The sequence below is a fragment of the Zonotrichia leucophrys genome, chromosome 4 (genome assembly GCF_028769735.1).
Source record: "Zonotrichia leucophrys gambelii isolate GWCS_2022_RI chromosome 4, RI_Zleu_2.0, whole genome shotgun sequence".
NCBI classification, from domain to species: Eukaryota; Metazoa; Chordata; class Aves; order Passeriformes; family Passerellidae; genus Zonotrichia; species Zonotrichia leucophrys.
In genome coordinates this window covers 67,929,975-68,002,063 of record NC_088173.1, presented here as the reverse complement: position 1 = coordinate 68,002,063, position 72,089 = coordinate 67,929,975, and the positions used below count along the sequence as shown (strand labels likewise).

Below are 72,089 nucleotides of genomic sequence, written 5' to 3'. Positions count from 1 at the left end.
GGGCTGAACAGGACAGCTCACAAATAATGGAGGTAACAGCTCTGCTAATGGCATTTTGTCAAACAGAACATGACACAGCCTGAAAAACCTTTGTCACATCCTGACCTAACAGGATCTGGCAGGATTTGCTCCAGCACTTTTCAATCTGGTGTCAAACCACACCTGAGACTGTTGCTGCCCTGTGTAGGGATCTGGGCCGGCTGGGTGTGATCACAAGGCTGATTCCCTGCTACCACACTGATATTGAACACAAAAGTTTTAAGTTAAAATTAATATTGACTTAATATTAAGGAAATCTTATTGACTTAAAGTAGAGGGAAAACGTTTTACTGCTTAGGGTTTGGATTAGTGGGGCTTTTTTGCTGCCTGTTGCCTTCACAGTGACAGCTCTGAAACAAGAGTGTCAGCAGCAGCACAGCTTAGGTTTGTGAGCAGCAAGACTAAGTGTCAATCCTTCCAAACAGAGTACTGTTAACCTAAGACAAGAGCTTCAGAACATCAAACCTCCTGATCCAGGCCAGCATTAGTGTGAAGAGACCAGTTTCCCTCTCAATGTCATCCAGAGATTTTTTTCCTTCTTTGATCTTAATACATGACATTTATACACAGCCTGTCCTTTGGGTCTGAATCCTGCCAGAAAAGGATTCAGGATTCTACAGCTAAGGCAGGCAAACCCTGTAATCCCCCACTTAAAGGATTTTTCATAGCCTTTGCCAGGGAAGGATAACATTCATAGGAAAATGCTGAACTCCACAAGTACAGGGGAAGCTCAACCTATGTTCAGTTGTCTATCAAAAACAAAGGGAAGGGGGTAATTTTGGCCACTGATCCTGTGCAGAAGCTGTGCTGACAATGGGCCTGAGTGTTTCCATGTTGAGAGGCATCAGGAGCCTTGCCAGCAAAGCCCTGACAGCTCCTCTGCAGGGAGCAGGCCCTCGGTGAGGAAGGAGCAATTCCATCAGAAGGAATTTGTGTTCTCTGTTGCCAATGCTTGTGGCTCTCCTCCCACAGTGCATGGACTCGGTAATTTACAAACGCTTCCACAACAGAAAATTACAGACATATATATTAACATATGCACTTAACACTATTTTCTAATGAGGGTGAAAGCATTACAGATCAAACTCCAGAGATGAAAATGACAGGTCTACATCTACATTTCAGTTCCTAGCCCATTTATATTTGCATTTAGAGCAATAAAGAAGCATATAATAAACCACTCTGTGATGTACACTAGCTCCCATGCATTACTTCTGCTCTTATATTCAGAGTTAGTAGCAGAAAACATAAAATTTCTTACTTTTTGCTGCTGTGGGAAGAGCTCACTTTCTTAGAGCCAAAATTTAAACCTCCTTCTCCCAGGAAATAAATTGCTCATCTACCTGATTGTTTCACTAGGTTGGCTTTGTGCCTCACATTCCCTTGAATAATTAATTTCATGAAGTAACCTGCTGCATGTTCACTTCACTAATGTGCATTTTTCAGTTCCCATCGTAAAGGATCATTTCAGTGAATGATGGGTAAGAATTACAGGGAAAGAATGCCACATCACAAGAGAATAAAGATAAACAAAACTTTTATAAAGAACACCATCATTTATATTAATTAAATTCTGTCTCACTTCCCAAACCTTTAGTGTAATTTCTCTAAATTTTGCACTGGAGCTTGCCCCTAGGACTTAAATTTTTGGACAAGATGAAGGAAAAAGCCACGGGGGTACTGGATAATTTTAACCTTTTAAAGTGTTTTGTTTAGTCACTTTGCCACATGGTATTTCAGCCTGGCTCCCCCCTTTGGCATGGGTATTCCCCTTAACTCCTCTCCCTTTCCCTTCTGCCAAAACTGAAGAAAAAAAGGTGACATAAGTGGAGGCACCAGTGTTGAAGATTGCAATGCAAGATGTTTTCCATTACCATCTGTATGGCAGATTATCTTTGTCAAGTGGGCAGTTTGCTTTATTTCCTTGAGTGACCACATTCACACCTCCCTGGGAGGGGACATTGCTGATAACAGCTATTGAATGTCACTGCATGGCTGATAAGAACTACAGCATCCCATTGGGAGATGTGAGCCCAGAGGGAGGAGCCCAGCATTCCTACCCAGATATAATCCAGAGGTTTTGAGACACCAGCACGGCTTTCTGCACTGGATTCCCCAGAGGAACAGCAGCTGCCTCTTCTTCCACTGGATATTCAGAGGAAGAATCCATCCTTCTCTACAGGATCCTGTTCCAACAGACCCACCCCTGACACTGCAGGAGGGCTGAGCCACAATTCCAATGGCACTGCCACCAACAGCCTGACCCACAGGGTGTCAGGTTGGGTTCTGACTCTGTCAGTGTTGTTCTAGTGTACTGCATTGTTTATTTTATCCTTTTGTTTTTCTTTCACCTATTAAAGAACTTTTATTTCCTGTTCCCATATTTTTGCCTGAGAGCCCCTTAATTTAAAATTTATAGCAATTTGGATGGGTGGGGAGGGTTTAGATTCTCTATTTCAGGGGAGGCTCCTGCCTTCCTTAACAGACTCCTGTCTTTGCAAACCAAGACAACCAGCTCTCAGGTGGATGCAGAGCAAGACCTTACTCCCCTTGTTATAGACCATGGAAAAAATTCCCTGAAATTCAGTAAAATACACTGCAGTGCCAAAGCTGCCATTATCATCAGAGCTTGGGAGCAGCAGGGCTGCCACAGTGGGAGCTCAATCAGCTGGGAGCTGATTTATCACCAGGGTTTGTCCTCTCTGAACTGTATTTATTGGCATCATTGACTGGGGTTCTGCTGGCTATAATGCCAATCTGCACAGGGAATTCTGATCCCTGTCTCAGTTCCCATTCACGTGTATCAGCATCACCCAGTGCCTTTACCTTGTTGTAATGCATTGAACAGCACCAACACCAGTTGTGATTGTGGTCATTGTGTTTGCTTCTGAAAGTGTACTAGAAACCAGAAATCTGTGCACTTTCAGGGTTTTATTTTCCTTTATGCAACAGTAAAGATTTTGCAAAAAGATGCTTCTGAAATAGAAGGTTAATAAAAGGACAGAAAAAAAATTAAAACTGCAATAAATACATCTCATGCCTCTTTCATTGCCGAAAGATAATAAATTTTAAAAAACAATGTGGCCAAAACACCTATCAGTGTGGTCACTTCCTGGGATACTACTGGTGCCTACAGGGGGACACTGCAAATGCTGAGCCTGATGCTGGAAATAGCAAAACACCCACCTGAAAAATAACATACAAAAGGAGCTCAGTTCTCAGCTGTCATGGGCACAGCCAGCATCCAAACCAAAATGGGAATCAACAAAGGAGCGACAAAAATCCTCATGAGCCAACATGAAATTCATGATTATCCATTCCCCACATTGGAGTTTAACGATATCCAAATAGTGGAAATCATTTTGCTTGCCACAGGATTCCAGATGGAATAAGGATTCCAGGCAGAAATTGGCCTTGTGTTCATGAATAAGTCATTCTGACAGAAGTTATTGATTTATGGGTTCAAGCGCACCGTGCCAGCCCATCACAATGCACACACAGCCCTCCTTTTATAATTTACAACACTGATGTTTGGAGTCTGGGTTCCCCAGCTGCTAATGCCTTTCTCACAGTGGGGTAGAATGGATGCTCTCAGTTTGCTGAACTGTAAACTTGAACAGATTATGATGTGTCCATGTGAAAAATTAGAGATATCAAAATTTGGATTTTTATGTGCACACTGCAGCACCTTAAGAGGTTTTAGTAGACAATATATTGTGCCATTATACCTAAAAATGTTGTTAAAGAATTCTCCTATTGCTGTAGAATTTTGAAATCTTTAACACAACACTTTTCTTGAAACTCTTCTCCCAAAAAAACCCACGAAAACACAAACCTAAAAATCCTGCCAAAAAAACCACCACCAAAAAAATTCCTCTGAAAGCAAACAAAAAAAGTCAGGAAAAACCCAACCTCACACATATTCATTTTAAAGTACTGGTTTTGGAAAAGACAATTCATAGCAGTTGGGGATATATTTAATTGAAAGAATTATGATAGGAGAAAAGGGGCAGGAGAGATCCCTTAATGCCTGTCTCTTTCTGTCTCCCAGTGAAAATCTCAGTTCCTTTAAAATCTTTCAAGAGCATATATACCCTCCATAATTCTACTTCCAGAGGTAACCTTTATGTTTAAGAGTTGAAAAAATTGCTATTTCTGTAAGATTTCATCATCTAAGCAGAACTATAATTTTATTGTCAAAGTAGCTGTAGAGTACATGGAGCATCAGGAATAAAACAGAAGGTTAAAAACTCTATTTCCTCAGGCTGTTAAAATACAGAAAATGAATTAGGTGCCCAGTTATTCATGAGGTAAGGGGGGATACATGAACCATTTGTCTAATCTTACTCTTATTTTATGCTTTTAAGCAGATCAACATCTTCCTCAAATATTTTTTTGGTTGTAGTCAGGATTTCCTCAATGCAACAAATCAGTTTATCCAAACCATTATCAGAAAGCTCAGTGTCCCCATAAAAGTGGTGTTGGGCTGCAGCACTAATAGAAACCTGTCTGTTACTTATGGTACTGAATAATCACAGAGCTCCCCTCACTGCTTTCTCTTCCTCTGTGCTTTACAATGCATTTTTGTGTGATTTTGAACAGTTCTATCATGGTCATTTAATGCATTAAAGAAGATATTGCCATTTAAATATAAATCTATAGGCATTACTTTGCTAAAGTTCATTTAGTAATAACAAAATGTCTTTTCCTGACTTATTTGGCTGCCAGAGTTTATTTTATTCCTATAAGCAAACAGCCCAGACAGTAAAAGATCTATGAAATCATTTTTTACCATGTAATAATACTGGACACTTGGAAGCACTAGATAATCTTTATATATCTCTTGACTCAGTTCTAGCTTAAAATGGGGAAATGACTTTTGTGCTTTTATATTTTAATCAAAGCATAAAAGATAAAAGCTACTCAGTTTGACATAAGAAATTGGCACCAACTCATGTCTGACTCTTCGTAGAATGACATACCCTGCTGACAAAAACAATTAAAATAATATCACTGTTAGCTCAGTGCAAAAGCCTTCATCCTGTGAGAAACAAATGGAGACAAATCAAAGATTAAAGTAGCCCACAGGTGACTTTAATTCACAGTCACAGCTGATATTGGTGAGTTTTTGGTACTTTCATGGAGTGTGCTCCCACTCCTCCACTCTATTAAACAGCTGGGAAAGAGTTATTTGGGAATGCCAAGCAACAGGCAGAGTTTGAAAAACAAGAATAAGTAAAGAAACTCAGGGAGAGATACATCAGCAGGAGACCCAGGTCTCTGCAAGGAGGTCAGCACATGATCCACACTGATGCTGTGCAGGAATGTGCCAGTGTCCTGGGGTGACGTTATGATGCTTGTATATCCCCATTCATCTGTTCTGTGCCTTTAAGACCGGCACTGAAGAGTGGAAGTTTTGTTTGGGTTTCTCTTATCAGGACACAGAGACAAGCAGTAGACAGAGCTGTTTTTTTTTTTTACTTCCAGCTTGGGCTTGCTGCTTTTGCTTGCTCTCTTTTTCTGCTCTTGCTTCTGCTCTGCTTTCTGCCTCTGCTTATTAGCTAGTTCTAGCTAAACAGTCCACATTGCTTCCTGGACTGTTTCTCCTCTCCTGTTCCTGTGACCATCTCGAACCTGCTCCGGACTGGGACCCGGGAACACCGAAGGTTCGGCTGCAGCGGCTGCCCCAGCGCCGGAGGGACTGAGAACAGAGCAACCACCCCCGACAGAGACTTTCTGATTTTGCCATCTTTCTCAGAGCGGTGTCACCGGGTATTGTTCATTCTCTGTGCTGGGGGGAGTGCTGGGCCAGTCAAACAAACAGGTTCTTTCCACCTCTCTCCGAGGAATGTTTTCCCGAACCGGTTGTGGGGAGGGGCCGTGTGGGTTTTGCTTTCTGGAGGGGCCCTCCTTTGCAGATTCTTTAACAAATTTGCCCTAAACCAGTACAGCCAGCCTATGGTTTTCCTTGTATGCAGCTCACCTGAACAAACACACAAGATACTCTTTTTATTTTCCACTGCTGATGCATTCGATCTGTGCTAGGAATGCCTGTATAACCTTGAGGTCTGATATCAATTATTCCTCAGGCAGAGGAATATTTATGATATTTTTTTGCTGATGTCCAGGAGAAATGACCAATTAATTACTTTATTATACTATATTATTCTATACTATATTACATTATGTTACATTGCATCTAAACTAAATATGCCAAGCACTCAAACTGCACAGCATCTCGTGACTGTCAGCCCACAGTCCCGACACACACCTGGATTCAATTGGTCAGTGAACCAAAACACACCAGAATCCAATCATCCATTCCCTTCAGGTGAACACTGTTCCATGATGCATTCCACTTGTGAACAACACAGGAGCAGTAAATGAGATAAGAATTGTTTTTTCCTTCTCTGAGGTTCAGAGAATGTGAATCCCAGAAATATTCTTGGGAAGTTGTGCCTTGCTTTTCTCTGTGAAGAGAAATGTGGATACAGAGGAATAATCCAAGAAGCAAGGAATTTTCTCTCCCCATAGTTTAACTTCCCTCAAGAAGTGATGGGAGGAAACAGTAACAGAAGTTTCTTCTGAATAGCACTAGAAGTGAGTGGCTTTTTCTACTTTCAGGTGTACCAGCCTGAGTGCTTTTTGGTGATCCTGTTGCTTTCTGGTCTCTCCAGGCTCTTCTCTTGATAGTCAACATCTCTTGATAAGCAACACAATTCCTTCTGCCTTGTTGCCTGACCAATATGCAAATAAAGATTTACAAAAATCATCCAACTTTTGATAAAAGTTTGCACAGTTTAAAAAGATGCTGTGCTTAAGGATGGAGCAGCAGCTGAGGGGCACTCTGTGCAAGGAGCTGAGTGAACCTCAGCTTAGATAAAAACTCCAGTCTGCCAACTTTACTGCCTTTAAAACACACTTTCTAAGAATAATTTGAGAAGGTCCCCCAGAGCAGCCTGTAGGTTTATACAGATTATGAAATTATAAACTTGTGCCATTTTTTGATGTGAAAAATAAATTATTGATTAATTTTGTTTAGTAAAATTGTGTAGAGTTATGTAAGATAATGAGAGTTGCAGGAACGCCACTGTGGCACATAGAGTAACCCAGGAGCTACTGAGTGCTGAGATTACAGAGCATGCACTTATGAAATGCTGACTCCTGTCACTTTTCTTTGAGAAACCTCAACCCCCAGTGTGTTTAATGTTGATAATCACATCTGAAAGGCCACAGTGTGGGCAACTGCCCTGCAATACATCACTTTTCTGTTTAGTCAGAATGTGATAAAAAAGAGCGAAGAAAAATAATAGATGATACATTTCATCTTTAGCTCTTTTTTATAGAGGGGAGAAGAACCTGTGAGGGCTCCCGAGCCATCTGTTGTCTGAGCATGTCAGGTTGTTACAGGTGAGAGACAGTTTACTTTTTAATACCAGAAGAAATTTATAGGAATTCTGATGAAAATGCTGTTCAAAACATATGGGAGTATTCATAATACACCTGTTTTAGCTCTCAGCACTCATTACATTGTGGGTTGAATAATTTGTTCATTATTAGTCTTTTTAGCTGCAAGACAATCATCAGATGTGTTTCAGTGAAAGATGGGCAAGTCAAAATGATCCAACCTTGAATAAATTCTTGAATAATCCAAGAAGCAAGGAATTTCCTCTCCCCATAGTTTAACTTCTGTCAAGAAGTGATGGGAGGTAACAGAAACAGAAGTTTCTTCTGAATAGCACTAAAAGTGAGTGGCTTTTTCTACTTTCAGGTGTACCAGCCTGAGTGCTTTTTGGTGATCCTATTGCTTTCTGGTCTCTCCAGGCTCTTCTCTTGATAGTCAACATCTCTTGATAATCAACATAATTCCTTTTGCTTTGTTGCCACACCAATATGGAAATAAAGATTTACAAAAGTAATCCAGCTTTTGATAAAAGTTTGCACAGTTTAAAGACGATGGGCTTAAGGATGAGAGCACAAATTACACATTTTACATAACCAATAAATAAAATCTGAAAACATTATCTAAAATACCAAAATATCACTGTACTACCATTTTCTTCAACACATTCATCAGCAGGTTGAGGGACTTCATCCCTCTCCTTCTTCTCAACTCTGGTGAGGCCATGACCAAAGGACTCTGTCCAGTTCTGGGCTCCCCAGTAGAACACAGACATGGACACACTGCAGAGAGCCCAGTGAGGAGCAACAAAGAGGATGAAGGTGTCACATTCACATTTTCTGAAAAATCCCTTTTCCCAGGGTTTTTCTCCTGGGAAGCTGAGAAGCCTCAGAGAAAAGGAAAACAATTCTTATCTCATTTGCTTCTCCTGTGCTGTGCTCATGTGGAATGTGTTTGGAGATTGTTCACCCACAGGTGATTGTTCCATTGGATTCTGCTGGGAGTTGTTTTCACTCTTTGGCCAATCAGGGCCAAGCTGTGTCAGAACTCTGGAAAGAGTCAGGAGTTTTCATTATTATCTTTTTAGCATTGTGTAAGTATCCTGCCTGTATTCTTTAGTATAGTTTAGTATTCTTTAACATAATGTAGTATCAAAAAATAATAAATTAGCCTTCTGAGAACATGGACTCAGATTCATCATTCCTTATTTCATCGAGGCACCCCACAAATACAATATGAAGGCACTGGAGCCTCTGTGCACTCAGGCTCAGGGTGATTTATCCCTGTCTCTAAACAGCTGAGGGGAGGCTAAAAAGGAGTAATATACTACTAGAAATGAATTTATCTTCTCTTCCCAATACTACCTGAGCACATAAAAAGAAATGTGAGATTTGTTTATCAAGTAAAATTCTTCCAATGATTTCCAACTTCAAATCTGTCATTGAGTAATTTGTTTCTACAACTTAGATTAGCAGGATATTTAAATGCAATTAAATTGAAATCAGGTTAATTTTATAAAATATTTTAAGTTAAATGTAACACTTGACATGGGTATCACCATTAAGAAAAAAAAAAATTGAAAATATTACTGTGATGCTAAAAGATCTTATTATGACCAACAATCCCTACTTACTCCTGTTTTAACGCAGGACAAGGTGTAGTCTATTATTATCTATTGATTAAAGAGGGAGTCTAGAAAACTATCTTAAGTCATTTCACCTTTAGATGGCTACTGTAACATATGGTGAGATTTCTTCTGTCCTTAGAATAGAAAGTTGCCTTGTGCATTGTCAAGTCATATCCTGTCACTGTCATATTATCTGAAAAATCCTCTTTGCCCAGGATTCTTCTCCTGGGAAGCTGAGAAGCCTCAGAAAAGAATGAAAACAATAATTATCTGATTGCTGCTCCTGTGTTTGCTGCTTTGGAATGTGGTCTGGAGATTGTTTATCAACAGGTGCATGTTTGGTTGGTTTCATGTGAATTGTTTTCACTTAATGACCAATCACAGCCAGCTGTGTCAGACTGAGGAGTCAGTCACGAGTTTTTCATTAGCATTCTTGTTTTGCCTTCTGTCTGTATCATTTCTCTTTCTTTACTATAGTTTTAGTATAACATTCTTTAATATAAATACATAAAATAAATAAATCAGCCTTCTGAGAACATGGAGTCAGATTCTCAATCTCTCACCTTGTCCTGGGGGCCCCTGCAAACACCACAATATCCTCCTCTCCTTCAAGCATTTTTCCTGCTCCTCTCCCATAATTATCTTCTCAAGTGCCTTTCTGACAGAAACCACTGCTGAACTTGTTCCTCGCCAGTAAACCCCCTCTGCATCACCTCAGATAAGATACTGGAGGCGTCATTTCCTCCTGTAAACTCACTCAGCCCAGAAATCCATTTACACTTGTAAAGCCTCCAAGTACTTTAAGCATAGACACGCACTTAGAAATCATAAAAGCTTAAAGAAGTGTGGGCTGGAAGAGATCTCTGGAGGGCATCTGGTCCAACTCTTCATTCAAATGAGGCAGTGAGGAGTTGGAGAGGGTTTAGGAGGTGATCATTCACTAGAAACAGCTCCCACAGAACTGTTTTAGAACAGAACCCCTTTATAACACCATGAATTTAGGGTTCCCAGCCTCTCCAGCCAGCAGTAATTCTGGCAAAGTGGTGTTTTAACCTCTAGAGTAATTACTGCCAGTGGGTGCAAACCACTGATTTAGCAGTTGCACAGATTAATCTTTTCCAGATTCTGTGGTATTGTAGAAAATGTTCCTTTTAACTGCCCTAGACAATGATCAATTCTCTGACCTTTCATTCCCACATATGGGAGGAAGGCCTGAAAACAGGCAAGCAGGTACCTATTTTCATGAATATTTAAGGTTAAAATTCCAACATTACCAGGCAAACTTTCTGTCCTTAATTTGTATTGTGGAAGGAAATCCTATATCCAATTTCCTTTTGATTTAGATGGAAACTTAAAAATATGAAAATTTTGTATACTACTAGGGAAGAATTTGTTAAAGCATGAAACAGGCAGACAGACACACAGTTACATACCACAATAATGTCTCTAAACCATTATGTTCCTACATAAGAATGTTCACTAGCTATGATTATGGAAAAAAAAATAAATAAAATAATTTTGTCCTTCTGTTAGCAAGCAAAAAGGCATCCACCACCCCGAGCAATTTGGAAGGAGCATTAAGGAATAGTTAGCAGTCCATTTTCAGCATCATACCTGGAGGTTTCCATTAGTTATACTGCTATTGTTCTCAAGAGATGCATAACTGATTGTCTAATTGCTTAGGCAATGTCTTGAAAAATTACTTATTAAGCAGAAAATATGCCAATAGTAATTCCATGCTCACAAAAAAAAACCAATGTGAAAAATATTTCAAAAAAAGCAATTACATAACTGTCTTCAAATTGCCATCATTAGTCATTCCCATCAGAAAGCTCGTTCTTTCACAGAAATCCTCAGAAAAGAAAAAGTGTTTGCACCTCAAATTACTGGTTATTAATGTCTGGTGAAAAAATGTGGGCTGGAGAGACCTGCATTTGAATTTCTCCTGTACTAAAGGTTCTGGAAAGTCACATGGTGAATGCCAACATGACCCTCTGCAGCAGTTTGCAAAACTGAACTGGCTCAAATATGCGAATATTGCTCTACATGGGTGGTTCAAACCCTGTGTCACATCTGAGAATGACAGATTGGAGCTCCTTGTTAATGAATTTTTCTCTTGTAACACCTCAACAGGCTCAGGTGTATCCCACTCATGTGGACATGCTCTGTGCCTGACATGCTAGTTTGTAAAAGGTGAATTTTATTTTCCTTAGGTGAAGGATATTGCAGGGACAAACAAAAAGTGAACTCCAAGGTGTTCAGCAAACAATAGTGGGAACATAAGCAAACATAGACTAAAAAACTTTTATTCTTATGAGAACCTATTCACAAAGACCATTGGTGACTGATTTTTAATAGAGTATCCTTTTTTACTTGGTCTATAAACCTGAACTCCACAATACAAATGCATGGTCAGATGCAGAGAGCTACATGAACATTAGGTAAAAATACACTGCTAATTTGTCATTAGTTTTGTTTAAATGTAAAACTACCTGGCCTCTCTCCTCAGCTGATTAAAAGCTGACTTTTTCAAGGGTCAGGTAAAGGACCAGAGCACCTGTGTGCATTCACTGTATTATTCCAGGTTAAATTTACTAGAGAAAAACAACAAACACCTTCAAATGCAGTGTAGCTCCCATTACTGACCCAAATATATTTGTCCCTCTCAGATGAGACAAAGGCTTACAAAAATTTGCAGCCCTGAAGAATTCATATCTTTGAGGAAATGTAAGAACTGCCGGTGTTTTTTTAAAGCCAGTCTCTGCTTTTGCAAAACTTTTCCCAAGTATTTTCAATACTGTACAGACAGCTCATTTTAGCAGAGGAATAGCTTAGCCTAGCTCTTTGAAGGCATGAGAAATTCAGGGACTTATGAAATATTCTACCCAGAGATAGGCCAGCCATTTGCTCTCTCAAGTGTTACAACATTTTTGTACTCCAATATTTTTCCTGTCATATAATTTTACAGATTACATCTGTATTTTAAATTCAGCATCAGGGTACCTTCTCCTGAGTTTGCTGTGCCCTGATGTACTTCCTTGGAGACATTCCTTTTTTTACAGTGTTCACACTGAAGTGGTCACTCCTAATTATTTTGGCCATCAATAAGAACTGTATCTGGTGATCATTCTGGTGCAGCTGAGATGGACTGACAGGCTGAATCCTAAATAAAACAGGCTGTGAAGCACAGTCTGATGGAACATAAAGCTGATCACACAGTGACCATGTGGGCAATTATTACCTGAGCTGTGACTATGAGCTGCTGTCGAGCAACCTGTGTGATAAATATGTATAAATAATAAATAAATATGTATTTCTGGTAATACATTATAGTAATGAATTAACCACAGCCTTCAAATATCAAACTAATTATCTAGCACATACAGAATTGGTCCTATTGCAAAGTTTTCCTCAAAAATTTTTTTTTTTTACTGAAGACTCCCCTGGCATGTAGTGGTAGAAAGACAGGATGTGCTGGATTTGTTGCAAAATTTATATATATAGATGGATTGAGCATGAGAAATCTAAATATTTGCAAATACTACAGAATGATGCACACAACAATGGGATTTTACTCTTTTGTGTGTGTAGAGGTGTTTGGTTTTGTGGAGTTTTGGGGTTTGCTTGTTTAGGGGGTTCTTTGGTTGGTTCTAGGTAATTTAGGTAAATTTGTTAGATTTTTTTCAGGTTTTTTTTTTTTTTTGGGGGGGGTGTGTTGTTTTTTTTTTTAAGATCACAGATCCAGCTGTAGACATCTTGCAATACTGAGCAACCCTGACACCCTTCCAGTCTGTGCTGGTGCTACCAACAGTGAACAAGATTCACATTCACAAAAATTGAAATAAACTCAAACAAATGATAAAAAAGGATTTAGGGAAGATGTAAAACCTGACATGAAGCTACATCAGTAGTTGTTCCACTCAGCCAGACTCAGCAGAGCAAGTGGAAATTCAAGAGCAAGACATTCTCCTAAACTGCATCTTTATGCCAAGCCCCCCAAAGGATCACAGTAGTTACTCAGAAAATGACTAAACTGTATACAATGAGCCAACTTCTAGCAGAGACAACAAAAGGTTTTCTCTCAGCTTTCATGTGAATTAAAGCACATTAAAGGTGAGTATTTGTATGTTCATTTCTTCTGCAGGTTTTATAATAAAATCTCTGCCTTCCAAAAGGAAGAAATATTATTTAATCTTTTGAGGGCATTAAAATTCAAAGCAAAAAGCAAATTCACATTTGCACAGTTAAGAACCTACAAAACTAATGTGAAGTATTCTCCTGCTGACACTCCTATGCCATGAGATTCCATAATGAACTAAAGTGTGTATTTTTTGTACTCTAATTGTTAACATAGGTGTGAGCCATGACATCCATCTTCAACCTTAGTTATTGTTTGCCTTTGACTCCCATGAAAAGCAAGCATAAGAAGACATGAAATCCTCAGAAATAGGGAAGGAAATGTAATTGGAGTCCTTTTTACATATTTAATCTATATGTGATGCACGTTTTGGGGAAAAAATGGGAATTTATGAGCAGTCTTGTGACAGTGTTGACAGGGGTTCTTGGATGAGGGAAGAGATGAGGATCTGACTCCATGTTTCAGAAGGCTTGATTTATTATTTTATTATATATATTACATTAAAACTATACTAAAAGAATAGAAGGAAAGGTTTCATCAGAAGGCTGGCTAAGAATAGAAAGGAATGATAACAAAGGCTTGTGGCTTGGGCCCTGTGTCCGAGCCAGCTGGGATATGATTGGCCATTAATTAGAAACAACCACATGAGACCAATCCCAGATGCACCTGTTGCATTCCACAGCAGCAGATAATCATTGTTTACATTTTGTTCCTGAGGTCTCTCAGCTTCTCAGGAGGAAAAAATCTTAAAGAATGGATTTTCCATAAAAGTTGTCTGCAACAGAGTCTTACTACCTGTATCACTTCATTATATGGATAATGCAGAACTGATTCTTTTTGCAGTTCAAGGAGAATATGAAGATGCTGTACATCAGCTTTACCTCTTAATGTAGAACTGCTCAGCCCCAAACACTTGTCAACATCAGACTAAGATCATTGAACACAGCTTGGTCTCAAACAACTCCACACTTTGCAATAATGCAGATATCCACTCTGGTGTTAAGGGGGGACTGAGATCTTTGACAGCACTGCTGCCAACTGAGACTGGTCAGAGACAGGTTTGACAAGTCATCACTCAGCTACCAGCTCACTGAAAATCCCCAGAATGTTGAGGTTTTGATTACAGTGTCTGTGAGCTACTCTCACTGAGACTGAGGGAGAAATTCATCACACACTGAGAGGATTGAAGCCACTCAAGATCTTGCTGTTTATCCTCCCCCAAAGCAGCACCAGCTTTACTTGCAATTCTTCATGACAACTATTTTACTAACCTCTTCTCAAAAGCCTTCCAAGTTGGCACCAAGGGTGCATATTTTCTAGCAGGTCATTAGACAAACATTTCAATTTGTGGTTCTTCCCCCTGCAATTGCCTAATGTGAGTTTTTCTGGCCACCAGCTGGAGTCACTGCTTTGCAAACACCTGATGAGTATGGAAAATATTCTTCTTTTATATGTCCACATGCAAAAGGTTCTGTACTTACTGCAGTCCACCCCACTAACTCTGTTTTTAGAGCAGAGAAACACCTAGAAGACCACACTGTCACACCAACACACAGCTACCATAATATTTTTCTTTCCAATAGCAGTCAGTGACAAATGGGTTAGAAAAAATGTAAAAACTGGTATGGGTAGAGAGACCTTCCTTGTAGAATTCTCCAAAATTTCAGCAACTGCAGCCCAGACATTCCTGACATTAATTTCAAGATTTTTACATTTTTCCAACCTGATAAAGGTTTTGGTTTACAAAACATCCTTTGGAAGGTCTGCAGCTTAGTTACTCATTGCACAAAAAAGCAAAGTGGAATAATCATCCCATAATCACTTTTTCTGTACTGCTGAAGATTTCATATTCTCTATCACATTTTAATTACAACAGCCTCAGGTCATTCTGTCACTCCTCATAATTAGTGGTTTCCAGACCATTCTTCTTCTCCAGACTCAAGTGTTCTCTGTCCATATTGAAATGCCACATCCCAAACCATAATGCTGGCACACAGGATGAAGTGGTGCTGGGCTGCTGGCTCATTTTTGACACATTATTTGTGTTTCAGAGTAAAACCTTGCATTTTTCTGTAATCATTAACATCCTTTAAATGTTTTCAGACTTTATTTTAAAATAGCAAAATTAACTTGAACTTTTGCTTGCTCTCCCAGTGTACCTGCAGTCCTGAAAATGAAATGACCACAAGCTATGATCTATCAGCTAAAAACTGACTACACTATTGATTGTTCTGAAACCATGAACTCCAAGAAACTTCTCTTAATACATTCTTCTGTTTTGATAATAAATCTCCAGGAACTATTCTCCATATGTTTTTCAAGACAGCTTTGTATCCACCTTGGCATATTTCAAATTATATTTAGACTATGGATCCCTGGGTGCTTTATGAGAATGTCAGGTGAGAAGATTTACTAAAATTGTTATCATTACTTACTAAAGGGTAAAAATTCCTGCAAACAGAACTGCAGTTTTGACACTCTCCTTTGTCTACAGCACTTGTTAATGTGTTGTAGAGGGAAACTGGATCAATTGACCTAAATCCATAACAATTATTCACCTCCTTGTTTTCTGGTAATGATAACTTATTTTTCAACCTTTTTAATTTTTTTTTTTAGAAACAACCTGAAGCTAATCAACCCATAACTCCCAATATTTGCCCCCCTCTCCAGCTCTTTTCAAAGATCAAAAGCAAATTCTCCCTTTGCCAATCCTCTGGTTACTCATTTATTCTCCAAACTGCTTTTAGAGATCATTGGCACCTCTTAAGTACCCAGAATGAAGTTTACTGGGTGCAGATGTTTAAAAGCCTCTAAATTATAATTAGAAAATGTTAATGGATTCTGTGCTGAGGGCTTGTGTGTTTTTCAGTGGCTGCCTGTGTATAACAGCCTAATTATGGCTTGTGGGTTTTTGTCCCTAAACTTAGGAAAAATGGTGAAAATGCTTTAGCCACACCAGCACATGGATTTGCTGTTTCTGCCCCTCTTCTGAATACATTCTGGATACTTTACCAACCTTTTTCTTAGTACTAACCTACTTGTAATTCTCAGTGACCGTGTCTCCTTCTGTGCTTTGCCTTTTCTCACTGGTTATTTTATGCTTTCTCCTGTCACTTCTCAAAGTGACTGTGCATGCACACATGCAATACACTGGTGTATTTGTTAGATTTCCTAATGCCCACTCCCAGAGTAAAATCTTTTAGTTGGACAGAAGCTGCTTTGCCCATTTAAAAACCAAATCCCCTAAACAACACAATAAACCCAAGTTTTGGCTCTTTCAGATTCAAAATAGAAGTTAATTTTATCTTTCCTTTGATACCTCAGGCAGGAAGGACTAATTTTCAGATTTTACTGTTTAAATCCATTTGGATTCTATTCCCAGCTTTCTGCTAAAGAATGAGATACAACTTGGACACTTAATATAATATTAGATGCTTAAGCAAAATATTTTGACAACATCAAACCAACTGGGATTTTTTTTAAGGTCTTTTTTAAGCCATAATTACTACATTGGTAGTAAATGTACCCTTGGAGGACAAAAATAACTTTTTTCCTTACCTGCCCCAGAGAGTTTCAAAATAAGGACAAAGAATCACAGTGAGGATGTGTCAGAGGTGTGTTGGCATTATTGCACCATCTCACACTGGAACAGATAACTGAGGCAGGAAATGATAAAAAGGCGTAAAAACATGAGTGCCAAGGAGAAGGTGAGTAGGGAAAAACTGATCTTGGCTCCTTTCACAAAAGAGCTACTGACCATGGACAGACCCATCCAGGTTAATGGCAAAGCAGGGAAAACAAGAGAAAAAGCTGCTTTTTGTGCATTCACCTGAGCTGGGGAATCCCTTCCAAGGAAGGGATGGAAGCTTCCAGAGGATGCTGGAAGCTTACAAAGACTCCAGCAGGGATTGTGCAAAGTTTTGAACAAAAATTTGGTGAGAATTGCAACAAACAGAGAAACCACTGTGTTCTCTGGAAGAATTTGCTTAAAATCAGCTGCAAGCAGGGAGCAATAAATATGAGTGCTTCATTCCTCAGCTTCACCTAAATAATTAATTTTTGGCTGAAACATGATGCTGAGGTAGGTATCCAAATATCACACAAATTTCAACATTTTTTCCCCTAAACACACATTTTTCTTCAGCACCTACTTTATAACATTTAATCTCCTGCATATCAGTTCTTGGCTGCATGTGACCTCCTTTTGAAGCCACCAAAATTTGTGCTATTTTTCCCATTCTTTCCCATTCTTCCAAACACATTCCTATCAGGTGTATTTGTGAAGCTTGTTTTCCTGATTTTGTATTCCAGCAATAGATTTTTATATGATTAATAGTCTGTAAACTCTGATTTAAACTTTTCTCATTATTAGGACAGTGATTTCTTTCTCACTACTACATTTCCTAATTTCTGAGAAAGCTTTTAGGTAATTTTATGACAGTTCTTGAAGTGAAGGCCATGAATATGGTTTGAGATCTACGCTACATGGTTGCCTAGTTACTTAAAGCCCATTAGGAACAATTTATCTTGAACTCCTTTATTAAAATTGGTTGAAATAGGTAGAATTTAGAAGTGATTACAGCAAAGGAAGTACATGGGTATGTCTTGTTCCTTCAGAAAAGCAACCCCACGTTGCACATTAATTAGCTGCAGTACAAAGCAAGTTTTATCTTCAATGCTGGGTAATTGGCCAGTAAAAGTAAAACAGAAAGAGTTTATGCTTCTTTCATAAAAATAACCAGTACTACATTCATTGTGCTAGAGTGAATATTTTGCTAGGGAATTGGGGTTTTTTATTTATTATTTAATAGCTTTTTTCATTATTGAAGTGTATAGATGTTTGTGTCAATGGGCAAACAGTTTCTGCATAACTTCATCTTTCTACAAATTCCCTGTTCTTGTCCCAAATAAAAATGGAACACCAGAACTAATAAATACTGTTTTATTTTCATGCCTCCAGCATTTTAAGAAGCTTTACATCTCAAGCTGGACCAACACAACAAGAAAATTCCCTGCACTGCTAAAATCCATAGCAAAGACAAATTTTCTATCCAACAGCCTCTTACTTTTACAGGAAGATGTTTATGAGGAGAATAATTAAAACATTCCATTTGTTTTTTGTGTCTCCTTATACCAAATAAAAGAACCCCTGCTCTTTTAATCACTTCTCCACCAAAATCTACATGGCAAACTCTTCCATTAATTTGCTCCAGTGCAAAGCAATAGATATAGAGCATTTACTTTGATTTTTTGTGGGATTGGGGACATTTTTTTGGCCTTTTTTTTTTATAAATGTAGTGGAACAGATTATTAGAGATAGGACTTCAAAATATACATCAGATAGCACCAACTTTGCATGCACAAGCTGACCTATAACAGCAGAGTTGTCTTGTATTATTTATCACAACCTCAAATTCTTGATTTTCCAATCTTAATAGACATTTCCTATTTACATAAGCAGGAATTGAAATAGTAAGGATAAACTGAACATTTTCTCTAAAAAGAGAAAATCCTTCTCTTCTTCCCTTTCTAGGTCATCTCCCCATTATTGCTCCTTAAGAATTAGAATTAAGGCCATATGTACAACTATGCTGCAATGCCACACGTGAAAATCACTGTGAAAATACACGATTAATCACTGCATGATTCAAGGTGGAAAGTGAGTCTCAAATGAACAACAGGAAAATATTTTAAGATGTGTATTGTAGCACCGCCTTGAACTGAGCCCCATGTGCTGAGCACTTCCACCTCGTGTCACCACAGAAGAAAGTTTCACAGGCTGTGGCCATGGTAAAGCTTTTCTTCATTTGTTTGTGAATTATCCTTGTGCAAAAGCTGACAGAAATTCTGTTTGCTGTTGATAATCACCACATTTCTACCCAAATCTTCCTCCCTTGCCTTCCCTCCCCAGTGCAGGTTCTGTACTAAAACACAGGGAAAAGGCTCAGTCTTAATAGACTACACTGTATTTCATACTACATTATTTATTATTACTATATTACATTTAATATTATTATTATTTACTATTTTTATTATATATTATGAATTTATTATTACATTACTATATACTAATACTGTAGTAGAGCTCTTGAGTGATCCCCATTATTTACTCACATTATTATTACATTACTATATACTAATTATTACATTACTATATACTAATACTGTAGTAGAGCTCTTGAGTGATCCCCATTATTTACTCACATAGGAAAAAAATTGAAATTCCAAGCATACAATTTTTCTTACTTTAAAAAAAAAAAAAATTATTTTATTTATTCCCACTCTCCCACCACAGGCAGAAATAATCCAATCAATTCAGGAATGATGTTCAAGGAGAAGGAACCTGGGCACACACTCAGCACATCCACACACACAGCTGACAAAACCACTATTAACAATTCTCTCTAATGGAGAATGCAAACCAACAGCTCTGGAACACACAAGAACATGAAGTGATTATCTGAAAAAAACCCTCAAGGATTTAAAAACACTGCACTAGAAAGTGCCATATTTGCATTTTCTTAGCAGCACATTAATAGGGATTTCTTTTTCCTTCCCTTTTCCCCAACTAATCCAGGCAAACTTAATTGGGCTTAGATCGATTTAAAAAGCAGCTTTGACTTACTTGTCTACTGATCTTCTGCTTTAAAATGTTTTGATCTGGAAAACATACAATAATATTTATTTCTTATCCTATCTTTAAGAGCCTGATTTTGCTGGATTTCAACTGAATAACAGGACAAGTTGGAAAGCACTTTGAATTTAGGACCCTGTTGGCTTTAGGTTATATTTGTTCTATTGTATGAAGACTGGTACTTTCAGATTCTAATCCATCCCATCAATAAGGCAGTTTCTATTCTTTTTTTTTTCTCTCATTTTTTCCTCTTTTGTGAGTAAATAACTCACTCACTAAATTACTTTAACTGGAATATGTCTAACTCTTCCTTCCTTCCAAAAATTCCTGAAAACCATTTTGATGGAAATGTTTACAAAGCGCATTCATAAATGAACACTTTCAGCTCCTACTTTATATTTTACATAATAAATCCTGGCATCTTCAAGTAAAGTTCTGCAATCTAAATTAGTTTTTTTCATTCGGTTACCACCTGGAAGCCTCTCTAGAGAATTCCAGTAGCCCTGGAGAAAAAAAATAAGTATTTCAGATCTTCTTAAATATATATTTACTACACCATTGTTTCTGGTTTTTAAGATATTATTTTTAAGATATTAAAGATATTTAATATATAAAGATTTAAAGATAAAGATTTAAGATATATTCTTAAAAAGAATGTTTTTAAGATATTCTTGAATTTTGTATCTCAAGACCTATCAACAGATTAAAAGTATCATGATGAACATCTTTCATCCTTACTCCTGAAACAGAGGGTATTTAATTTTCCTCATTGTATATAAAACTGAGAAGACCACAACATGTTGGTTGACTATACATGATGAGCAAAATATTAAATTCTCTCAGATTAAAGTTTATTGTTCCAAATTGTTTGATTAGGACATCCATGCCAGCACCTTGATAAATTATACTTCTTTCCCTGGCCATTCACAAAAAAATCCTCAACAGAACTGAAATTATTGGGTGTCAGTGTTGTGTATTTCATTTAAAAACAGGCTGAGAAGCCTCAAACATTCAGAATATTTTCCATTTCAGTTACTTTCAAAGAGAGATGCAAAGAGAGTATCTTCAGCTTGTTCAAAGTTTTTGTTTTGAAATAAATGTAAGAAATTGAAATCAAAACTGAATGCTTTTCAATACTTTATAGGAAAGATTCATGTCAAATAATTATTTTCAATCTGCTGCCTTGCAAATGTGTGAAATGTGGATTTTTTCCTCTCTACAAAATACACAACACAGAATCATGGAATGGGAGCACTGTCTCTTAATTTAGAAAGATACTGAGCTAAGGATGATCCTCCTTCAGAGTTGGTGCTTTCACATTTCAGTTCAACAAACACCAATGCTATTCTTGCATAATTTTGGGATTTAATCTCTGACTCATTTCCCATGTGTAAAATGAAAAGAAATTTGTGAGCAAAACTTACTTTTTCAACTTAGTTACTATTAATTTTGGCACAAACTTTCATTATGCCTTTAATCTGACTTTGGCTATTACACAATACTTGAGTGCATGCTTGAAGAAACAAATGTCTTTAAATATTTATTTCAACACATATAATCTAATAGTCCAAAGATTTAACCAGGTTGTTAAAATATTCCTATACCTTAAAATGTTTTCATGTAGGGCTGTATTTACATAAATCTTGTGGGCTCCAAGTCCCTCTGATTCATTCATTCAGTTTGGAATTTATCTATCCCTGAACTTGAATCTTGACAAATTTGCAGCTGAATCTGTGAGAGGCACCTCCACAACTGCAAAATGGTTGTTCCAGTAAGGTCAGGTCATCTAGGGAGGCTTCCATCAGAAATGTCTCACCTCTTTGGAGAGTTCCAACTATCTGCTACCAACAACATGAGTCATGGGCAGAAAATGTTACACAGCTTTGGAAATTCCTTAAAAAAAACCAGCATTTTTTTCTTCCCCTAGTCTTTGCCTCTTTAATTAAAAGAGTGTCAGAATTCTATACAGAATTGAGATTCAATTATCCTCAAAAAAAAAACTGAGTTATCAACCTTTCGACATTTTACAATGAGAGTAAACTCAGCCACCCTACACAGAGATGGAGAAAGATTTGGTTACTGAAACAGAAATTGATTTAATAGAACAGTCAGGATCCTTCCTTCTGTCCTGGCTCACTTCTTTGCTCAGTAATTTGGGACACTATATATATTTTTCTCATCTGTAACCTGCTTTTACCTGGAGCTTTGAGCTAAGATAGCTTCCACTTGTGTTTTTTCCCCCTGACCTCCTCTTCAGCTAATAACACCATTTAAAACCAGCTAATGGAAGCTGGAGAAAGCCTGCCACTTGACATTTTCAGTGCTGCAGAAGAAAATTAAACTCTGCAGTGGTGACTAAAAGAATTGACTTGCTATTTCATTGTCTGCTCCTTGCCAACCTGACAATCTTCCTGTTTCAACCCCACTTCAGGAAAAACTTCTCTTATACAAGATATGAATTCAACAGTAAATTAATGGCCTTCAATCCTTGAATCCTTTGAATCTTTCTGTTCCAGGTTCATTTTGGGTGAACAACACAGCACCTGTGGCACTGACTGTGCACAGCTGAATTAATTCTATTAACACTGTAGATTCTAATGGGGCAGGGTTGGCTGGATTCCTGCCAGACAAAGAGCAGTAAATTCCTAAACTGGAAGGTGAAGGCATTTGGATTAGCCTTGCTCACTCTCCTTGGAAACTCCAACCCACAGCAACTCTTCAGATCAGGTTTTTCAGGTCAGAACGCAGAGGCAGATTGTTCAGCTGCCTAGTAGGGTGACAAATGATTTTCCTAGGCTGTGAACATTTTCATAGACTGCAGAGTGTCTGGTATCTCCTGTTTGAGGGCCTGAAAGCAGGTGCCTTGGCAGCCGCGTATCGAAGACAGAAGGCTCAGTTCTCTTTCGTTTAGTTTTAATTGTTTTCAAAGATGTTCTTTCAGCACAAAGATCTGCTCAGCATCACATGGGACACTGTGCGTCCCGGACGCCACATATCTTTATCCTATGGTTACGTGTACATATTATCATTTTCCCATACATTATTCTTATAATCGTGTACTCAGTAAACATCCAAGGTGCACATGCAAAGATGAGGAAAGAGGAAGAGAAGAGACGAACACCAATTCTCTTTACCTCAAACCCTGACAGATCCTAACTCTGTTCACTTAATAGCAATCTTTTCGCCATCACCCTGGGAAGCCCTATCCTTGTCGTTCCCGAGGTTAATGTCCAGCTACAGACATTCTGCAACATCCAGACTCCACCCCCAAGTGGTCTCGGAGGCTCAGCATCTCGGACTGAGATCTTGAGATCCGACAGAGAGAGAGAAATTTAAGGTCTTCCAAGGTTGAAATAAATGCCTAGTTCAGAGCAGGCACTTAAAGCATTTACCACGAAGTGGGGGACCAACTTTGGGCTGAGATTAATGCCCAGTTTCAGCCTCACAGAGCGCAGAGGCTTGAACCAGACAGCTGAATGCTGTAACCACTGGAACACCAGCAAATCTTCCATGGCATGCACAGAAAACCCTTAACAGCAGAGATGGGGAGTATTTGAGAGTGAGATTTCTTGTCCAAACAAGAAGAAAGGCATCCAATTCAGCTATTTATCTGAAGCTGTCTGGAGGAGCATTTACACTTGTTCTGTTTATGGCCCATATTTCAGAGCACTCAACAGCTTAGTGATAAGGATGCTCATTGAATTTCCAGAATTGAATATATAGGCTCAGGTCCAAATCAGCTACAGAAAACTCTTCAGTCTCAGTAAATATCTGCATTTCAAACCAACTCTTTATTCTAATAATTAATATCTCTCTTTTCCTTCATCTGCAGTTTATCCCAGCTCCCCAGCTCTTTAAAAAAATGCAATTCACTGGAAGATTTTCACCTTTAAACACCAACAGATCAGTGTCCATAGTCAACAACTACAGAATAGCTGATAAGTAGAGAACACTTCCTATCCACTTTGAAGAGACAGTACTGCTGATTTCCAAACTTCTTTGATTTCCAAAGATCTGATAAGTTTTTTTGTGCCTTGTTTGTGCAAACCAAATCAGCTGGACAGCATGTGTAAAAACACAGGTATAATACTTGAATCATGCAATTACTCCAAATTTTCTTGCTCAGAGTTGTGCTGACAACCAGAGCATACACCAGCTAATAGCATTTAAACTGGTGGGAACTATATAGTAATAAGAGAGCTAAGAATCTTTAGGCTGAGATTTAGAAAATCCCCATAAATTAACCTTAGGCAAGAGAGACTGAAGAGGCAGTGCCTAATCACTCACCCCTGGCAGTACTATGACAAAACAAACATTAAACTTTCTTTTAATTTACCAAGGGGAAAAAAAGGTAATGCCATTTTCTCATAATCACTTCAGAGAAAAGATTTACAGAGTATTGGGGGAAAAAAAGAAACAAACATAAAACTTGTGGGTTTTAGATTAACTAAGAACCCAATAGCGACAAAGCCAAGGTGGAACATCAAGTAGCTGCTGTAAGTCTTCAGAAATTAAAAAGTTCCACAGGAGAGTTTACTTTTATTCCATGGACATTTAAAAATTAAAACAAAGTTTTCTTTTCCTTAAGACCACCTATTCTTTAGTCCATCACTTTTCAAATAGCTTTGATTTATTTCTTCCTTACATTTTTCAGTCCCTTTTTGCTCATTCTCACAGGCAACCTCTTTCTGTTGTGCGCCATTATTCCATTTCCTTACAATTTTTCCCAGAGAAAAAATACTCTATACACAGAATTTATTTCAGAAACAGTAAACAGTGTAACATTCAACTTCTGTGTCACACAGGTAAGTGAACAGCGTGACTGGCAAAGGAAGAATAAAAATCAAGGCTGTATTTTAAAAAGTGTTCAGCCTGGAAGACAGTGGCTGTAACTGGACATATCTTGGAGTCAAGAGCCAAAAAACATTTCTTACAGCTGTTGATGACAGAAAGTGAACATATGGAGCAAGTGAGGAGAAAAACACTGGAGGAATGAAGAATACTCGGGAAGTTAAATCATGTTAGAAGAAGTAATTTATCAAATTCTTCATCAGTCTGCCCTTCCTGCAAGGACTCAGGATGGGGATCTTGATAACTTCTTGTAAAAGTTGAAGAAAAGCAAAAATAGGTTGAAGGCACTAGGGGCTGAGAAGTAAAAGAAAATAAAACCAGTGCTTGCTGTCCAGCCTAGGGGTGGAGTGGTTGTCATCCTGACCAAAAGTGAGTTTTAAGATTAAGAGGCAAAAGTCAGAAGCCACTAAACCCCTACAACTTCTGCAGACAGAGATTCTCTTTCCTGGACAAAACCACAATCCTTTATTGGTAGATCAATAACATGGATATTTAAACAACTCACAACACCATTCCAAGGGGAGAAATGGTATGCATTAAAAAAGAACAAGTTATTCTTCCAATTAGAACTTTACAGTGAAGTTAAATGAATGTTATGTCCTCATTTTCCACCAGACACAAAAAACCCATACCATCTTCAGGAACAAATACATAATAAGGACAAAACCCCTAATTAATCAAGACCAAATTAAGAGTGTCAAGTGGGAAACACATAGATCTGCAGGCAACAAAGAGTTCAATGCCTAATCACTTTTTCTAGTGTTCAGGTAGAATTTGTATCTGACACAGCAGCTCCCTAAGCTTCTTGTACCAATCAAATGCACACCAAGGTCAGTACCCAGCGTTGTAGCGCTCCAAGGAAGATTGAGTGGAAAGCCCTGAATTACAAACAGCAGGTGAGAATATGCAAACATCAGGAACCACCATCAGCTGAGGCAAGATAATTTGTTGAGGAAGACAGATGTTCCCAAGAGGAGCAAAGGACCTGAGCCTCATTTGGCTCACCTGGCTGCATTTGTTTGTAAGTCTGGGTGGCCCCAGACCATCCAGGACTTGGCTGCATAACTAAAAATAATTCTGAAATGAGCTAAACACTCACTGTTCACACACATCTCAGTAAGATTTACCAAGCACAGAGGGAAGCTAAATCACCAACAGGGAAACTGAAATATTATCAATTATCACCCCATGAGATGTGATCCCTCACTCAGGTTCTGATGACATTCTATAAAACCATTTAGATACAAAACTGGCATAAACCAAGAGGAGCCCACAGCTGAACCTTGGTAATAAGGTTTGATAATAACCTTTGAATAACCATCCTAAGAACCAGAAACCAAGAAGTCAAAATCAGTCTTGCTACTACACTGAGCATCTTCCTAATCAAAACCAAGTATTTAACATGAACAACAGAGGTTTTCCCAGCACCTTTTCTAGACAGAAATAAAAGTTCTAGATGTGTGTCTGCCAAAGGCAGTGATAAAGAACCTGTGACTTATCCCTTCTATCAGTCACTGCAGCTGATGAATCACTGTGACATGTAGCAAAACACTGACTGCAAAGAAAGAAACCTCTCAAGGCCCCAGCAGCATTTTTTTCTGAGCCAGATGAAGTTTGTTGTTGCTGAAGTATTTTAACTTGGAATTCCAGGTAAATAAAAAAACCCCAACAAATAAAAAGCAAACAGACAAAAATCCCCACCTGGAACAAACCAAAAATAAATGATTAATCATTTTAATAAGACTATAATTCCATTGCTATGTCAATGGAATAATTAATAAATTTAATAAAAATTAAAAGACATACTAATTCAAGTTAAATGGAAAGCAGAATTACACCATTCAAGCAGTGAGATACTTTGGAAGCCATTTTTAATGCTATGCAACTTAATATTGGACAGGAAATCTAAAACTTTCAGGGCAAATGATCCAAAGAAAAGAAGATGGTGGTATTTACATGGAAATTTTCATATTGAAGGGAATATATATCCATATGGCACATGAATGTCTGGAGTCCAATAACTCTTGGAAAGAAATGATAAATGCTCTAAAGGGCATAATTAAAAATTACATTGCTTTAACCCTAGAGCTATGTATTTCTGTTTGCAGAGCATATATAGACATTTACAGATCTATTGGGAAAATCCAGGATATACATTCAAAGGCAGTATCAGTGTCAGATGGATGGTCACTGGATTTGAATGCAACAAAGATTTGTTTTAAAGACCTTACTGATTCCATTCAGCTCTGCAGGTGGGGAATATGCATTAGAAGTTAGCAATTCACAGCCATGTTTTGATGCTTAGAAATTGATTATTAAATATTATCTCCCATCTCAACCAAAAAAAATTCACCCCAATATATTTATAAGCCAATAAAAGGAAAGAAGAGGACTGCAGGTATTCTTTGCAAATACAAGTACATTAAGCACAGCAAATTGCTAGCTACCAGCACAAAAGCCAATTTATGCTTGTTTCAAGATGAATATATAAAATTATAATGTAAAGGTTTCATGTAACTCTAAACCATTTGTTAAATAGGGCAACATCAAAACAAAAATGTATTTTTAGGGGGAAAATAGGACTCCATCACTTTGTTATACAGCACCACAATACAAATCTGCACAGTGAAGAGTGATCAGAGTTACCACTGTGATAACACAAGCATCAGAATTCCTTGACTCTCTCCTCTCAGTCCTGCTCCTTCACTGCATGAAGTTGAGTGATTTTACAGCCAAAGGAATTTAACAAAAAAAGGACATGCCAAAGGGGAACACGACTTGGGAATGCAGGCAAAGAAGGAAAGTACAAGTAGTTATCCTGGATTAATGGAAAGGAAAATCAGAGCCAGTATTAATGGCTGAATTAAAGCAAGAAGTGCCAAAATCCACATCTGAGAACTCAGTATCAACCAGGGAATTTACCTCTGTGAGTGAAATGAGAAATTTAAACATATAAATAGAGGATGGCCATCTTCTTAACACATTTACTGGCTAATGGTATTCAGAAAATTAAGTATACAAAGAGAAGTAAACAAAAGTCATTAATTGATGTTATATGTTATGTTCTGATTGCTTCAGTCCTGGGCAGTTCTGTTACACCTCTTGCATCTCTTTCATGAGTAAAGTGGAAAGCATTAGCTTTAAATCACTGCAAGACACACATAATTACTTAATTCTATGCTGAAGGATCATGTGTGACAGTGATACAGCAGTCCCTGTGAAATACTGGAGAATCTCCTTAGTGTTTCAAAGGAACAAAAAATAAAAAGCTGCCTCATAATCCACATTTGTAGAAGATTTATTAGAAATCTGAATTGAAGTCAAGCCTTTTAGTGGTCTCCATTTTCTGGTTGGTAAATCTAATGGCAGGATAGACTTTCCAAATGCAATAATATCGATCTGGGCAATGCAGCACCAGTAAATTAAAGTCAGCTTTTAAAAAAATCTCTCCATGCCAACTATATCAGAGGCATGTGCAATGAAAGGCTGCAGAGAAGATATCTGAAGTCACACAGAAGAAACAATAATGAGAATTGAAAGATTCAAAAACTTAGAAATGTTATTTGTTTCAATAAAAATTATTTCTCAAAATGCACACAGGGACATCCTCAGATAATTGCCAATTTCTGTGTAAATGGTAGTAGTTTGTATAGCTTTATCTCTCTTCTATTTTGCATAACTTGAGGGGAATCACAGTGTTTTAAACATTTTTATTGATAGATTTTTTTATTTGTTAGCTGCAATCCCTATTCCACCTATTCTGCAAGGCTAAAGCACCTAACAATTTTTTGCTGGTGCTCCCAGGTTGACTTAAATCAACCCAAACAACCCTTGTTATCCCAAAATGGCCTGTAGGAATCAGTAATCACTGAGTTCTCACCACCCTTTGCTCCAGGGAAAATCCAGGATATAAATTCATCAAACCTGTTCATTTAAACCTGTTTCATGACACTCCATTTCCAGCATGTTGTTCCACAAGGAAAGAGAAGACAACAGCTACACAAAGTCAATTATGTTGCTTGAACTGTAAGACACTTAGATAAAAGCAGTTATCAGCATAATATGCAAGCTTAGGCAAAAGAAAACCTAATCTTAAAAGTTATGATCTACACAATGATTTAAACATGATTTATGCAGCAAAAAGTTTCTATCCTCTCATATATGAAGAATTAGACTTTAGCAGCCATGCAGTAACTATGTAATGATTTTTCCAGTGTGGATGGCATTCTAGGATAGCTAAGGATTCACACTGTTCTTGCACACATATGAATATTTTATATATCTACCTATGCACACACACCCATCCCTCAGCGACAGCATTCCTACAAATTGGAACACCTTGGTCAGGAACTCAAGCAAGCTCAATTAATTCCCTATTTAGGGAACACAATCTATGGACAGGAAAAGTTATCTGAAAAGCAATCAAAATGTTGCCTCTGAGAAAGGTGGATACCACAAGCAGAGGCTTAGTTTTGCATTTAAAAATTAAATATATGCATTCAAACACAAGCATGCCACAATGCAGTACCAGCCAGAGAGGGGTTTCACATCCATGTATACCCTCAGGAATGTCCCCACTGAAATACTACCTGAAGGCAGAACTAATTTTCACAGCAATGCAGTCACTGCAGCTTCAAACTGTGTTCTTTATATTCTATAAAGCATACTTGGCCTTAATGTAAATCTAACCTTGAATAAGGTATAATGGTGGCCTAAGGAAAAGGACACCCAATGTCACTGCTGCCTTCGTTCCCACTGTTCTTCCTCTGCAGAATTATGTTTAACACTGCCACAATAAAAGGATGCTCTGCCTCTACTGCTCTCTCCCTTCTGCAGCCCTACACAAGACTTAATGAAATAAAGCAGTTTTTCTCCTAAAGTCTCTTGACACTATTGAAAATGCAGCTTTTTTCAAGCACTTTGGTTGGATTTAGCACATTAACTGCAGTTACCTATTCCTTCTGTAGCACAGAGGTGACAGCATTGCAAGGTAACAACACCCTGAGGAACAAGACAGGTATAAACAGATAAAATAAGATATATTCTTTTGTTTGACCTTTCCTCTTCATAGCAAGAAGTAGGTGGATAGCTTTTAACTCCTCTCCACCTTTGCCCATACATAAATTCCCTTCTATTATTTCCCCCACACCTATTTTTTTGGTTTTTTGCCCTTGAAAGATTTTTCTTGGTGATGAATGCGCTAAGAGAGACTGAAAACACGAGCTGAAATAAGCATTCAAAACCACCAAATGCTGATGCAAAAAAGGGTATCCACAAGGTTCCAAATCTCGATTCAGAACTCAACTTGCTCATATTTTCCTCACATCAGACTTTGCTCAAAGTTCATCTTTAAGCCAAAACCTTTGCAAACAAAAATGTCTCATATGGGCAATTTTGGAATTGATTAAAAGCAAATAGTTTGCAATAGAATCTCAGTTGTGCAACTCTTACCACAAGATATTGTTAGGTTTAACTAGATTAAAAATGATTGAGTATTCCTGTTACCCATTTATAAATATTAAAAAGAGATGGCAGGACTTTGAGAAGATTAAAATTACATGCTTTGGGGCTTAGGCTAAATTTAATGGGGATTTAGCAGAATCTCCCTCTGTGAACAGGTAGTTTACAGCATCTTTCCAAAGGTTTTCTTGTGCTTCCTTGTGAAAGCAGCTTATACTCAGCTGTCTCAGGGGCAGGCATTTCATAGGAGACTTGCTGGTTTTTATATCAAATGGCAAGTTTTGGGTATCAAAAATTGGAATGGCTGTGGCTCTATCAGATATCAGGGGCTGCTGAACAGGAGACCCTGAGCAGGGCATGCCTGTGTAGACAGAATGTGAAGATCAGGGTAATGTTCAGTTTGCTAAAAATACCTGTAGCAACCCACGTGAGAGAAATAACCTCTGTGGTGAAAGTTCCACTTAGTAATAGGGACTGTAATATTTATTTTAAACCTGCAGTGAAGTGCAGAGTTTTGCCAGTGAGCCAGAAGCCAAGGAAAGGATGAGGTCTGAGTCACAAAAATGTATCCGAAAACTAAGGCAGCCAAGACAGGGTTAACAAACTGATTCCATTTGTTCAGGAACTCTGGTAATTGCAGTTTCTGGCTAATCCACAAATAGTTAAAACAGGATTGAACTGCAGGGACAGTGATAGAGGAGATGTGCTGGTGTGGCAGTCACTGCCCACGGTGTGGGCAGGCTTTGGTCAGTGGGTCCTGCATCACAGAATGGTTTGGGTTGGAAGGAACCTTAAACATCATCAAGTTCCAACCCTCTGCCAAGGGCAGGGATGCTTTTCAAGACACAAGGTAGCTCACAGCCCTACCCAGCCTGGTCTTGAACACTTGAACACTTCCAGGGATGGGGCAGCTCAACAGGGAAGAATTTCTTTGTAAAATCTAGCCTAAACCTACTTTTTTTTTCCACTTAAAGCCATTACCCCTTGTCTTAACACTCATTTTGTGATCCTATCACTTATTTTTATATTCTTTTATGATTATTTTCTCTTTCCTTTCTGTCCTATTAAATTGTCTTTATCACAAGCCACAGTTTTACCCTTCTCCCATTCTCACCCCACAGGGGAGAGTGAGTGAGCAGCTGTGCTGTGCTGAGCTGCCTGCTGGGTTAAACCACAATGGGGTCCTTGTATTCCAGCCACATTTTCAGGTAGACACCTCTCCAGGGGGATTTCCTGGCCATTTAAATGTTCTTGTTTCATTGCACAGTGAGGGGACATTCCTTCCTAATATGAACGATAAGAGCTGTGGTTATTAAACAGAAACTCACCAGCTGCACCCTCCATACATAAAGACTCTCAGCACAGTGAAAGCACATTTGAAATTGTGCTTCAGCCACAACCAAGGAATGGTTTTTAAAGCTACTTCAGGAGATGGTGACAGCCTTGATGCAAATCCAGACAACTCAGCACTGGCCACAAAAGCATCCCCTGCTCATGGGCTGCTGTTGAGTGACATCCAAAAAAACAGCCATGGGGCTTCCTTCCCCTTTTTGGTGCAGAAAAGCTGTGGGATGTCCGGTTTTCGGCTGTTTGGAGGGCCTGGAAAGGCCCGGGGTGGCCTTGGGGCAGCCCGCGTATCAAAGGACGAGAAGTGGCTTCAGTTCTTCTTTCGGTTTTTATGTTTATTAATTGTTTATCTAAAAGATTTTCTTTCGGCCCGACAGAGCTCTGCTCAGCAGCCAGCCATGAGCACACTGTGCTGCCCTCCGGACAGTCACCTATCTTTATACCCATTGTTACATGTACAATATTGATCATTTTTCCCCAATACCTTTTATTCTTATTGTCCGGTGCACTTTCAGTAATGACCAATCCCAAAGTGCCACCATCACCACAGAAGATGGAGGAGAAGAAGACAAAGAAGGACAGGACACGCCCAAATTCCTCCATCTTACTTCTCTAAACCCCCCTGTACAGAAATCCTAAACCCTGTGTCTCACCCTCTAATTAACTCATCCCTTCACCATTCACCCCGGTGAAACCCTCCTATCCTCATACAGGTGTCGTCTCCTGTGTAGGATCAAAGTCCAGCCACCAGACACTTCTGGAACATTCCAGGACTCCCGAGCCCCCCAAGGGTGGTCTCGGTGGCTCAGCACCTCAGTCCTGAGGTGCTGAGATCCCACAGTGGGACAGTGTCAGACCCCAGGGAACACCACAGCAGTGCCAGCACTAACAGCACTCAGTCCATCCCCAGTAGCTAAACTGTCTCTAATAATTTTGCCATGATACTAAACTTGCTGCTGATGTTGGAAAGAGATTGGATTTAGATACAGATCTCATGGAGCAATTGCAGGATAATAAGAATGCATAAAGTGTGCAGCAGCCACTAAAGCATCCTTTTAATCAACTAGTCAGGCACAAAATTCACATCACATTTATGTTTCTGGGCTTCTCCTGTGCAATACAGTGACTCTGCATAATATAAGTTGAGAATCAGAGCCCTTTTTTTTTTGTTTTCTGTGCATCAAAGCATGGTTTATTAAAAGGCACTTCAACTATGAACCCCTCACAAAACCTTGGTGCTGGGGGTAAACACCAGATATTTATTCCTAATGACCACAGTCATTTGGGGAAGCAATAATACAAATCTAGAAAAAAAGAGCTTTAGTCTCCTTTTAGCAGCATTTAATTAACTTTACCTTTCAAAGCCCAGTTCCACTCCTAGGTTTTTGTTTTATTCTCAAGCAAACAATTACTGTTTTGCCCAATTACTGGGTTTACTCTCTGCAGTCACTGCTGAGTGCCTCAACTTCCTGATCTTTAGCTCTAGCTGTTGTCTCAGTAAGTACCTACAAAAATAGAAATAAAATAACTTTTGCACAGAAATTTTTGATCTCTACTATGTAAATTATTATTCGTTAGTTAGCAACATACTGTTAATGCTCTTTTTTCCCCAAAAAAATCATTTTAGACCTTTCCATCTCTAGTTGGCTGGAGATCAACAGACATTACCTCATAACTGGTCAATAATGGTGACCAATTTGTCCAAAATATCAAGTGATTCATCAAAATGATCAGTATTATAATAGGATTTTAAGGCAAATAAAATACATATTTTAGAATGGAAGTAAAGAAAAGTTCAAGTAGCTACAAAAAATATTCTTCTGTTGTACTAATATTTGTTGTACTGGAAGTTTGACAACCAAGAGAGAGGTTTTGTATCATTAAAAAAGTTTGATTAATAAAGATGAAAACCTTGCAGTCAAGATGAAATTAAATTAAATACTTCAATTTATCTCAGATTTTCTTAAGGTCACATTTACTAATGGAAAGTACTTGTCAATGCTGACATAGAACTTGTGTTATTTCTTCATCAATTTGAATTTGCAGCTTTCTGCTTAGCATTTTCTGGCTGAAAAGTTCAGCCCGGCTCTAACAATTGGTTAATTTAGTAACGAGAAATGCCTGACTCATATCTTGAGTAATTGCTCAGTTGCCTTGTGCACTGTGACAAATAGACAATCTCTCATATATATCTCTGATACAAGCACATTACAGTTGGCTCCTCTCTGAATATACCATGTTGTACAAGAGGAAAGAAGAGACATTTCTGAGTATGTCACAAGGAAAATTTTTGGCTTTTGATGTCAATGCAGAATTCAGTTTCCCCCATGTGCCACAGGAAGACCTGGTTTGCCACATTCACATTTTCTGAAAATTCCTTCACCCAGGATTTTTCTCCTGGGAGGCTGGGAAGCCTCAGAGAAAAGGAAAACAATTCTTATCTCATTTGCTTCTCTTGTGTTGTGCTCATGTGGAATGTGTTTGGAGATTGTTCACCCACAGGTGATTGTTCCATTGGATTCTGCTGGGAGTTGTTTTCACTCTGTGGCCCAACAGGCCAAGCTGTGTCAGGACTCTGGAGAGTCGAGTTTCATTATACTTTTAGCATTCTGTAGTACTTCTGTTTCTTGTGTAGTATAGTATAGCATTCTTAATATAACAGTATTAAAATAATAAAAAATATTATAAGTATAATAGCTTCTGACATGGGGTCAGATCATCTTCTGCCTCTTTGGCATTCAGCAAACACAATGGATTCAGTGTTTCTGTGACCATGGAATACATCTTGGTCAATGTCCCAGAAAAATTACAGATGTAACACTACTACATTCATTGATCAGTACAATTCTGTAAGAGAAGTTAGAGACGTCATATATTCAGTATTGTTTAATATAGTATTCTTTACTATAATATAGCATAATAAAATAGTAAATTAGCCTTCTGAGAACATGGAGTCAGATTCATCATCCTTCCTGCCCGGGGGGTCCCAGCAAATGCAATACTGGTTGAAAGTTCAAACACAAGAAAAATGCCACACATACTTTGCACTGAGAGTGACTAGAATGTGTTTGCCCAGATTTTATGGAGTTTTTAGCATTTGGGATACTCCAAGTTCAGCTTCTCATGTCCCTGAGCAAGCCCTTGCACTGGGCACCAGGGTGGAACCACACAACCTCAAGAGGCTTCTACCAACCTCAGCAGCTCTGCACTTCTCTTTGGTCCATACACTCCCCCAGAAGAAAATGTTACAGTTTTCAAACCACATCTGTTCCTCTCCCAGAGAATTCAACAGCTCTTAGACAGCCTTGAGATGACACTGAACCGATTCCAGAGAGCACATTGTCACCCTCACAAATGTGAACTTGAATTCCTATTCCACAGAATAATTTTCCTGCTTTCTGGTACTCCTATGGCACCATGATCCTTGAATTCTTGGCTGCACTGTGATCCAGTTTCAATAAAAACTGTGGAAGTTATTCCCAACCAATGTGTTCTCTAACACTTTACTCTCCCACCTTCCTGTAGCTATTTAGCAAGTATTCAAGAGATGGACAAACAGTTAATAGTTTCTACTCTGAAAGAGGAGCATCAGACAGCTACAACACCTAGATTATTTAAATTTCTACCTCTGGGAAGCACCTGATTCTCTCTGGGGGTTTTTGGCTTGTTTTGGTTTTTTCAGACATATGTATGCTGTACAATTTGATGCTTGTTTGTGTTTTCAATAATTTACACACTGTCTTTCTCTCTCACTGAAGAAACTATATTGCACTATCTCCACTTCCACTCATTTACTGTGGTGTTATGAAGCTCATTTTAGACACTCAGGAATTTCCCACTCAACTGAATAAGGATTTATACACATTGTAAATCTCACTTTAAAGACAAGTAAATAGAGGTCAGGTATGGACATATTTTGTTTTAACATGAGGGCACCTTTAATACTTAAAATAATTATTTTCTGAGCTGCTTAAATTCTTAATAATGGTATTTACAAATGCAAACCTATTTCATAAAGCTTGAGCTGCAATTTGAAAACATTACAAATTGTACATGGTCAGAGCTGGGGTTTTTCTTCAATAAAAGAAAAGTCAGAAGTTACTTCAAGTTGGTTTAGGGAGTTGTTTTGGTTTGGGGAAATTCAAGGCTAAGGGGAAATTCAATGCTATAGAGTAATGCAGGCTGGATGGATTTTCTTTCTATTCTCATCTCTATGTACTCAAAAAAATATCCCAAACAAAACAAACAAACAACTTAGCAAAACCCAACTTACTTCTGCAGACAGCATCTATGAGCAAGGGTCACACAGCAGCAGCTGTAAATATTCTGGTAACAGATTTTTCTATCATTTCACTGTGCTCATGTCCTTTACCTTGTCTGGAATTCAGGCTTTTGGGGTAGTTCTGCCTTGTTCTGTTTTATTCACACATCTTCTACCACATTGCAGCTGAAATGCAGCTGTCAGGTGTTCTCACAGTTTACACATATTCTGTCAGCCCTCTAGAAAGGATCTGTGCACCTGATCCAACATCAAGAAACTTTCAGGTAAAGCTGGCTTGGAGGAAAATAAAAGACACTATTTCAATCACTTGTCACAAAGCTCTGCTACTAAACAAAGCCTTTCCAAATCAGTGCTAATTTCAGCAAAAGTTTCTTTTAAAATACAACCAGATGACATCTAAACACATTTGAGTGAACCAATTCAAACTCCCAGAAGTGAAACATTTCAATATTTGTTTTGAATTTGTTTCTGAGTGTTAGAATTATAGTATGAAAAGGGATACTTAAGAGTCACCTCTAACTGCCCCTACCATAATGTTTCAATCAATCCCAAATAATCTCCATTTTCCCCTCTGGAAAAAACACTCTCATAAAGGCCTCATGCTGACAGATTACTTCCATACTAAAGTCTGTACAGCATTGTAAAACTTTCTGCATCCACAGAATGTGAGAAAACTAAACCCTTTGCTGGTACCTACATCAGCAAAGGCCTATTCCTTGAGTGCATTTGTCATTTCATGACTAAAACGTGATTTAGGAATTCTTGGTCCTAAATATCCACTAAGAAAACTTTATTCTTTAGAACCTCTCACTACTGCCATGTCCATGCATATACATTCAAGTATCCCTCATACATAGCCCCTTTTTTTTATTTATTTTTTAAGAGTTTTTAGAGGCTGCTTTCATTTCCTTTCTCCCCTCACACAAAGGTCAGTAATTGTACTATTTTTGCTCTATTCTCACTCCAGTCACTTCTGCTTTGAGTGTTCATGTCTCATCTTGTCTCTTTAGATTTCACATTTCTGAGTGCATGGTCTGTACCTCACTTTGCATCAAATTTTAAGAGATTAAGATGCTGGTCCTCTTAAAGCACCAATAATTTGCTCTATGCTTTTCTGAAACACAAATTCCATATGCAAGATTCTTCAGCCAGACAACATAAAACTCCAACAAGGTGAACAAACTCAGGCTATGAGCTTAAGGCAATTATGAGAACTGCAAATAACAAAAGGAACATTCTATTAATAGCACCATCCAGAGAGAAAGACACAGTACCTGGAAAAAAACTGCAGCTTTAACAGCCAAATGGAGTCTGACACAGCAGCAAAATATCAGCCAAATAAGCAACGAGCAGCTAATTTGTTAGGCATGCTTAGCCCACCAAAAGGATGATTGATGACAAGAAGCAATGCCAACTGCTTACACTGAATACCAGGAACAGCAAACCCTGGCAGCTCAACATTCTTAGGTTTTTATTTTGTATTTATGGTTGTTAAAGTGACGCACGAGACACAGACCTGAATGCAATATCAAGTTTTGCTTATTTACTATGCAGTGCATCAAATAAATTCTTCAAACATTCTGCTGCTCTATTGGTAACATCTTTGGTTTTCATTTACTTTTTTAAGAGCTGTGGCTGAACCTCAAGCACTCAAGCAAGTTCCAGATAGGGTGGACAAATACTGTTACAATACTGTGGTTTGTCTTTGCACCACCCATTTTTAACTCCCTCACTGGAAATAGGGAGCATTTTACAAGAAGAAGGATTATTAACAACTATTTCACAACAAATTTCACATTTGAAATGAAAAAGTAAATTCAAACTAATACTTCTAATAACTTCAGTTCGTTCTAAGGAGGTCATGCTTTCCTTCCCATCCTCCTAATTTCAGTATGTGTATGTAAACCAGGTTGGCATGAGCCCTTTTAGGCCTCTGTTATTCACATTCTGTCCAATCTTTAAGAAATCTGAATTTATAACATCTCAGGCACTGCAGTGACATATGTGCTCTGAATCCTCCACCAGCTATTATGTCAGGTCAAGATATCCCTTTTCCCATTGCACAGTTCTGCTGACATTTGTCACCTCCATCTGCCCTTTAGCCCATCTCTGTCTAATTAGGTTCTAAATGCCTCATTTGTAGCACTGAGATCAGCACTGTCCCATCTCATTTCCAGCCAGCTCCTGGATCTGGATGTCATTCCCCTTCAGACAGAGCAAACACCAATGTAGCCACTTTCAAATCCTTTTGGCAGCTCCACTTTATCGATCTAGAAAAAATTCACATGTCCTGGAGATACTGGGAGTTTTTGCAGCAGATTTTACTGTTTCAGTGGATGAACACAGATGACCAGGTGTACATGATGCTGCCCTGTGCAGCTTCCTCCTTGCTGAACCTTGGCCAGAACCCTGCTCTGATTTTCAGAACTTTTGAAAGGAACAATTTTGACTGTTTGGAAGCTGAGCTTTTCTGAAATTACAGTATTGTTGCCTGGTGTAGGGCAGGTCATGCTGGTGGGAGTGGGAACTTCTGCTGTAAGTAGATCAAACAAAAATTTCTAAGCCAAAAGGAATAAAAGCAACCTCTGAGCTCACAACCATTAAGAACCAAATGAAAAGCCTGACCATGATTTCCTGTAAGTTCAGCAGTTCCTTCAAATCCTTTTATTGAGAAAGGGCAGAGCAATCCCCCGTGCCTGGGAGGTTGGATGCAGCAGGAAGGGAGGGAGAGAGACCATGGGCATTGTGGGGTAGGCTCAGATATTCCAGTGATCAGGGAATGAAGATGGATGGATTGTTTGATTGATTGATTAATTGATTGATTGACTGCCTGACACTCCTGACCCATCAGCCCCAGCGGAGCCATTGCTAAGAAAATAAACAATTACAGACTTCTCCATCCCTCATTCCCAACTCAGTTCAGAATCCCTAAACTTTTTAGGTTTGGGAAGACCTTTAAAATGAAGCCCAGCTGTGGTGGTTTTCACAGGGGTCCCAGGATGAGGGAAGAGACGAGAATCTTGACTCCATGTTTCAGAAGGTTGATTTATTATTTTATGATCTATAGTATATTAAAGGAATAAGATATATTAAAACCATACAGAAAAAAAGAGAAGAAAGGCTTTCATCTCTTCTTTTCGTATGGTTTTAATAGAAGGCTTGTAAGGAAAGGAAAGAATGGAATGATAAAAAAATCTTGTGATTGACCACACAGTCCGAGCCAGCTGACTGTGATTGGCCATTAATTAGAAACAACCACATGAGACCAATCACAGATGCACCTGTTGCATTCCACAGCAGCAGATAATTATTGTTTAAATTTCATTTCTGAGGCCTCTCAGCTTCTCAGGAGAAAAAATCCTAAGGAAAGGATTTTTCATAAAACATGTCCATGACACCCAACCATTCCCCCAGGACTGCCAAGGCCATCACAAAACCTTGTCCCCAAGTGCCACATCCACACAGGAAATCTGCACTTTAGGACTCCTGCAAAGTAAACTGGTAGAATTAATGAAACTACCATGCACCAAAAATTACATGAGAAAATAAGAAATAGCAAATCAGTAATTAAGGTAGCATCATCAAACATTTAATAGAGCTCAACATACTTGAAGGCTTCCAAGAGTGCCCATACATCTTTTGGAACAGCAGAGTAACTCTAAAACTTGCACTGTTGCCAAGTTTTGAACTATTTTTCACTGAAACCTGCCCACCATCAGACATTTCAGTGATGAGTGTGCCACATTTTCTTGTGAAAAATGAAAATTATTACTGAGACAAACATACATATTTTAGTGGAAATAATATTTTAGAAAAACACAGAATGAAATAGTGTTGTAGCAATATTAGTTAAAAAAAAATCTGAAATTTGGACAGAAAAATGGTCTTTTACAGGAGAGGGGAGAAGGGAAAGGAAAAGGGAAAAGAAATCAACAAGTATATTAAATGGAACAACCAGTGTTGGTTTAAAAAACCAGCTGTGGTACAGCTGAGCCACTCCTTTCCACCAGACAGAACTGCAATTTACTCCTGCTAAAAACCTGGCCCAGAACACACTGAGGTGTAACATCAACAGCAAACCAGCTGAACTCTCAGAGTACACATCAGTAATTCCATACCCACTCAGGAACACAATAATTCTCCATTAACTTCAACAGATATTGGAATAAAGCCCCAAGTCCTACTGCATCTACCTTTCCTCACTGAAACCTTCAGCTGTAAAATTTTTCTCTCTGAGAGATTGTTATCAGTTAAAAGCTTAGAGGACAAATTATGTGCCCCTCCACAGACACATTCTGAGCACAGGCAATTCAAGAATATCTGCATTACCTTGTATAAAAGCCTAAAGGAGAAACTCTAGCTCATGGAGCACATCCTTGAATCTGAGGCTCAAATGAGGGAAGTGGAAAGAGAAACTTCCACAGATTCAAGAGGGTTTGATCTGCAGCCTTGGAAGGAGCTTGGATTGATGTAAAAATAAAGTACACAGACATTAAGTAGAAAAATCATAAACTTATGTTTCTATAGTTACAGGTAAGAATATACCTTAAGTAACAAAAAACTATATTGAGTAATTACTCGAGTGTGAAAGGTCTACAGTATAGTAAGGAGATTGTATAAAGTTAAGAGTTTAGATGTTGTAATAAAAACGTGTGTGCGTACAACATTCTGTTAGATAAAAATATTCACAGTACAGCAAAATTAAAGGTAGTAAGCTAAAAAAGCAAAATAAACTTTTTAGCATCTGTCTATTAAGAAAGTTATATATTGCCTTAAAACAAAAAACTTGTAACTAATTTAAGCTATAACCAACTATTTACTCCTCTAAAATCTCAACTAATCTCTAAAACTCTTTATCTGAACAATAAATCACTCTTAATCCAACAATAATCCCATCCCTTCATTAAAAACAGCAATAATACTCAAATATCCAGTTTCTAACTGCTGCTCTTCCACTTGATGCCAATGCTTTTCCCATCTTTTCCCCATTATGCTCCATGCCTGAATATTGTATTTATATGTTGCAGAACTTGTTTCATATTGGTACATTACTGCTTGCAATCTGGATCCATTCTGGAATCCAGAACTGAAAAATAATGAGATTTCTAACAGATCAATATTAGAAAACCAAACACTATTGACATGCAGTATTTTTGTCTGAGACTGAGCAACAAATCCCTTAGTTTTTCATGCAAAATGTTAGGCTTTTCTTATTTTTCTTTGAATGAGGTGTAAAAATTGTTGGATTTGGGTTGTTTCTTTCATAATGCTACTTTTTTTACCTCCTGACAGTTCTCTGGCTTTCAGAAAATAAAGAATTACTTCCAGTTAACATACATATATACATATATTAAGTGGAAAGTGAAAAAGCAAAAATCTAAAAATTCTACTAATGCATCTCAGGAAATACAGAAATCACAGAATACCACAAAGTTTAACTTCTATTTCTACATCCATACCTATGAAGTGAAAAAGAAACAGAACAAAATTTTTCCCTTGCTACCCTTTAACTCTGTACACCATGAAACAGATTTCATTACCCTTTTGGTATAAAATGGCATTTTTAAGATGATGAAATACAGTGTTGCACACAAATTTGCAAATGCACTCATTGCTACATGACCCAGCCCAGACACAGCCCCTAAATACAGAACCTCAAGGGCCAAATTCTTTCAGGTACTGCACAGGGCAGGAAAAGGATTTAGCACAACATACAGGAGTGGCATTGCTGCAAACCTCTTTGAGCCTTTTCTATCCAGTGTACATTATAAATTAATTTTGCACTGATCAGAGTGACAATCTGGAGCTTTATTATATCCCAGACGGTTCAGTTTCCCACCTGGAAGATAATTGGCTCAATAAGATATGAAAGGACTTGTAGGAAAAAATAATAAAGTAATGCAAGTTAATCAATAAGAAAGTTTGAAGCATAAGGCTTCAGGATGTTAAATTTAACAATCTAGCAATGATTTTTCCCAGTTTTAAAAACCCAGCACTAACTCAGTTTTAATCTCAAATTACCATGTCAGACTGGAAATTCAAATCACCTAAAGCAGCCCCACATCACAAATGCCCAAGTCAGACCTCATAACCAAAATTATAGCACTTTTTTTCTCCCATTTTGTATTATAGCAAGTATCCTAAATCAGGCAGGAACAGAGAGGTTAGCCCTTGTGGCACCCAACAATTCACAGGGCTCCACTAACAAATCCAAAATGATCATTTAAGGCACTGTTGAAGAAGCACAGGAACAGCAGCTCTCCACTTGTACAACACAGGCTGCTTCAGAATTGGTCAGTGGAAGCAATTGTGATAACTAATCAAAACAGAACCACAAAAAATCAATACAAGATTAAAAGGAACCCAAAACAAATCAAAACAAACAAACAATGCCAGAAACCAACCAACCCCCAACAAAAATCAACTAAACCAATCCAAACCAACCAACAACCCCCAAACAAACCCTGACCAAAGAACACCACAAAAACCCTGACCAAACCACCAAAACGTATAAACTACAAAAACCCCACAAAACCAAAACCAACCAAACAAAAAACACACCAAACAGCAACAAAACAAATGCCAAAGGCCCTCAAACAGCAGAAAAGCCCCAAACAGTTTTGTTTTCCCAATGGAACAACCCTGCCAGTGTTCAGGACCAGGCTGGATGGGGCTCTGAGTGAGCTGGCCTAGGGTAAAACGTCCCTGCCCATGGCAGGGGGTTGGAACTTGGTGCTCTTTAAGGTCCCTTCCAAGCCAAACCACCCTGTAATAACAATAAAGTTATTAAATACATATCATTTACTATCAGTCATGGAGCAAGAGAGTGAAGTTACACTTGGGAGAGAAAGCATAGTAGGTTTTTTCCTCACTACCCAAATCTATTTTAATTTGCAACAAATTAGAATCACAGAATCATTTGGGTTGGAAAAGACCTTTAAGACCTTACGCCCATCTTTAGCCAGGCCCATCACTAAGCCATGTTCACAGGTGCCACATTTACACATCTTTTAGATGTCTCCAGGGACAATGACTCAGCCACTTCCCTGGGCAGAACACTCAACTGCTGATAACTTTCTCAAAGTTGAGCCTGTTTTGGCAATGACTGTAAGTAAAGTGATGCACCTCCATTTAACTCAGCTCATGAGCTCTCATCCTATTTTTGCCCCTATCCTGATGATTAGCTTCTATGTGAGAAGCTGGGAGGAAATTTGGTTCTTAATCATGGTTAAGTCATCACAAAAGCATGTGTGATGTCTGCAACAAGAAGTCCACCAAAAAAGAGCAAGTTAAAAACAAAAAGAAATTAAATAAGGATTTTAAGAACACAAAGCACAGTTCTAGGCTGATGATTTGCTGCCCACTAAACAGAAAGAGAAAATGTTCCTTGTCTGAGTGAAGCAGCCAGCACATCTATTTTGTGCTGTACTAAATATAACATTACAGCTAATCTGTCCAATTTATAGCACCAAGATAGCTTTTCTTGCTTCTTGTCTGGGCTATTAAAACATATCACCATAATAAAATAATATCTATAGGAGTGTTGTGGTCTAACCTCAGCTGGCAAGGAAGCCCCACACAGCCACTCACTCTCCCACAGTGGGATGGGGGAGAGAAGCAGAAAAGTGAGAAAACTCATGGGTTGGGATGAGGACAGTTTAATAGATAAAGCAAAAGTCATGCCCACAAGCAAAGCAAGGAATTCATTCCCTAATTCCCATGGGCAGGAAGGTGTTCAGCAATTACTCTTAATTTGCCTCTTTTCTTCTTGTTCTCTAGGTTTTATATGCTGAGCACGAGGCCCTATGTTTGGGACATCCCTTGTCATCTGTCCTGTGTCTGGTGTTTAGCTGTCTGTGGTCACCTAAAAGTCTTTCCTGAGAGAACTTTTGTCCCCTTCTGTTGTCTTATATATCATGAGTCCTATTATCATTATAGTGCAAGGATTCCATATCACCAGAGCTTCACACCTCTTCAATGTTTCTCATAGGCATCTCCCCTAAGCACTGACTGTTCCTGGCCCTTACAGTAGTCATCTGACTCCAGTTCCCACCAATCCACTCTTTTATAACACTTGTTCTTATTTGCTGCAGGTGTTGCCTGTTGTCATCCAGCCTGCTCCTAGTCTTCAGTAATTGGTTCCTGCAACTCATTGGGGGATAAGATTACATTCTACATTACCTTCTTTACCCATAATGTCCCCCTACAATTCACCTCTTTTCTTTTAACCACAGAGTTGCAGCATTTCCAGAAGTACATATTTAACATTATGACATATTTGTACATTTAATTTAAAACTAGGAGTTATTCAAGCATTCAAACAGCATATTATAGTATAGATATATATTTCTATATGTTAGTTCAGTTCTCTAGCTTTTTCCAGTTTATAAAACACTTATCTTTGAAGTCTTTTACACTCATATTTAACAAACACCAATAGCTGTAATTGATACATTTCGCTAATAGTTCAGTACTCAAATCTTATTTCCCCGAATCCGCAGGGTTATATGGTCAAATCCTGTGTGGTCAAATCTGGCTTCCCCAAATCCATGGGTTATATGGTTTAGTCCTGACTCCATGGGTCATCCCAAATCCACTGAGCAATATAGTTTAGTATTTTTTTTTTCCAAATCATGAGGTCATTTCCTGAATCACAACAGCCATATAGTTTATTGTTTAAATCCACGGGTCCTGAATCACATCGGGGTCACCATCAGTTGTCTTATATATCAAGAGCTCTATTATCATTATAGTGCAAGGATTCCATATCACCAGTCACATACCTCCTTGATGTTTCTCATAGGCCTCTCCTCTAAGCACTGACTGTTCCTGGCCCTTGCAGTAGTCCTCATATTCACCTGACTTCTCTGATTCTAGTTTCCACCAGTCCACTCTTTTATACCACTTGTTCTTATTTGCTACAGGTGTTGCCTGTTATCATCCGGCCTGCCTCTAGTCTTTAGTAATTGGTTCCAGCTGCAACTTGTTGGGGGATAAGATTACATTCTACATTACCTTCATTTCCCCATACTGTGTCCCCCTACACCCTTCTGCTTTGCAGAATCCCTAACAAGGAGCCACAAGTAGGCTGCTGGTGTCCTGGGACTAAATGCTCCCTGATAAACAGGTACTGATGAAAAAACATTTTTCTTGTGTTCCAAATTACTGACACCCTGTCAGCACTTGTCCTTAGCCAAGAAAGAATCCCACTCAAGTTTCTGTCCAATTTTGGTGTTGCCTAGGAATGAGGGCTGTCTGCCCAAGGACTGAGGCAGCTGGCCTGTGGAAGCATAAAGGACACTGATCGTGAGCACACTCCTTAGCTATTTGTCCCTGAATCCCATTTTTTTCCAACAATTGTCTCTGAGACAAACTCTGGGCTCTGTCAGACCTTGATCTCTGCTGGAGCTGCCTTTGGAGAATGTCCAAAGCCAGTTTGGAAAAGTCTTTTTCAGGCATATGTCTGTGCTGAATACATAAATCCTGCCAAAAACACTGCATCTCCTTGAACTCCTCTGATGTCAGGCAGGTGGGATGGAACCCTGATTGTTCTGACACAGAAAGACAGTTCTCATTTTATAAAGCCTTGGAATATCTTCCTTTTGAGGTTAAGAGAAGTCACTCAGTCCTTTTACAGATGCTCTAATGAATCTCCAGGGTGATTTTATGCTAGGGTAGGATAGAATTGGCCAATCTTGGGTTATTTGCTCCCCAACCCAGCTGTGTGAAGAAGGCAAAAAAAAAAAAAAAAAGCAGAGCAAACCTCAGCTTCCCTCAAACCTATTCATTTTTCATGTAATATTTTTATATATTAGGATTTCCTGAAAGCTCTACAGAGGTTTTCATGTTATTTCTGAGACTGCTGAAGAGGAAATGAAACTTCAAGCACACCAATCTGAGCTTTGTTCCTTGTACTGAGCAGTGTCAGAAGTGGGGTACCAAGCTGGGGCCAGGACCACAAAGGTGAGGGAAGAACTTTCACTGGAAGTCAAGATGTTTTAGACGCCCCACGACTCAGCTATTTGTTGGATCTAAACTCCTATTCTCACAAAATAAATTCTCTTAGGAAGTCTGGCCTGTCCCACCTGGATGTGCCCTTGTCATTAGAAAAAGTCCCTCAGATTCCTCCAGTCATGGATGAAAATCACACCCACCTGTACCTGGGGCAGGAGTAAATTTTTCTTTTTCTGCTGAAAGTCACAATGACCCAATGGACATGGGAGCTGTTGATCCACATTTCAGGGAGTGCCAGCAGAAGAAGCTTTTGGGAAACCTGATGCAACTTTCCAGGTTCAGCAACAAAAGACAAGTCCGATATAATTTTTGTCACAAAAACTTCCTTTAACCATTGTCATTATTCTCTATTTAATTGCTATTTTTGGCATTGATTATTGAACTTCAGTAAGGTTACTAATTACAATGTTCTAATCCAAAACCCCTTTCGATGAGGAGTTATCTGAATGTCTCCTCTCCTTTACATCTGACAACACATTTCTTTGAACTTCTGCTCACTTGGAACAGATTCATTAGAATCTCAGTTCCTTCAACCCTTTTTTTTGGTTGGCTATGTGTTTTTTCTTTTCTTTGAAATTGTTTCCTTTTATAGGATAGAATAAATCAAATAAAAGCAAAGTGGATTACAGATAGAAGTTGTATGAACAAAGAATCCAAATAATCTTTCATTATAATTTTTTTTCCTTTTCACTAAACTAAGATCAGAGGATGGCAAAAGGACCTAAAATACAAAGGATGCGACTCTGTGTGCAAATTTCTATCCCAGAGTTTGGAAAGACATTTAAAAGCATTTTTCAAAGTCCTCCAAATGAGGATTATATTCAGAAGCATTATAATATCTCAATATTCATATCTCTAGGTAGATGTAAGTGTCAAGATGTTAGGAAATCTGCAGATTTTGTTCTTTTGCCTGCTTTCAGAAAAGTACTACTGCCAAATTTTCAATGTGAAGAATTTGTGTCAATACAAAAAGGTGTTTAATTCTGTTCTTACATGAAATATTGCAAAATCTCAGTCTTTCTGCCATTTATCTGTAAGATTATAGCACAGAGGTACTATTTAATTGTAAAGATGCTGTAAAACATGAAACAAAGCAGGTGACTATTTAGTCCCTAGTTTTATAAAAACATATTTATAGAACAAGTTTTAGTGATTCAGTGTGGACACTGATGTAGATCTTGTCTATCTTATTCAAGGCACCAAACCTCATTGGATTTTTCATAGAGGAATGTTTTCCTCCTGTGGTCTGGTGCAGAACCTAATCTAGGCTCTTTTGATTATTAGTTGTTGATCTTCTGTGCCTTCTGTTTTCAGTTTTTATTACCTTTCCTGTGAGCTCTTCATGAATTTAGACAAGAAGTTACTTGAAGCAGAAATATCCAGGCCTGGCATAAAATGAGTCATGGCTGAAAACTTTCTATATAATAGAAATACAACTGGAAATAACAACAAAAATAGATTGACCACACTATACCAAATTTTTTTTCCTTCACTATGATCGTCCCAGTGTCTTCCCAGAACATGAAATTCCAGTGTTAGTAGTATGTACAATTCTATTTTGTGTTTTTCCTCTCATCACATATTATGTGGCAGTTTTGTTCATTTTTTTCCGTTGGAGAGAGGCAAAATTGCAGAAATTGCAGAGGCTGTGGCCTATGCAGTTGAATTGCTCTGGGTAGAATGATAGCATGGTCAGAATTCTGTTAAACACTGACAGTTTTTGAAATAACCAAAGAAATAAACTTGGTGACAAATACAGATCCAGTAAATAGAACTGAAGTTCCATTAAAATTTCATTAGACTATCCAGCCATACTCTTCACTCTCCATTCCTTGTCTTCGTGGGCTAAATCAGATGTTAATGCACATACATTTCTGACAGATTTTGATTATTTTGCTTCTTTTTAGAGATTAAATCTGACAAGCTAGCAGACCCATTCTATGGCTGGGGATAGAGTGGTGGCAATAACAGGAATTATTTCAGGCAGGGGAAGCTGTGTTAATATTGAAGAGCAGTTTTCAAATAAAGCAGAAATTAGTGAAGTGCATTAAGAAATCCTTAAAAGTCTCAAAGCACTGTGTCTTTTCCATTTCAATAAAATCACAGTAAATTTCTGCGAAGAGCTTAATGACAGAACCATTTGCTGTTGTAGTGGCTGTAAAGAAAAATTACTTCATGAACATGAAGGAACAACAAAATGTTGCAACACTAGCTGTTAATATAAAACCCTGTTTTTCCCAGGCCAGGAATGTAAGTCTTGTTTACCAACATTACAATTTATAAACTCTTGCACAACCTTATTACAAATAAATAATCACACCGAAGAACAATTCCATTAATTTCCTGAAATAAGCTTGCAAAGCTGAGTGCACAAAAGCTAAGGAACATTAAAATTTATGTTGTCTTTTGTTCCTATATTTCTCCTAGAGCCATTTTCCACTAAGTAAACTGAAAATGAAAATTGCATTATGTGGAAAAACACTCATGCCCTCAAGAAGGGTCAGTAGGGAGACTTGCCTTCACTGTGTAGATCCGTGTGCTTTTTTATTCCCTGCCTGATATCCTGAGGATGGAATATGCTTTGATGGCATAGCTTTCAAATGATTAGTGGTAAGATGGGCTGTCTTGGCTGAAATCTTCCAAAATATTTTTAGCCTAGAGTGGACATTTAGCATGCAAAAATGTCACTTTTAGTGTTTTAGGCTTGTCAAACAAAGTTCTGCTTGCCAAAATCAAGACCTTGGTTTTAATAGATAACCTTGATCACATTATGGTTGTGATGGTGGAGAACAGGTCAGATTCTGGAGGTTAGTCCTGTCCTGGAGACATCCCCTTCCCTACCCATGTTCAGCAGTCATTACAATTGCAGCCTTTTGTCACATTCATCTCCTAAAAGTAAAAGGAAGGATTAATTACTGCCTAAGAGCTCTGTTATACTCCCTTTAAAAGGCCTAATTGAAAGCACATAAAATTCAACAGAAAAGCTTGAAATTACTTTGTTGCCCATTTTTACAGAGAGAAAAGAGGCACATCCTGTACAGCCTGGAGAGAACCTTGAACTCCTTAGCATACATATTAGAAAATTAGGGGAGAAATTACTTTGTATTCATGGTAAAATAATCTTCTGACCAAACCCACTCAGTCCCATCCTCATTTTCCTTTTCCTTCCTTCAGGAAATTGCAGAGGAGACATCCAGACATCCAAGGCTGGATGTCTCCTCTGCAATTTCCTGAAATCCCAGTTTGAGTCTGCACAGGGGGAGGATAAAACCCACAGCTATAGACCATGCCTGAGGAGGTTGTTTCTCGGGGTTTTGCTGATCAGAGTGACCCCGAGATGTGTTAGAAAGCCTCTTTTCCCAGCCCGCTGTGGAAGAAGGAGTCAAAACTTTTCAGGTCTTGGTCTCAAGGTTGTTTATTGTTTCTTATCTATAAAATTCTTTCTCTGGCCTGCTGAGATCAGCTCAGCAGGACAGACAGAGGCACTCTGGCCACCCCAGGGTGGTGGTATCTTTTAATACTAAAAACTTATTTACAATTACTTTCCAATACCTATAACCTTCGTTAGACAGTGAGCTTCTACTCTAAACCAATCCAAAAGTGCCACCATCACAGCAGAAGATGGAGGCCAAGAAGAAGAAGGAGAAAGGCTGGACACGCCCAGATTCCTCCATCTTGCCTCCTGAACCCCCATTCCAAAACCCCAAAAATCTATTTTTCACCCCGTGACAAACTAATTATTATTCTACTTATACTTTTGTGGCCTGAAGATCCTCATATAAGATTGGTAATTTGCTCCATAGGTCATAATCAAAATCACAGGCATCTTGGGCTCTGTGCCAGGGTCTCTGAGCCCCCTGGCAGGGGTTTGGGCAATCCAGGACAGCCAAAGGGATATCCTGAATTTCAACAGTTGTTTTCCATTTCTTCAATCCCATAAGTATCTCACAGAGGGGAAATGCAAGTTCCCTCTCTGTTTTAGGGAAGGGAATAGCCCTTGAGGAGCAGGTTCTGTACTTCCATTCCTGCCAGCTTTGCTGTCCTTGCTCCATTGAGGGAAGTTTATTTCTCCATTTGGCTTTTCACAGCTGGCCCGTATTTCAACCTAGATAAACTGATCCCCTACAAAGACAATATCTAGAGGTAGCAAAATTTTCTGCTGACTCTTGGCCCAGATGTTCAGCTTCCAGCTGCTTACGATTGCTGAATAGGTTTTGATTCATAAACAGGGAGTATTGACAGTAATCCCTCACAAAGCCATTCCTTCATATCAGGCATTTGCAGCACATAAATTCAATTCTCTGAGGAAAATACATTATGTTTTCTCCTTTTATATACTCAGAAACACTGCATACAGTACATAATACCATTCCCTCATAAAGAAATTTAACAAAAAGGAACACACAGCCATAACCTGCTTCCATCAAGGTGTGCAAATGCATCAGACTTGCACATCACTGGAGATATTGTCAGAATGGCAATAACAGTAAAAATTGCACTGACTTATCCCTTGAATAGTTGGATTTCTTTTTTTTTTTTCCCCTTCATGTTTCATGTGATCAGCACTGTCTATCCAGGAAGTTTGCTGATTCTCAGCAGGACTTAAACAACAATTTATTAAGCTACTTCTGTAAATTCTGCTGGCTACTCAAAATAAACCTTTAGTCTTCTTTGTATATCAAGACACTGAGCTTCTAAATCACTGCCACAGCTGATATCTGAATCACACACCTACAGAAAGAGAAATTGCACAGGAGTCAAATATTCAAATAGGAAAAAGAGATATCACTGATTGATTTACCTGGTCAAATTTAAAGATGGTCAATGAACAAAAGACAAATGGATGCTTTTTCCATTGCAGTGATGTGCTACTGTCAGACTTCTGTTATACATTATTAAATAAAGCATAGATTGCAGATATTGTTAATATAACAGTATCTTGTCAGTGAAAAAAACAGTGCATAAACCAGCTGGTAAACACTTACATTTGATGTATATTTATAAAGGTACTTTATGACCATTATCAATGTGCTAAAAGAAAACTCACTTTTGCCAGCTGATAAGTTCAGGTGATGAGTGTGTGCTTTGTCTGCATGGAGAATGAACAAACAAAACAAGGAACAATTAAACTGGAATTTTTAAATAAAGGAAATATACTTTTCCACCAGGTAAAAAGTCAAGAGGCTCATCCATTTTCATGCCAACTAATTTTTTGCCCTCTCTTGTAAAAGGGCAGGGGTTCATTCCAGTATAAAGATTGAACCTAAGCCTGTGTAAATAAAAAGATCAGATTTTAATTAGCTTCAGGTAATTTTGAAACAGCACCACAGATAAAATTATTTTAAAATTTTTGCAATATATAGAGGTGAAGGAAACCTAAATGCATAGAATATAATGTATCTTAAGCTTGGTTTAGTAGTTTACTAAACATTTACTAGTTCTGATTTTGTAACAAAACTCCTTCCTCTCTTAGGGCAGGATGAATCTTTACACCAATAACTCAGACCATGAAATAACCAGAAAGGGCAGTGCAGGGGTTTCCAGACAGCCCCTCTACACCAAGGAACATTTTAGTTAAGTAAGTACATGTTCTGCTACCAAGACTGATGTTCCCAGATAACAAAACTGTTGTGAACCTCTTTCTTATCCATCACTTGAAGTCTTCTAGAAATTTTATATGATAAACTACACATATCCAAAATCACTCAACAGAACTGTTTTGTTTTGTTTTGTTTTGTTTTGTTTTGTTTTGTTTTGTTTTGTTTTGTTTTGTTTTAAAGAAAAAAAGAGAAATACATGATTTATGAGATCCAGCTGTAGGGAGAGTTAAGCAGTTTCCTTTAGGTTGACTCAGCAGGGAATGTGATGCTGAGTCACACTCATGGAGTGACTGTCTGGGAACATTTGCAATAATGATCAGAAGGATTTATAACACCAAAGCTCAGCAAGACACTCCTTCAAACATCACCTGTCCTTAAGAAGGACATTGTATTTCATCACTGGCACTCCAACTAAACCAGAGCTTCAACAGATGTTCCTAAAATCTCATGTGGTCAAGAAATCTGTGTTCATGTTATGTGTTGCCTGAAGTTTTTTAGATAGCAATCAAACCATTTCCACTTGGTTTAGTTCTATAGTTTTGTTTTGGTTTTTCTGTGGTAGATATTTTGTCTTTCCTTTCCATACCTGTTTTTTTATGCTAATTGCCTATTCCAGTCTGCCCAGGCAGAGCAGGGGGACCTCCTCTGCTCCTCTCAGTGCCAACCTTGTTCTCAATTTTGCCAGTTCTCCTTTATGTGTATTGGGCAGGATGGCTTGGCCACCTTGTACTTACCTTATTCTTTATTTGGCACCTTTTTTACCATGTGGGTGTCTTCAGGTTTATACCTTTAGTCATCACATTGCTCAGATGCTGGAAGAGTTTTACAAAAAATAATCATGTTGTTGGTGTGCTGTTAGACCATTTTAGTGTGTTTATACCTGAGTTCAAAGGCAGCTAATTTTTTTTTTTAACTGATTAATGAATTTTTGGTTTGAAATTGTCACAGTGCCCTGCTTTGACTACACCAGTCTTCTCTGTTTACAGCAAATAAAATGTGTATTAGATAACATGGGAAATCTGAAGGCAAACCTCCTCCAGAGAGGTACAATGTCCAAATTCTTTCAGTTTGGACATCCTCTTCTTTGAGTGAGTAATGAAGGTAATGACTCAGCCAGATTTACTTAAAATAGCTTCTGTAACTCCACATAAAACCTGTGTCTCTATTTGTGGTGTGTTTGCCTGCACTCTGTCCAATACCTGCTGTCACTTTTCCTCCCTCTCCTGAGAGTCTTTGGATTAACAAATGCCACGCTGTGCCTGCGTTGGCTCCAGAGGTGTGGAAGTCCATCCGGAAATCCTTCAGTTTTTGCCTCACAATTGTCATGAGAAAAGGACCACCGAAGGGTTAAAAAACTGTTGAGCCAGTTGGGAAAGAAAGTCTCATGCGTATTTAGTGCGTTTACAATGTGTCTGCAGAACATGCCATGCTTATCGAAGGGCTGCTGCCCTGTTCTGAACAATGGAACTGGACTTTCTTCCAACTCAGGCCTGGCTGGACTGAGCTCTGGGTGCTTCCCCCCCCCCCCGCTCCAAAGAAGACCCCTCTTGCCTTCAACCACGTGACGAACAACGAGATGCGAACCCCCTCATCAAAGAACCAAGACCCCTTGGCACCCTATTGGCACCCCATGGCACCCCCCTGGCACCTCCTTCCAGAGACTGGGACTGTACCCGCTCCCATCAGGAAGGGGAGAACCCGCCCAGAGTAGACGTACTGGAGCATTCGGCATGAACAATGGACTTTTCCTCCATGGAAACATAATTGCGGCCACCCTTCCCCAACCAAGAACAGTATATCTGGTTTCGTTCGACTGCCTCTCCGAGAGTCTCCCAAGACGTGTACCAGCGAGCATCGTGCCGGGACCCCAAAGGCATCACGTCTTGGTAGCTATACCCCATTCCCTGACCTTCTTTCCTTCCTTTTTCCTTATTCTATCCTTCTCTTCCCCGGATCCTCTAACCAATGCATATTTAGCTGTAGTTATTATCAATAAACTCCATCTTGTTGATTTGCTACTGCAAACCCCTGTGCCTTTGTTGGTTATTTTTGCACCCAAAAATCATTTTGTCACCCGTTCACTTCGGGCGGACCTTCACAAGAGGTCAGACTGCAGAACAGCCCCTGCACTGAGGAGAAATGAAACAACACAAACTGGTCACTGCTGCATCAGAACAACAGCCAGGAGACATGGATTTTACTCCTGGCTCTATCAATATCAGTTTGTATGGCTTTAAGCAATCTGGCTTCTGCCCTTTCAGCTTTCTTATCTACAATAAAATAAAAAAAGTTTGCTTTTTCAGTTACGTCCATGAAATTAAAGCATTGAAAATAATGTGTGAAAACTAAATATGGCCAACCATGCTGAGGTTTATTTGAATTGATTGTCTTTGCCTCACCATACAGTGTGAAAAAAGATCTGCAGAATTAAACAGAAAAAGGATTAAGGTTCAGTACTGTAGGACAGTTTCATTGCCAGTGTTGACTTTCCTTTTTTATTTTAGTTTGGAGGAGAGGAAAATAGGCTTCCTTTGTGTCTTGTAATTTTTCATTTAAACCTAATTGCTAAATTATTCCATGTTGGGTTAAAATTTGGACTAAAAAACATCCTTTAATTGTCATGTCAGCAAGAGATTAAAAAAAAAGCCCAAGTAAATAGATTTGGTGGACAAATATACTTAAACTAAAAATGAATTTATTTATTGAGTTAGTTAGTTAGTCAGTTGGTTGCTTATTTATTGAAATAAGGAGCTTAATAGAACCAAGGCCTATGTTATAATTTTGCTTAAATACATTTATGTTTCACTAGCTTCTCAATGATGCCCTCTATTTCAGATTTCAGTGCTTGTGGTAGATTCAGGAATTCATAAATATAATTTTCTGGCTGACATCACGCAAAAGACTCACAATAAATGAGGATTAAAAGCATGGCTCTGATGAATGTCCATGTAGCAAAGAGATCTTTTGAGGAAAATAGGGGTGTTTCCATAGAATAAATAATTTTTTATGGCATCTCTTAGCAGAGTGGGGGCCACTCACATCAGCCTGCACTGGTGGGAGGTGTCTGCCCAGGGCAAGGGGGTTGGAATGAGGTGGCCTTTAAAGGCCCTTCCAACCCAATCCATTCTGTTGGATTTCTTTGTTACAAATAGGAGAGACTTCAAGAAGCCACATAATAGAAGTAACATCAATGTTTTGGTTTGGGAGAAGTGTCCCTGGTAGCCTCTGCTGTCTGTCCCATGCTTTGAACATGACAAACACATTGTGTGCCATCTAAACTGACTGGCTGTAGAGTGGTTTGCTGTATTTAGGTGCCAGGACATCATTAATTGGGACTGACTGAATTCAGCTGAGTAGATCAGGTTGTCAATGAAAGCAGATCTCTCGAGGTCTTGGCAGCATGTGAAGAGCAGCCACAAAATTTTGGGCTTCTACACTGGCCTTGATCTTGCATAAATCTGTTACTCTTCCATATCCCAAGACTTTTCACTGCTTTAGTTTCAATATTTTCTTATTCACACAGAAATACCATTAATTTTGAGTGTATGGGATAAATTTCTTATATTGTTAACAGCTTTTCTGAAAACATGTCAGTCTTGGTGATTAGATTATATACAGCAAATGAATATGTTCTTTTTTTAGCTCCAGAACCATCACTATTAAATAGGTATTGTCATTACATACAAATGACCAAAATAAATGTGTAGTGACCATCTGGAAAGCTCATTTCACAATCTGAATTTTCAGTGTTGGAAAATCTCAACCCATCTGCTCTATATTTCTTACCTCAGCTAAGCATGCAATGGACTTTACCTGCTAAGAAATTTAATTTTGTCTTTAAATTGTGTTTCTCCAATATGGCAGGTTATAAGAATACCTTGAGAGAAAGAATAAGATTCTGAAAAAAAAAAAAAAAAGAATCCACTCACAGACTGCTTTTTTAAGGAAAACCCATTTATTTTTACCAGTCCAAGTAATTTGAAGGGAAAAGCAATAAGAGCCGCACAAGATGTGTGCTGCTGTCTATAGATTATCTGAAAGAATGGGTCTGTGAATTGTGACTGTCATTCTGTCATTTTCCACAGTCCTTAAACCTTTTAAGTCAAGTAATAACTTAATTGTATAAATTTATGCTCAGATTTCACACAGTAGTGCTGGATTTTTAGATGGACTCGGGGTATCTTTGAGGTTACACCATAGAGGAAGTATGCTCTTCTCCACACTTCTTCTACACTTAATATCATTGTTTGAATTTAAAAAAAAAAACCACAATTTTTTTGTTTCTAAATCAAGTGTACTCTATGAGAATACCTGCCTTAATCTCTCAATGCTTGTATTTCTTTAATATCCACATGCTTTTTTATAGCAGACAATGTAGCAAATTGGTGAGTAATCAAAACCTGGTATATTTCTGAAAAGCCAGAATATATTCAAAAAGTGCTTTTTTCCAAGATGGAATCTGAAATAATAAGTGAGAATTTTTCATGCTGTAATCTATTTACTTGCTGATGAACAGTAAAGGTCTCAAAAATTTTGTTAAAAAAAGTTTCTTACAAATGGTGCTGTCATCCTCCCAGACCTTGATGCAACAACTAATTCAAAGACCTCTACTAGACAAGGTTTCCAATGAGAAATACATTTCCTGACTGCATTCTAAACTTTGGGAAGAGGAGACTACAAGCAAAAAAAGAAAATATCTGTCATGTTTCTGAGCTTGCAGAAATGTTGCTTGCCTGCTTAAGAAAAGCTTTCCTGGAGATGGCAGATTGGCTGCAGAAGGCTTTGGGGGAAACCAGGGTGATCATAGCTGTTGTTATCACATATTGTCAATTCTACTCTGAAAAATCCAGGAGTAATTTTATATTATTGCAGGAGGAATTCTCACTAACTTCAGTATGTTCAGACTCTCTCCCTCTGATAACAAAGGGCTCAAAAGGATAACTTAGGGAAACATTTTCTGTGACGGTGTTCACAGGGGTTTTTGGTTGAGGGAAGAGACGAGGATCTGACTCCATGTTTCAGAAGGCTTGATTTATTATTTTATGATATATATTACAATAAAACTATACTAAAAGAATAGAAGAAAGGATTTCATCAGAAGGCTGGCTAAGAATAGAATAGCAAAGAATGATAACAAAGGTTTGTGGCTCGGACTCTCTCTCCGAGCCAGCTGGGCTGTGATTGGCCATTAATTAGAAACAACCACATGAGACCAATCCCAGATGCACCTGTTGCATTCCACAGCAGCAGATAATCATTGTTTACATTTTGTTCCTGAGGCTTCTCGGCTTCTGAGGAAGAAAAATCCTAAAGAAAGGATTTTTCATAAAACGTCTGCAACAATTTGCCTTAGAAGTTCAGTGTGTTTTCATTGTAAAAAATCTTCAGGTTTCCAGAGTAAAAAAATCTTCCAATGCACATGCCAAACCCACATTCTTCCTCCTCAAGCCTGTGAATGTGCGACATATTCACAGATAAGTTACAGAAACCTCCTAGATGCCCAGCTCCTCTAAAAACTTACACTTATCAAGTTGTTGGTTGTCCTCCACTCTGTAATTGACTTGGCTAAAGGTAAAAGCAGGAATTATTGCCCCCTTTGAGTTTTTCAGCATTTTTACTTCCAGCTGATATGTACAAAAAGTTGAAATTCTCTGAAGTGCAGGAGGAAAGCATAAGTCATCTCGAGTTAGCTGATCTTCTCCCAAAGTTCACAAGATGCTGACCGTGCAGGAATCCCATTCTTCTGCAGTAATAAATTCTATTTCTCAGAAAGCCAGAGAAGAAAAATGCAGTAAGGAACATAAACTAGAACCTAAATGGTGAAATACTTTTCTTTCTTTCACTGCTTTGGGTGTTCAGCACAAGATACTGAACTGTAGCTCATGATGGTCGGCTCCAATGTATCAATATTACTGGATGTTTATTCAACACATGAAATTTTATCTTGGTTTATAAATGACCAGAAATCAAATGCATGAGAGTAATCCAGATGGGAAATAGGATATATCTTTCTCAATGCCCTTGCTGTGGAACAAGACAATCTGATAAGAGAAAAACTTTATCTTGGTAAATTGGTAATATTGGGCACAGTTACCTGCAGCTTCTTTGTGCAGGGCCAGTGCTGTCTCTGTAGAGACTAAAATTGTTCTGGGGTTTGTTCCAGCCACTCAATAGACAGCAGAGACTCCTGAAGTTTATTCACAACTCTTCCTGGCTTGAACAAACATCTTCAATAAGGATGAAGCAGATTAGAACCTACATCATACAGCACAGCTTATTTTATGGGGAAGGAGTTTAAAAATCACAGATGTTAACCAATCATTTTTTGATGCTGAATTGATTGGAAATTTGATTAAAAGCTGCAGAGTGCTTGCTGAGTGGAGAAGCATTATAGCACCCATGGAACATGGATTCCAGAAATGACACATTAATCTGCATAAAGCCTCCACGAATGTGTGCTTGGCAGGATGAGACCAAGCTGTTCTGCTCAGGGCTTGACTGACTTGGATTTCCACAAATACCCAGAACCATCTCAGAGGCTGTGAAATGCCTTTCTGTGAGCTTGGCTAATGGAACTCTGTCCCCCTCTTCAGTTGAATTTGGATTAGTACTTTTTACTGCAGGTAATCACTTGCAAAGTGTATCCTAGTTCCATTTTGAAGTAGGAGCAAATAGCATTGAATAATTCTAATTTTAGTGTGAAATATGCCTGTTCTGAACTACCCTGACAGCCACAGCAACTGAGGCAGAACTGCTTTTCTCTTTTTTTAGACTTGAGGATGCAAGAGGATTCTTGAGAACTGAAGGACAGGCAGCTGAGAGATACTCAAAAATCATTTAGTGGTGAGTGTATAAACCCACGCTTATATCACTGAAAGAAGATGTGGAGGTTTTTCATTTGCTAAGGTGTAATTTATACATTAGTATTAGCTTTGAATAAATGTACTTTGAATAGAAGCTGTCCAATTTTTACAGATTGTATTCTGGAAGTCAACTACTATTCAAATTACCTCCAATGTCTTACAATAATAAAAGCCAACGCTATTCATCCATCCATCCATCCATCCATTGTCCGGTTTTCAGCTGTTTGGATGGCCTGGAAGGGCCCGGGGTGGCCTTGGGGCAGCCCGCGTATCAAAGGACGAGAAGAGGCTTCAGTTCTTCTTTTGGTCTCTGTGTTTATTAATTGTTTATCTAAAAGATTTTCTCTCGGCCCGACAGAGCTCTGCTCAGCAGCCAGCCATGAGCACACTGTGCTGCCCTCCGGACAGTCACCTATCTTTATACCCAAAGTTACGTGTACAATATTTATCATTTTTCCCCAATACCTTTTACCCTTATTAACCAGTGCACTTTTAGTAATAACCAATCCCAAAGTGCCACCATCACCACAGAAGATGGAGGAGAAGGAGAAGAAGAAGAAGGACAGGACACGCCCAAATTCCTCCATCTTACTTCTCTAAACCCCCCTGTACAGAAATCCTAAACCCTGTGTTTCACCCTCTAATTAACCAATCCCTTCACCATTCACCCCGGTGAAACCCTCCTGTCCTCATACAGGTGTCGTCTCCTGTGTAGGATCAAAGTCCAGCCACCAGACACTTCTGGCAACATTCCAGGACTCCCGAGCCCCCCAAGGGTGGTCTCGGTGACACCTCAGTCCTGAGGTGCTGAGATCCCACAATCCATCTCTTCCTATTTTCTTTTTCTTTATATACTTCCTACAGGAATGCTGTGCCCTGCAGCCCAACAAGCTTGGCTGAAAGAGAGGACTAAGATAAAAACCCCACATCCAAATGTTTGCTCAGATGGTACTGCCCAAGGCCTGGGCTACAGAACATTTGGGGCCAGTTTGTGAAGAAACTGAATATATACCAAATAAATCAGAAAGAATCTGAAGAGTTTACCTAAAGCCAAGTAATCACTCAATTCATGACAACAATTCTTGGAATTGTAATTCAAAAACAATTTTTTAAATCTTTTCCCAGAAGGTTATTTGTGGTTATAGAGAATAACCTGATGACAAAAGGTGATGACAAATCTGAACAGGGATCAATAGGTGAAAAACATTCATAATAGCTAAAAGTATAATGAATTAATTTTCCATGGAAGAGCTGTGCTAGAGGTGATTTCTCACTGACAGGGACAGAGGTGGATTGGTCTAGTGTTGCTTACACTATATTTTTTCATTGTTTTAAAGAGAAATTTTATTAATAAAGAAATAATTGCTTTGTGTGCCATTGTCAGGAACAATAGATTTCTTCAAGAAACCAGAGAAGATTGGTACAGATATTGTGAATTGCACCTCCAAGCTCATCTAAGCCTGAATGCATTGACACTACTGACAACTCTACCCCTTCTTTGATAGAATGAGTCTCACAATTCCAGGACAAATTCATTCATTTCCTCGGTTATCTCTGCCTCCCCTGTCATCACTCCTTCCCGAGTCCAAGGGGAAAGGTTTTCACTGGCAGGTGAGAGCATCTTATTTAAACTCCTCTCTGGCTGTCATAGCTGCTGCTCAAGGCTCTTCCTGCAGCAGCCTCGGATCCTTCAGCTTTTCCTTAACACCCCTGATTGCACTCAGAGCCACTCCTGAGTTATTCCGCCACCTGCATCACTTACGCGCATCTTACAAATTTCTCACATAAAATTCACATTCCTGCCATGACTTCTGAGCCTTCCCCAGGCGCTGCAGACAAGTTGGTCCCTTTTCCCAGCTTGTCCTGGGTTTCATGGAAGCACTGCCAGCAGCTCGAGCTTTCAGCCTACGTGAGCTGGCAAGGCTGCCAAAGTCACTTCTGCACTGCTTTCTATCAGATTTTCTGAGTTCATCTCAAACACAAAATAAACTCTACCAATCACATGGTCCTGCACCCCGTGTCAGTTGCCTAGAAATTGGGAATTTTAGCTTATGGTTATAATATCATGGGATATCATTTCCTTATCACTGAAAATAGTTATTTTCAGTCCAAAACTGGTTTCTGTGTCTTCAAATTCATTAACATGTTGTATGAGGTGAGGGTAGAAATAGAAAAGATATTTTCTTTTCCTTTTGTTGTTAGTAAAGTAGAATATCTAATTCTTACTCCCTGCATGTATTATTCACCTACCTTTCTGTGGTCATCAATTGTTGTGGTTTTGTTGAGGGTCCCCAGGATGAGGTGAGAGATGAGAATTAACTCCAAGTTCTCAGAAGGCTGATTTATATTATATTATATTATATTATATTATATGAAAATTTTATAATAAAACTATATTAAAGAAAGAGAAAGGAGACATCAGAAGGCTGGAAAAGAATGAATCACAAAAACTCCTGACTGACCAGAGAGTCTGACACAGCCGGACTGGGATTGGTCATTAAGTTAAAACAATTCACATTCTTGGTAAACAATTCTCCAAATCACATTCCAGAGAAGCAAAACACAGAGAAGCTGAGGCTTCTCATCTTGCCAGGAGAAGAAATCCTGGAGAAGGGATTTTTCATAAAATATGACAGTGACACCTTTCCATCCACTGACTGAGGGCTCTAGGACACCAGAATTTTGGAACTTACAAATGCCAGCAAACACCCAGTCCAATTTCTTAAACTTTTTCACACTTGGTGTTAAAAGATCTCCACAGAATCTGGTGGGATCATAAATCCCTCCCAGTGCTGAACCAAGTTTTTTATCACCTCCAAACTAATTGGTTAGCATTTAAAAACCTATCCAAAGTTCCAGAGCTCTGACATGTTTTCTTGCCTATCTCAGAGAACAAAACTGCTAATTCTTACTAGAAACATCTTCTCTTTCCCTTCTGTGTCAAGGGAACAGAGAACCCTTATGGAAATGGGCACCTGGGAGGGAATATTCCCAACCTCATACTAAATCTTTGAAGATATACAGAAGCCTGGCAAAAAGCCCTCACTTATTCCTTTAATCATTAGTACACACAAAACACAACACTTCTTTAAGAGCTTTAAATCAATTTCTTGGATATCTTTTCACTTGTACCCCAGAAAAGCAACGTCATGGAAATGATTTTCTTGTTACCTCAGCAGTTGCTGGAGATATTTAAGGTGATCACATAAGAACACTCAGATATCATCCTTGGTTCAGCTATGTGAAATAACACTAACACAATCACTGGCATGACATCAAAAGATTCATGGAAAAGCAGGAAAATTAAATGTGATGAGTCTAAAAACACTTAGAGACAAAGGCAGTCACAGAAGCACCAATAAATAAAATATGGGTCCTAAATAACTCTCAGAGTCAATTATTTTCATGTATCAAATATCACTGTACAAACTTGGGTGCAAAAGTCTGCACTGAGCTCTTGCTGAATAAATCATTAAAAGGATCTGAACTTCTGCACAAGAAACAAAACTAATTTCTCAAGAAAATAGCTCTGTTGAAAGCCCTGTGTTTTCATAAATATTTATTCTTCACTCCTCAGTGAGCACAGTATTCAAATGTGAGGAATTCACAAGATAAGTAAATAGATAGATTTGAATATTCTGATCCATATGGGGATTCCACCTCCCCCAATTTAGTAGGCGTTTTATAAGCACCTTCATAACAGGCTGCTGACAACAGTTAACAATTAATTGAATCACAGAAACAGCCACAAAAGATGCTCAGTGTGATATTCACTCAAATAAAAAAGATTTATGAATTTTTTTAACTTGAGTTTTGGGGATCCAGCAGCTTCATCTAACAAATACTCATTTTCTTGTTTTGCGCTCTTGATCATCCAAGTTTTCCCTGCTCTGTTCTAAGCAAAAAAGTAACTGTAGCCAAACTGGTTTTGAGATTTTATTACTCTGATGATGGACATTGCTCATTTCTCTGGGAACACAAACACAAAACTTGATGTAATTTTATATTCCTGCCCTGATTTCCAGTGTCCCAAATCTATATCAGTACTAAATTCATAGTATTCACCTTAAAGTCTAGCAAGTAAACGAATGTAAAACCTTTCTAGGTCCCAAAAAGAGCTGTGAAAAATTTGTTGGCTCCCCATCCAAAGTAAGCTATTGAACAGACTAAACCTGGAAGGAAAATTACAATACAGACTTGTCTTTTTGAGCCTTTTATTAGATGCTTTTATCTAGGAGATGCTTCTCCAGTTAATAATATGCTTTATTTCTGTCTGATATTAAAGAACCATGGTGCAAATGATTGCACCTCTTTTGACATGTAAGAATTATAGACAGGTTCAAGTATATTTACTTTTAAATTCTGGCAGAATAATATCACTACAGATTACAGAACTCTAAATGGTTTCAGCATTGCACTGCTTTCCTCTTCACACACAAGATTCAAATATTTTAACTTTTATTTAAGAATCTATATTTCACTGCAAGAAACCAGCTTGGAACTTGTAGACCTAATGGCACTTATGGATCTATGGAAGTAAGGTCAGAGGATCTCAAACACATGCTTTTTTTAGAAATAAATATAAAAAAAAAAACCAATTATAACACTGCAAGTTACAGTGGGAGAGCCTGTGTTTGCCTCTCCCAGATTCCTTATATCAGCTGTAAAAACTGAGCCAAATAGGCGCAGAAGGAGAGGTCATTTCATCGAATCACAGAATGGTTTGGGTTTGAAGGGACCTTAAAGATAATCCAGTTCCAGCACCCCTCCATGGTCAGAGAACCTTTCACCAGACCTGGTTGCTCAAGGCCTCCTCCACAGCTTTTTTTTTCCTACCAGCACCTCTTTCATGAATTTAGCAACATCAAACAACCTGACAGCGCAGCTGATCACAGCTCTGTGCCAGCCCTGGGGAAGAGATCATGGCACAGAGAATCTGGAACATCTACACCACCAGCAGCCAGGAGATACCTACAACGTTTTCCATTTGCTCTGCACTTCTATCCTACAGAAGCTGAATAAATATCATTCAAGTGCCTGAACAAGAGGAACAGATCCACTGAACAATCAGTGCAACAGTGGAGATTTAGAAGTAAGCCACCAGCCATAGGGCAGGTCTGAGATAACATCAAAAAAGCAGCAAGCAGGGTCAGATCAGCACAGAATCGAGTGTCACACACAGAGAAGAGCTCAGACAAACTATGGAACCAAGTGCTGAGCTTAAATTCAGTGCCCGGACAAAATGCAGTGCTCGTCCGGTTTTCGGCTGTTTGGAGGGCCTGGAAAGGCCCGGGGTGGCCTTGGGGCAGCCCGCGTATCAAAGGACGAGAAGAGGCTTCAGTTCTTCTTTCGGTCTCTGTGTTTATTAATTGTTTATCTAAAAGATTTTCTTTCGGCCGACAGGGGTCTGCTCAGCAGCCAGCCATGAGCACACTGTACTGCCTCCGGCGGTCACCTATCTTTATACCCATTGTTACGTGTACAATATTTATCATTTTTCCCCAATACCTTTTTACTTATTGCCCGGTGCACTTTCAGTAATGACCAATCCCAAAGTGCCACCATCACCACAGAAGATGGAGGAGAAGAGAAGAAAGAAGGACAGGACACGCCCCAATTCCTCCATCTTACTTCTCTAAACCCCCCTGTACAGAAATCCTAAACCCTGTGTCTCACCCTCTAATTAACTAATCCCTTCACCATTCACCCCGGTGAAACCCTCCTATCCTCATACAGGTGTCGTCTCCTGTGTAGGATCAAAGTCCAGCCACCAGACACTTCTGGCAACATTCCAGGACTCCCGAGCCCCCCAAGGGTGGTCTCGGTGGCTCGGCACCTCAGTCCTGAGGTGCTGAGATCCCACAGGGAGGCTGCCCAGGGTCTCAGAGCCTGCTGGTGCAGACAGAGCTCTGGCAGCACTGCCTAAAGACATCTGTGTGACAGATTTCAGCCTCGAGGCAGGAGCAGTGAAACAAGATAGACCTTTCAGGTTGTGTTACAGAGCATTATTCAGGTAGGAACACACTGCATCCCCTTTCCTCTAGCTTTTCTAATAACCTCTGTTTTTTAAGAGACTCTACTCCTCAGTATGTGTGGCTTCTGAAATGCTTGCCCAATTATCTGGGGAAAGACTGAAGCAGGATGCTAATTATGAAAAAAAAGATGGTTCTGAACTGTGAAGAGTCTTGTGTGAAGCCATGAGGTTTGCTAATAAAGTTTTGCAACAGCTGCTCTGTGAATGACTGTGGCAAGAGATGTGTAGAAACAGATCCCTGGCTGGGTGCAACAGTTGAATTCTAAGTGTTTGTTGCTCTTTCTGAAAGATTTCAAATTATGCATCACTGTGTGTAGCTCTTGCTTCTTTGCTTGCCTCTCTTTGCCTAAAATGTTGTTCCTTTCCTCAGGAGAGCTTGATGAGTATTCCTAATTTACAGGATTTTATTGCCTTGAAATTGGTTATTTTGCTTTGTTAGTTACTTAACACTTATGTTGCTTCATTTTTGAGTCTGTGGTCTGTGTATTTTGGTGTAACATCTCTGAAATTACTCAGTCTTACGTGAACAATTCAAGAAATCTTATCAGAATGGGATTTGTCCTAAAACTTGATGCAGTTATGACTGACAGGTAGAACGAGGTGCTGGAATGGACAGGCTTTAAATGCCTCAGTACTTCCTGGGACTGTTGTGACTTAAATACAAGCACCACTTAAAAATGCTGTGGGAAAACATGTTGTATTGATTTAGCCAGGATTGCCATCAGCTGCTCTTATTTCTGATTCAGTTTCACAGAGGAAATGCTCAGGAACCTCATTGAAATGCCTCATCTGTCCTGGAAAAGTGTTTCTGTTTCTGGACATGGCCAAGGAAAATTGAGAGGAACAGAAAAGATGTGGGAAAAGATAGCTGCAGACAGATGGTGTTAGTGGCAAGGTGGGTGACATCTGTCTTGTTTTTATCCCTAGGGAGATCCATACTGCTTCTATAACCTTTTACTTGCATTAGAAACAGCTCAGATCCTTATCTCAAGACACTCATCTAAGAAACAGGATGAGCACCTTATGTGCCAGATCTGAAAACAACCAGAAAGTGGAATTGCAGGGTAATCCCCTCTAAGAGATGAATCCAGCTCCATGTGAATAGGAGTATGGTGAATGTACACAGGTCTCCATCAGAAATATTTTCCTGGGATAGATATTTAAATCTGATTTAGTTGTACAGAGTTTCCATGTGAAGTTGTGTATTTCGTCTCTAAAAATAGGGTATCCATATGCTCTGATGATTTTTGCTGGTATGTGCTTATCTGATAAGAGCTTATCTGTACTGTTTGGGATAAAATCCTCAAAGCTTTTCAGACCAGAACCTTAAGGGTTTGAAGAGATACAGGATGATGTATTGCTTAGCTAGGAATTAAGCTATGAACTTATCTATATTTTTTTTTTAATTGGCCTAGGCGGTCCTTGCTGCTGCTTTTTTGCCTTCTGTCACTCTCTCTCTGTCTGTCAAATCAACATATTATTTTTATTAAGATATATATTTTGTATTTAAGATATGTAGAAGATAAGTATTTAAGATATAATTATCTTAAAAATAGAAGATATGTATTTAATTCCATAATTTTATAGAATTAAATACAATTATTCTTTTAAATAGGTTCTCAAGGCAAAATTCTGATCCACTGTGCCAGTGTAAATCCGAGTTAGTGGCAGGGGATGCTTCAGTCCTACACAACTGGAATCCCATTAGAAGCAAGGAGCTTTGCAGTGGTGCTCTGAGGGATAAGGGATTTTCAGGAGTTCTCCACACAGGTATATGAGCTCACTAAGTGTGTCAGGGAGAGGTACAAGAGAATAAACCTGATTCTTTCTGGAGTGTCCATGAGAGGTTTTACAGCTCTCGGCCGCAGTTACTGGATGCACTTTTTGCTCCTTTAAGTTGCTCTGGCTCAGTGTCAGGGCAGGATTTCACCATTTCCCTCTGTTTAGGAAGCTTCCCAGTGGGGAAACCCTCTGGAGGAAGGCTGGGACTGGCTTTTCCCAGACAGCTGGAGGAAAAGGAAGTTTTTGGAGTGCACAGGTGGGCACAGAACAGCAGGAGATTCATAACCCACAGCACAGATTAGAAAATGCTGACAAAGGTGGAGCTGACACGTAACCAGACCTTGTGTAGCAGAAAATATATTTTTTTCTGAGTGACCAGAGATGAATTTTGGTGCAGTTCTGGATCCCATTGAAAAGAGATTGGCCTGAGACCAAGCTTAAAGGGAAGAAATTTGCACCTGCAAAGAAAGAGTGCTCAGGTGGAATCAATCATTTTTATTTCTATTCTGCTGCTTCTTTAGTTTCTTCCACTTCAGAAAGTCTTACACTTGTTTTTACTCCCAAAGTATTTTTTTTCAAGTCTATTCATGATGGTTTTTATATACTTAAGATGAAATGTTCTAATCAGTCTTGTATCCAAGTCGTGCCTTCCTAGGATCCAATAGAATAGAATAAGATAGTGGGTGTATAGACAGAGTAATAAAAGTCTTGGGAGGGGTGAACCTGGAAAAAAATGGACATAGCAGAGTCTGTTCAGAGACCCATAGAGCCTGGGAAATAAGGAACAAGTCCTGATGTGGCTGCAGAACTGGATTATTTAGGATGGAGCAGATGGTTGGCTTGCCTGGAGATCTGTGCTGATGGACAGATAGAGGCTCTGCAGGAAAAGCAAGGAACACAGAGCACAGCCTCAGCCCCCAAGAGAAAGAGCTGCTCAGGTGTGGGGAGCTGTTCTGGACAGCAGCCTCAGGATTAGAGCAGAGCCAGGCAGGGAAGCTTTGGGCAGGGCATTTTACAGACATGGTCAGGGGGAAGAATTGGATAAACTCCATGGAACTGGAGATTCTGTCCTGCCAGTTACTGAAAGGGGAGTGTGGAGGGGTGCAAATAGCTCAGGAGGCTCCTGAAGGGAGCCAGAATTGGCCTTTTAACATGGACTGGAATCATAAAATCATCAAGAGTGTGAAAGACCTCCAGGATGAAGTCCTTCAGGAGTCAGGTGTAGATGTCTGTGGAGTAATGACAGTTAATTCCTGGTGTCTCTGAATTCATGCACTGAGGCAGTAAGAGCATTATGATACCTCCATAAAGGATTCATTTTTCCTCAGAAATTTTCCTCCCCTGAACCTTTGCATTAGATATATATAAATATTTATTTCTTATGCTATATTTTGTAGATATTAATTTGCTGCTGCTTATATTTATTTAAACTGAAGTAAATGATATTGTAAGGGCTTGTAAATGTGTTAAAGATATTTAATCTGTCCTTTGGAGTAAAGTCATTGGATCAAGATGAAGAACTAATGTATCTTGCCTTCTTTTCCTGATTATTTTATCAAATATACATTATTGGTTTCTCTGGGTCTGGATTGAAGGCACTTGATATGGTAGTTCATGTTCAGACTCAAGTGTTTATTATTTCTTAGTAGAACAGTCTCACAGCTATGTGTTTGGTAGCTTTTCCTTAGCAAGGCACAAAAAGGCTATTTCTTGTTATGAGGGCTTTTAAGACTAAACTATCCAATTAAGAACTGACACCTGGATTATTTTCCCTTTTAACACAATAACTGATCCCACAGAGCCCACAATGCAGACTTTTCTGTCCAATTACAAAATGCCACCCAAACCCATGAAGAAGAAGGTAAAGAACAACTTGCTTTTATTCTAAAACTTCTATCTTGCTTTATATTTATTTCTCTATTTTAAAATCTCAAACTCTAACTTTTCCACCCTGTGATATTACACACTTCTAACCAACTCCACACCCTTAATCCCAGTTCTATTAACCAATTTTGGAAACCTTCTTCACAGCCTGAAGTCAAATGCAGTGTTCTCTTGTGGGTCTGTGCCTTTAAGCACAGAAAGTCTGAAATTCTCAGCATCTAGGATTCCAACAATACATAACTTAAGAAAAAAAATGAAACCACCAACATTCGCTGCACTGTTGTGTGTTTATCCAATTGATGTTGCTTGTCTTTCTGAACCTTTAAAAATTAACTCAGTATAAACATATGGCCCATGTACATGGCCACTTGAGACAGTTCAGAAGGCAGTAGCTCATTTCATTAATCTTTAAAAATCAACAAATTAAATCCAGACTAGTAAAAGAGTTATGCAGATGTTCTTGACATGACAATGCAGCCCAGCTGATTAGTGGTGCAACCAAGGACACCAAAAGGCTTTTAAGAGCTCAGCTTTGCACTGGTTGGGGATAAAATATCAACTCTTATATGCTACTAATCTTTACTGTTAGAAAGAAATAATGCACTCAAGAAATGCTCATATATGACCTTTTTCTCATACTGCATTCATTCAAATACTGATATTTAAGTTATTAGCCTGAAATACCTTTAGGAAAATACCCTTGGGCTGAACAGAATCGCCCTCCCTGGGAATCTTACCATCTACATCTGCTGTAGTAAATTCATGTTTCTGATGATCATCAGCCAAAGAAGCAGAACAAAGACTATTGTTTTAACCAAAAAATGGTGATTGTAGACTGAAGCAGAGTTCTTAGCCAGCTGTAGTTTACCTGTGTGCTCTGATCACACATTTTTCTTTAGTCTTGGAAAATGTAAGATAATATTAATGTTCTCTCTCCCAGTGTTTAGCGTCTATAAGCATAATTCAGATATTTTACTGATGGTATTTAAAGTTTGCAGAAGATTATGGTTCATTATTGGTATACATTCCTGAAAGGAAAAATACCAATCATAATATATATCATTATATCATTCAATATACCAAAATATACCAATCATTATTGGTATATATTCCTTAAAGTAACAAAAATCATTCCAATTTCAACTTCTGCTCTTTGACTGTGAAACCTCACAGGACCATCAGCACAGCACTCCTTCCCAAAAATCAGTAAAATCTGTGGTAATTCTTTTGAATGTTCATTGTTCCACTGTTCATCTCTGCAGTCTTTGAAAATATCTGATGGTTAGTGTTGGAAACTAACAATAACTAAATGTATCCTTAGTGTTCTGTACTAAAACAGAAAAGAAAGGAACAAGATAAGTCACTGTTGCTGATGTACAGAGTACTCAGATCCCCTCTTCCAAACATTTTGGGCTAAAAATCTGAGAGAAGATGACAGCTCCTTCTTCTGCAAAAGCAAGATCTTACCATTTATGCTTGAACATCTTTGAGACGGCTGGAGATGCAGTAATCTGCCTGAAAGCAGGTTTCTATAATCTCCCTACTATCAAAGGAAGAAAACAGGTTTATAAACTTTAGATACAAGACTGGGAATCAGGATGTCTGAAAAACTTTGAACAGAGACAAGATCCCTGAGGAGGGTGAAGCACCCCAGCTGAATCTGTGAGAGACCAGAGCACAACTGGAAACAGTGGAGCAGTGACTTGCAATCTTTACAGCACACATTTAAGAGAATTTTCAGTTTTGTGAATATGTAGTGAACATCACTGCTGATGCAGATTCAAGTCTAAGGATACTGAAGGGTTTACAGTCTTCTCTGACTTTTTTGGGGAAGTGGATCATAACTTAAAATTTCTAGTAATTGTCTCCATCAGCATCCCAAACACTAATATTCCACAATATTCTGTGAGAATGGGAAAAAAGTTCTCATCCACTTTTGCACAAGATATTTTGTATTGCAGCTGTTGCACTTGCAGAACCAGCAATATCCTTCATCCACAATGCAGTTTGTCTTCCTGACTACAAAAATAATGATATTTATCCTGCATTTTCATTTGTTTCAAAATTAGAGGGGATGGAAATCAACGGTTATTACACCATAAGATATATTTTAAAGTAAGTTCCATAGGTGTGCATTACTTTGTGATGTACTTCACTTTCACAAAGTGGTATTTGAGCATGCCAAAACTTAAATGCTGCCCAAATTAGGATAGCTATGCCACATCCTTAGAGGTTTCAGCAGAAAATCACTGCTTAATCTAAATAAAAGTGCCAGAATTAATGTTATTCTTATGAAATATGGTGCCAGGAGACTTACAGTAAAACCTGACAATTCTCTGACTCCTCTAGATGAAGTTAAAAAAATCTTTATGGATGATGATTAAATGAAAGAAGTGCCTTTGGATTCAAACAGTGTAATGTTATGTTGGTCATTAAAGTGAACTGCTGTTTTCCTTTCATTTTTATGACAGAATTGAAAAGCACTTGAAAGATACTGATCTTACAGGATGAAAGAGTGTGTATGATCCTTTGCAAGTGGCAATTTGCAGAAGTGAGTGCTGAGTTCATGGATGCACAGGGAGTGGGATTTACTCCATCTGATTTTAGACATCCACAATGAGATGTGTGTGAGTAAGTGAGTTACTTCTGCAGCCAATGGAGAGAGACAGACTCTTCCTGGAAAGAGTTCCTGTGTGTTATTCTCTTCAGGAAAATATTCCCTCTGTCAGGGAATTCAGAGAATGTACCTGCTGTGCAGACAGGCTCTCAAAGGCAGCCTCTGATGTGGGGCTTATTCTGATCTGGCAGGCTGACAGAACACAATCACAGAAAGATTTAAGGAAAAGGGACTTTTCCGTGAAGGACTGACAAAGTTAAATCAATTTACTTGCGGTTTTATCCAGTCAGATCCTGAAAATCTTCAAGGACAGATGTTCCACAACCCCTTGGGATGATTTAATCCTTAACCACCATCACACCAAAGGACTTTTTCCATTATGTCCAATCAGAATTTTCCTTTTTGTAACTCTTCTGGTGCTGAGTCTTTAGGTTCTGGTCTCTCCTCATCACAGTCTTCATCATATTTTTCTTGTGCTGCTTCCAGCACAGAATGTCTGTCATCAACACAGGCCTCATTCCAAGAGATATCCTGGCTTTTTGCTTGGTGCCATCCATCAGGATGCATTTCCTGCATCTTTTCCCACTTTTTCCTGTTTTCACCACTGGAAACTGTGAATTTCACCCCTCTTTGTGTATGTTTTTCCAAATGGTTATCCAGCTATGTGAGGACAAACTTTGATGTGCCAAATTTGCCAGGGCATCTGGTTATTCTGCATTCCAACACAGTACAGCCCATTCCAGTAGAACATTAATCCACTTTTATGTTCCAGACATGTGTGTTGGAGATGTTCTAACCTGTATCAGTTGATGAGCAGATGCAGATTACACAAAAGTGTATATTTACACAGCTTGGATGTGAATTTTCCTTCTGTGTATAAAATCCATTTTCAAGATTGTTACTCCATAGAACTGGTGGTTTGGTACTCTTGGTTTATTATTTAAAAATTGTTGATCTTATGGACAGACCTCAAATTCACTGAGAGTTGTGCTCAGATCTGTGGCTAAATCCTTGATTTCTTGTTGCATTAGTTGGCCTTTATCTTGATGACTCCAGATAAATTTTTACCTTATTATCCAGGACAGTGGCATTTCTCTGATGGCATTATTGAAAACGTGCTTGTATTGCCTAAAGAGGCTGAAACAACTGTTTAATTTTTTATTTAAAAGCCTTGTATCATTAATCTTAATTTTCTGCTGATGGTAGATTGAAACTTTCTGTGTTGTGAAATTATGTTATTATTCCCATGGCCAGAAGCACACAAAATATCATTTAGGAAGCCTGACATTGGCATTGAAGCTTTAGAAATTTTATCACATCCTTGAATTTTAAAGAACCTGGGTAAATATAATTGACAGTAAGACTGAAGATTATTCAAATAGATGGATATTTGTCCTAGTGTGTGGAAGACTTGTGAAGATCAAATGTCTCTATTATATGCACTCCATTTTCTGGAAATATGTGGTTGCTCTTTGACTCCCTCTGTATTTCCCCATTTTTCTAACCTTTATTATT

At 38.7% G+C, this 72,089-nt stretch overlaps 1 long non-coding RNA gene across 1 annotated transcript; it reads left to right on the top strand.

Moving 5' to 3' along the window:
• Window positions 1–44,823: 44,823 nt before the first annotated feature.
• LOC135447518 (uncharacterized) lies at window positions 44,824–46,252 on the top strand. Its single transcript, XR_010440177.1, has 3 exons — window positions 44,824–44,907; window positions 45,596–45,743; window positions 45,847–46,252. It is a non-coding gene; the product is annotated as an uncharacterized LOC135447518 (long non-coding RNA).
• Window positions 46,253–72,089: the final 25,837 nt, after the last annotated feature.